The sequence below is a fragment of the Narcine bancroftii genome, chromosome 9, assembly GCF_036971445.1.
Source record: "Narcine bancroftii isolate sNarBan1 chromosome 9, sNarBan1.hap1, whole genome shotgun sequence".
Lineage (NCBI taxonomy): Eukaryota > Metazoa > Chordata > Chondrichthyes > Torpediniformes > Narcinidae > Narcine > Narcine bancroftii.
This window is the reverse complement of record NC_091477.1, coordinates 31,979,231-32,051,319: the sequence shown is the minus strand read 5'-3', so window position 1 is coordinate 32,051,319 and position 72,089 is coordinate 31,979,231. Positions and strand designations below refer to the sequence as shown.

Here is a 72,089-nt window from a genome sequence, read left to right as displayed (position 1 = left end):
ACATCAGAGAAAGAGAACCAAAAGAGAGTCACCGAGTGTCCATGGATTCGCCTCTAGTGCTCCCGCAGCCACACAGCCTTCAGTCCAAATTGTCAGCAACCCGAGCACCAGGTCCAAACCTCTGACATGATCAGGGAGCCTTCAGCACCCTTCACACCCTCTCACATCTTGCTTCAAATACCTGGTAGCCCTTCACCCAGTCCAGAGCTAGCCTCCAGCAGTCTGCAGTTGGTGTGAGTCCTTTGACCACAGTTGCTAGCAGTCCACAGCCTGCGTGGGTTCCTTGCCTCAAGTCACGAGGAACCCGCTACCTCTGTGTTCTTTGGTCTCAGAGAGCCCCTTGCTGGCCCGCCACCATGGTCACAATTCCATTGGTCATCTCCTCCTTCTCAAATAGGAGTGGTCTCCATGTTTTCTGGTGCTCTGTGCCAGTTCTCCACTTCCCCAGAGTCTGCAATTTCTCATAGCCACTGCCAATCATATGCGCCGCCATCTTGGGCCCAGACCCCACAGTCGCTGAATTCTAAAATAAACCACGATTGGCTCATACAGCAGGCCATTTAAAGCCTGTACAGAGCTGATAGTGGTCGGATTGGGTGGTTGGATACCGAGAGGCAACGCCTAGTCTCTGCTCCCCATTCACCATGGGTGTGCAGTGGTGCATTACAGCACCTCCAGTGGCACCACCATTTTTTTTGGCAAGAATTATCTTGTTTGGATTCTAGTTATAAGTAGGAAAGAGATTTGTTCACTAGTTTGTTCGAAATTGTTCCTTGATCTGCAGAAAGATCAGAACAGATAGTTGAAGACGAGCACTGTGTATCGAAAAATCATCTGTGGAGTTTGATGGTCGGTAGAGGATCTTGAAAGCAAGTGAAATAAATGAGACATCAGGGAGAGCTGTGCCAGAAATCAGATTAGGACAAAACTGAAGACTATCTATGAGAAGAGATATGGGAATTCTGTGTAAGGCAAACCAGGAAACATTACAATCAGAGGATGAAGGATTAAGATGAAAAATTAATTGAAGATAAGATGAGAAACTAAATGGTGCAAAGTCAATGGGGAAGCAGGGGAAGCATTTGTAACAAAATCATGGGATGGCTTCAGGCTGGAGGCATAATAGATGAAGTGATAAAAACTGAGTTGCTGTGAAGTAGCCAGAGGATGAAGCAGGTAGATTTCTCAATACATGCAATGTTGTCAAGAATGAATGCACACCAGGATAGTTTGTGCCAGCAGTACTCACATTTCATACCCTGCATGAACATGCATATTTCATTCTCTTGTTAACTAGTTTATGAGCCTGACTCTCAGAAGTATTAATGTCATCATTTAAAGCCACATTGACATTTGTAAAATCGAAATTAGGAATCTCATAAGACTTTGAAGTATGGAAATAAATTATATTGCACTTTGTTCCTAAGTGTACAGCTTCATTCTATTCACCGAAACTACAAAACAAGAAATAGTTCAATGCATATTTTCACACAACGAGGAAGCATTGTGTTGTCGGTGCTGTGACTGTGTCATGTTCTGCAGTGCACTTGTCACCACATGAGTGAGGGCCCATAAGCAGCTAACATTTTGTGGGAGATATGCAGAGCAGGCACATTTCAATGTCATTTTTTTAGTTGAACTCTGAATTGAAGTTCTGGCAGTTTGGTTTCAATATGCAAATTTATGGCTCTTCTGATTTCTCGCTGTCCAATGTGAATTTTGTGACAGGAAGGATGCTTCTTTAATGCTATATAAATTAGATCAACAACTACCTCCAGTTTAACTACAGTTTGATATGACAATTTTGTCAGTGTTTATTGGTTTTTGGAACTTTTTTTGGAGCTGTACAAGTCATAAGGAAGAAAGGCCAAGGAAATTTCGTCTTTCAAAGAGTTCACACAAATGGGACCACTAGTTGGCATTCATGAGATGAGGAGAGAGAGCAGAGAGCAATCAGGACAAGAGCTGGCATTTCAGAAGGAGGGGGTTGTGGTCTTGTCCCACCAATATTACAGGCACACTTGGGTACTTACACTGTGGTATAGTGGGGAATACTCTTAGAACCCAAATATAATTCCATGAGGTGAAGGAGGGGCAAGTTGGGAAGGGAACCCAGGCACGCCAATAAACAAAGAGGCTGTAAGATAGGAACATCCCATCCTCACTGATCATGAAGCCCAGAATGAATGATCCACTGCTGCGAATTGACCGCCGATCCAATGCTCTACAGCAATCATACTGCGATGCAGCTGGCCAGACACATTTAGTAGAGCTCCTGTAGAAAATTGACAGGACGATGTCCAGTCACCTTGCTAGTGTCTCACTTCTCAGGAAGTGCAGTCACTGTCGTGCCTTCCTGACAAGTGAGGAGACGTGTGTCCAGGATAGATCAGTTCTGAAGTAGACGCTGAGGAACTTGGTGCACCCTATTCTCTCCGCTAACGAGGTATTAATGAGTCGTGGAGGGTGGTCCATAATCATCTCTTTTGTCATGTCCACATTGAGACTTAGGTTGTTATTCTTGCTCCATTTCACAAGATTTTCCAGCTCTTCTCTGCAGTGCATCTCATTGTTTTTGCCAAAGAGGCCCAAGTACTGTCACGTCATCTGCAAATTTGATGAATCTGTTGGAGCTGAATCAGGCGATTCAGTTGTGAGTCAGATACCTATGACCTTGCTCATGCTGAACTTGGAATACTGTGTGCATTTCCGGTCACATCATTTAGGAAGAGTGTAGGGGCTTTAGAAAGGGTACAGAACAAACTTACTAGGTGGCTGCCTGGATTAGTGGTTAAGAGCTGAAAGGAAATGTGGGTCATTTTTTTCTGGAGTGTCAGAGGCTAAGAGGTTTATTAAATTATGAGTGGCATGGATAGGATAGACAGTCAGAACTATTTTCCCATGGTAAGAAATGTTAACTATAAAAGGGGTGAGCAGGGGGGTGGAGTTTGAAGGAGATGGATTCGGCAATTTTAATGCAGAATGGTAGGTGCCTGGAACGGGCTGCCAGAGAGAGTGGTGGAAGAAAATACCATAGCATCTTTTAAGAGGCTGGATAAACATACAAATATGCAGGAATCATGGGATTTGGGTCATATTTAGGCTGGAGAGATTTTATTTCATTTGGCATTGTGTTTAATGCAGACGTTATGGGCCAAAAAGCCTGTCAGTGCTGAATAGCTCTATGTTCTATGTAAGTTCAATACTGAGGAAAAAGCAGGCCAGTGATTATCAACCTATCAATCACCCTGAACATCGCTCATTAATGGAGAGGAGTTGCAAGTGTGTGCCATCTAGAAAATACACTGGAACATCAGATCTCCACCAAATGGCCATGGCTCACTGTTGTCCATGGCATATTTCCAAGTAGCTCTTTCCAAGTGTTAAATAAAATACTTTAAATTAGATAAAGATGTGTTTCTTACAGAGCTGCCTTTGACTTGAAAATATTGCTCAGTCAAGGCCATGGCATGTTAGGCTGGACGCCAGAGGGCCTTAGTCTGAACCACTGGTAGGGAGCATATCTCTGGTTCTCCATTGCCACTTGAGTCTAAATTTTGGAACTCTCTACCCAACAAGACTGCCTGAGTGCAAGCACCCAAAAGTCTGCAGCAGTTTGAGAAGGTAGCTCACCATCACCTTATTTGTGAGCAATTAGAGATGGCAGTAACTCCTGGCCTTGACAATGATGCTCTGAGTGGGTCAGTGCAATGCTATTACTGCACCAGTGAGCCGGATTAAAATCGGGCGTGGTTTGTGAGGAGTAAATCACGAAAATCTGTAGACACTATGGTGGAAATAAAAACACAAAATGCTGGAGAAGCTCCGTGCCATTTGTGTAGTGTTAGGTAAAAACATCATGAGCTGGGAATGTAGAGGGAGTCACCCAGTGCTGGGCCGTAACAAGATGCAGTTGTGACCTTGTACTCTCAAGATAAGAGTGGGGATGACAAATTGATGTGCAGGAGGCTAGCAGAGAGGGATAGCAACAGTTTATTCATTGGACAATGTAATGGTATGATAATTTACTAAGTACGTATCCTGAGGTATAAAAAAAACACCACTTGCTGATAACGGCAGAATGCGCCTTCTCCAACTAACACTGTTAGTTGCAAGTGTTACAATCCGGCAATAAAGAACAAAGAACCTTGATTTCGACTCAGTCTGGTGTTTGACTCACTCATTCATGAACAAAGCAGACCTAACAGTAGTAATGGTAAAGTTTGAAAACCACTGGTTTAATCGTACCTCATTGACTCGTTATGTGCATGGTTTCATAAGTCCAAAGGGAATGAGCCAATGACAACTTTTCTCAGGAAAAATACGTCAGTAACAATTGGGTCTAGAGCAGTGATTCTCGACCTTCCCTTCCCATTCACATCCCACCTGAAGCAATCTCTTACTAAATCACAGAGCACTTATGGCATAAGTGGAATATGGGTTTAGGGGTGTTTGAAAACCACTGGTGTGGAGCTACAATAAAAAAGAAAAGATCAATTCATACTAAGCAAGGTCAACTTGAGACCACTGTTGTAACAAACAATGTTTAACCATTTATTAGCATAAACTTACCATTGCACAATAGATTGTTAAGACAATGTTTTGAACCGAGCCAAGCAGAATCATTGTCCAGCTCTCGATTAAAGTGCTATATGTATAAATTTTTATACTGAGGGTAAATTCAAATAGAAGTTATTTAGTATTTTTTTCTGTTTGATTTATTTTAAAAAATCAACTGGTGGAGAATAAATTCCCCTTAAAAATGTATGCATAAACCAAAATTATTTACGGAACACAAGTAGAAATCAATAGAATGCAGTACTGACCCTAGAGCAGTTTTCCCTTCAAATTATTTATTTTCAATGTGAAAAATGTGGGAAGTGTGAGAAGATTTTAAAATGCTCTTGGATCCTTCAGTTTTGATGAATGGAGTTATTTTCCTTCAGTGGATGGAAAGAGTAGGGAAAATTTCATCGTTAGCTGAAATAAAGTGCATCTGAAAATTGTTAAATGTTTTATGAATTGTTGTTCTGCATCCAATATGAAAAAGGGATTTGCAATGTTATTCATGTTCCTTTTATTCCTTGTATTTCTCACTTTTCCAAAGAACTTAACATATACTTTTTTGTTTCCTTGCAAAAGGTTTAGTCTGTGAAAATTAGTACTTCAAGAATGTATCATGATGCCAAAAATTGGAGGTAGTTTTTAAATCAAACATTCAGTCAGTGAAAAATTGGGCACCGAATGAAATCTGAAATAAATCACAATAATCTATTTCAAAGATAAGGGCTGCAATCTTTAAAAAGACAAAGTGACTACAGCACTTATGGTTAGTAGCTTCAGATATTAAATGCAATTTTAGGCTTCTTACATCCATTGTATTGTTCAGAACTGTACATTTTTATCAATGCATTAACATTGTCATGCTGTTTTGGATTTCAGTCCTGTTATTAAGGATCTCACAAGCAAGGGGCTATTGCTGTTAACAGGCGCAGTTATCAAGATTAAGATTCAATTTATTGTCACAGTGTCATATTACATGAAATCGCTTTTGTCCGTTGTAAAGCAGTCAAATGCACCATCAGCAGAAATTGCCTGGAGTGCTTCTTATAGTCAGAGAAAGAGAAGTAAAAGAGGGTTACCCCCAGAGTCACTGAGTGTCCGTGCCTGCAGCATCTGTAGTCACACAGATTCCAATCCAAACCAGCGGCAACCTAAGCTCCAGATTTGAACCTCTGTTATCATTAGGAACCTTTAATGCCCTTGGCATTCAGTCACGTCCCAGTTCTGATACCTGGTACCATTTCAGCCAATTTTGAGCCCCTCTCCAGCAGTCCACAGCCTGGTGCGAGTCCTTTTATCAGTATCCAGCACCCTGCAACCTCCATGGGTTCCTTGCCTTGAGTCATCACCAGCCCGCTGCCGGTTCGGGTCCTTCAGCCGCAGAATCCCCTCAGTGCTCTGCCCCCGTGATCACCATCCCATGGTTCATCTCCTCTGCCTCTCCTTTTCAGTTTAAGGGCAGGTGGTCTCCACTTTTTCTGATGCCCTGCGCTAGTCCTCCACTTCCCTGAAATATGCAATCCCTTGCTGCCAATCACAGGTGCTGCCACCTTTGATCCAGACCCCACGGTCACAGATTTTAAAATGAACCACTGTCGGCTCCTTTAACAGGCTGTATGGAGCTGGCAGCAGCAGAACTGGGCAGTTAGACCCCACAGGGGTGCTGTGCCTCCGCTCCCTGCTCTTTGTGGGCCCACGCCAACGGGAGGGCTGCCATTACAGCAGCTCCAGCAAGACCACAATTTCAATTAATTCAAGCCAGAGTATGTTTGGAAACCAGCATGGATTTATTGATCCAGTCCATGGATTTATTGATTGATTTTCAATTCTGCTTTCTTCAATACATGTCTGCAATTTCACATAAAGAATTTGATTAATGAAGTAGAGAAATCTAGAGAATCAGCAATATCAAGGTTAAATGACTTGTTATCATTTTGATTTTGTGACTTTTTTTGAATTAGAATCCTCTGAACTTGCTAGATTTACTGCAAATACTTATGCCAAATTCAATGAGTTTTCCAAGTGAATGGAGGTGCACAAGGATGGATTCTTCTTAAAGTTATTTGTTTCAGATCATTAATTCAATGTCATATTTGTTTTAAATATGGTAGATGATAATGAGCTTGATAAAATTTCAAAAGGTACGGAGGACTTTACAATCCTAGAAAAAAGCCAACATCTCTTAGGAAAGTGATTAAACTTTAATGATATTTCAACCACATAAAAATAAATGACTGTTTTTTACTATTTTAATCTTTGTACTTTGCTCACATTGATTCTGACGATCAATCAGTTAATCAATTAGTTGAATACGAATCTTTCAATACGTTAAAAAAAAGCGGCTGATTCAATTGGTTAGATATATTAATTAAAGGCTTTCTGATTCCAACAGGCAAAGAATTAGCTCAGGGGTATATGTAGATTCAGTGGAATTAATACAGGCAAGTGGGATTAGTTACAGAGCAGTCTTCCCTCCTCTCTTGAGGTATGAACATGACCACATTCAGGTTGAAGTAGAATAAATCTTTGATAATTTGGAGCACTAATTACTCTTGAAAATTATAACTTTAGCCTCCGAAAGGCACGGATTTGGGTTGGAAGAGAAATGTGAAAAAAGAGATCTGATCGCAGCACAACATAAATTTCTCCACCTTGATTTTGATGAGAGCATGCTGCCAACTATCATATATATGTGTAATAGTTGATTCTGTGTATGACTTCCTTCCCCACCCCCCCCCACTTTTTGGCTCAAAAATCATGTTTTCTATATGACCAGTGTAAAAATCAACCCCACTACTTTTGGCTCTGACCACTCACCCATCTGATCTTCCAGTGCCTCAACCGCCACCCCTCACCTCAGCTGCCTGCTCACCCAAGCTCCTGATGCCCTAAGTGTGAACTCTCACCTTGGCTATCTGCCCATCTGAGCTCCCGACACCCTGACCACCTCCCTATCCGAGCTTCCAACATGTGAAATTCTGCCAGAATAAGTTTTAATGTGGACAAAACAAATGAGGGATGACCACCATCCACTGCATATTAATAACTCAGTAGTGGAAAGAGTGGAGAGCACCAAGTTCCTCAGAATCCACTTAAGTAGTGATCTATCCTGGACACATAACATCTCTTCTCCTGTCAGAAAGGTGCAACAGCAACTACACTTCCTGAATAGACTGATGTAGGCAAGGATAACGGCCACCATTTTGATAACCTTCTACAGGAGCTCTGTCAAGGGCATCCTGGCTAGCTGCATCACAGTGAGGAATGGATGCTGTAGACCATTGGATCGGAAGTCAATACTCAGGACCATAAAAGTTTCAGAGAGGATCACTGAGGTCTCCCTCCACCTCCTCTCCCCCCCCACCCCTGTGAATCTCTGTGTATAGTTTATCTGTACGTATATTTGCACTGTTTTTGGTATGATGGACTGGAGAATGCTGTTTCATCAGGTTGTACTTTTCCAATCAGATGAAAAATAAACGATCTTGAACTTTAATATCTGCAGTATCCACAATTCAATAATGACTTCACAGAGATATGGTGCATAGCTCAAGAGTAGGGAAAGGGTGCTCTATTAGGCAAGCTTCTAATAGATTGGTTAGATTGGAGTTGAATCAATGTTAGTATCTAAAAATTGTTTTATTTGTTTATTTGTCTTCTCATAAATTGACAAAAATCTTTTCTTTGTAATAACATAGTGTTAAATCTTCATCTATAATTCTCTTCTCTTCAATAAGCAATGTTAATAACAAAGGTGAATGATCCAATATAAGTCTTGCTTTATATTGAACCTGCTGTACCCTTCCTTATATCTTACTGACAATAAAAACATATCAATTCTGGAATAAGAATCGTGCCTATTAGAATAAATGAGTCATATTTTCTCTAGGATGTACCCTTCCCCAAATATTCATCAAATTTAAATCTTGCATTAATAATAAAGTTATTTTGGCCACTTTAGACCTTACCACACCTCTCGTAGATCTATCTAAAATTGGGTCTAGACAAAAATTAAACTCTTCCTTTATTAAAATATTTTCATTTGCACCACCCATGTTTAAAAAAGTTTATTGAATAAATTTTCCATCATCCACATTTGGTGCATATATATATTCAATAATGTCCATTACTCAGAGAAAAATTTGGCAATTTATCATCACAAACCTACCAAATGGATCCAAAATCTCACTTTGTGTTCTAACTGGAAGATTCTTATTTATCAAAATAGCTAACCCTCTTGCTTTTGTATTAAAATGTGAAGCTATCACTGTTCCCAACCAATTTCTTTTTAGTTTCTGATGCTCCTTCTCAACTAAATGCATCTCTTGCAGGAAAGCAATATCCACTTTCCTTCTTTCAATATTGGTTAAAACTCTCTTCCTTTTTATTGGATTCTGAAGCCCATTAACATTAGAACATAAAAAATTTTAGCCTTTTACTCATTTTGTTGTTCCAAAATCCTTCCTACCTTCCATCTACCATCTTTTCCCTTCACTGCACCCTGGCATCTCCATAACAAAATAAAACATTCTGAATAAGATTAACCTATAAAATCCAATTATAAGAACAATAGCAAAGTTATAAATAAAAGAAAAAGAATGAAAAAAAAGAAGAAAACCCTCCTTTAACATTGCCCTGAAATTCCCAGACAATGCTACTTCCCTCCAAAAGACAACACTCATGGTTCAGTGGAAACCAATCAGCCTAATCTTGGCTCCCCTTAAAAATTCAAGCTAATTTTAACATCTTTGTTATTTAAAAAAATATATTTCATCCAAAAAAAAGTAATATCCTGAAGTGTCCACCCATTGAATCAAATCCGGACATACATCCGGTAACTGGCCGGTCAGCATATTCTGGATCTGTGAAGAATCTATTCGGACCACTTTGCCCAAACACCTTCAAAGTTGCAGAATAACGCAGAATATAATCAGACCCTTTCTTCCACAGCGTGTTTTTAAACAGATTAAACCCTTTTCTTCTCTTCAATAGTTCAAAACTTAATATCAGGGTTATTTTCTCCAAACTCCAGTGGAGCCTTTCTTTCTTTAGCTTACTTTGCTGCCATTTCTAGATTTTTTTTCTCTCTTGCCTGATATCAGAGAAATTCCACCAAAATAGGGCTTGGTTTCTGATCCAGTGAAGGCTTTGGCCTGAGAGCTCTATGAGCCCTTTCTGTTTCAATGTCCTCTTGAAAATAATGTACCCAAAAATCCAACATTGTAAAAAAAATTGTTTAATATCTTTCCCTTCATCCCCTTCTTTCAGACCTATAACCTTAACATTATATTGCTGGCTGAAATTCTCCAATGGATCTGCTTTCTCAGGTAATTGTTTATTCATCATTACCACGGCTTCCAAACCATCTTCCATTTTGTCCACTCTTTCTTGAACAATGTGAGATTCCATATTCATACTTTGAACTTTTTATTCCATTTCTTGATGTTTTCTCTGTAACTATTTCACAAACTGTATTAACCTTTAACTCTGACCTCTTATTATCTTGTCTTATTAATTTTAACTCCTCTATAATCATTTTAACAGAACCTTTAAATTTACTAGTCTTTTTAATTCTCTATCCTGTACCACCTTCTTCTATTGATTCTTCTGAGCTTTTTTTAAAAAAAACTTTATTTATTCATTCAAAAAAAAATATGACATATACAGCAATTAAACATGAACATGAACATTTTTTTATATTTATATAAAAAAAGGAAAGAAAAGACCCCCCCTTCAGCCAACTCTCCTAAGAAGAGCCATAAAAAAAGAAAAGAGAAAGAATATTAAAAAAAAGTTAAATATACATATTAAAATCTAATCAATATAAATTTAAATGTAAATATTCTGAGTATAACAGCCACTTATTAATAAAAAATTATAAGTATCATGCGAAACATACATAATTTTTTCCATTATTAAACAATATTTCATCTCATTATGCCATCTATCAATATCAATCATATTTGTATCTTTCCACATACTAGCAATTCATTTTTTCGCTACGGATAAAGCTAAATATACAAAAGCAAGCTGAAACTTATCTAATCCCAAGCCTTTCAGAGATTGCAAACTACCCAATAAAAATACTGTTGGATCTAAAACTATTTTAATCTTATACAGATATTCTAAAAACGATTGAATATTCTTCCAAAAAGATTGTATATGTATACATAACCAAACACCAAACAGCATGAAAAAAGTTCCAACCGTATCACCACATCTAAAACACAAATCTGATTCATTAAAACCATATTATTTTAAATTTTTCAGGTGTCAAATGTAATTGATGTAAAAAATTGTAATTAATCATTGCATAACGTGTATTTATCAATCTAATTACACTATCATAACAGATATCCAACCAATCCTCTTCAGAAAAAATAAAACCAATATCCGCTTCCCATTTACTTTTAGATCTATCCCAACCCTCCTGTAATATTTGATACATAAATGAAATATAACCCTTCTCTGGTACCTTCATAAGAGAAGTCTCAAATTTAGTCATTTTAGGTAAAATCATATCTCTACCAAACATACATTTTACCAAAGATCGAATTTGATAATAAAGAAATAAAGAATTCTTATCAATACCAAAATCTTCCCTCATATGATTAAAAGATAAAAACTTACCCTCTTTAAAACAGTCTCCCAAATTTTTCACACCTTTAAATCTCCAATGCAATAAACTTTGATTATGTATTGAAAAAGAAATAAGTTGATTATTATACAATGGAGTCAAAGCCAATAGTTTACCCCTAGAACATATCATTTTATTTTTCTTTATCCATAACTTCATTAAATGTTTTAGTATAGGCACATTATATTGTTGTAACAAATTCATATTCCACCTAAACAAAAAAACTAAAAAAAAGATGGATATCTTTCCACGTATACAATATTGGTTTCAATCTATTCCGTATTTACTTGATACATTTTTTTTCGAGATTTAAATAAAATGGTTAGGGAGTTTTTATGGAGGAGTAAATTTTCAAGAGTAGCTTTGAATAAATTAACTTGGAAATATGAGTTAGGGGGATTACGTTTACCACATTTTCAAAATTATTATGAGGCAGCCCAACTTAAATTTATTAGTTCATTGATGGATTTGGTACGGTCTCCTAGTTGGGCTAACATTGAGATGGCAAGTATTTCTGAATTTGAAATGCAACAATTTTTGTTTAGGTGGATTCTTCTGAGCTTTGATCTTCTTCTTCATGTTTCCCTTCAATTTCTTCTTGATTTATTCCTCCTCGCAAGTTATTGGCAATGTCTTCGTGGCCTGTTTGGAAAGCCCTCCGAATATTTCTTCAAAGGCCTCCCAGTCACACTGACTGTGCATGTGTGACTCCTCGTGCATGTGCAGTTGAGATCTTCCCCTTCCGGGTTCATCCTATGCCCCTGTTGGTCCATAGGCACTGCTGACCACTGAGAGGCCAACTTGGAGGCTCTCTTCATACAAAGAGGTGTCTTCGCTTCAGGTCCTGGCTTCTTCAAGGTAGGCTCTTCTTTTTGTTCTTGTTTTTCTTGCGCACTCTCTGTTGTTTCTTCAGTGGCTTTATCCTATTTTGGAAGCTTCATAACTTTCTTTCTCTAGTCTATTAGCAATTTTTTAAATGAGTTTTAATCAAACCCTTTTTTTTCCACTTCTTTTTAAACTTTTTTTGGGAGAGCCAGACTTTACATCCTGGCTTTACGTCATCACTTGATGCTCCCCCCCCTCCCCAAAATGGAGTTGCAAAGTAATAGAGATGTACATCATGAAAGCAGGCTCTTCAGTATATGACGTCAATGCTGACAATCATGGCTATCTATACCCATTTCATAACCCTGCATTAATCTCAGATCCCTCCATGTCCTCACATTCAAATAGCTGTCCAGATGTGACATAATTGTTGTCATTACTCCTACCTCATCCTCTGGCAGTTCATTCCAGAACACATTTTTTTTTTCAAAAAATACCCTTGTTACGAGCCCAAAGGACCCCAAAACCCAGCAGCAAATGACATTCATCAAGACAAATGGTTACTTAAACAAAAGTTGATTTTAATTATCTTTAAACATGAAGATAGAATCACACTTTAACTCTATTGACTTACTTAACCTAACTTAACCCCTTTCTAATTCTAAGCGCACGTGTATGTAATGTGTGTGCATGTTTAGAAAAGTTCTTTGGTTCACCGTCCAATCTTACTTCTCATTCCTCCAGGTTCACTGGTTGCAGGCATTTCATATACTGTGCACAGAATTAAACATGTATAAAGTTTACCAGGCTTTGATGCTTGAAAGGTAAATGTTTACCACTCAGGAAGGTTCTTGTAGGGTTTGCAGAGAGAGATTTGTTGTTCCAGGATTTCCACAACTGAGGTACCACCATTAGTCACCTCAGAGTCTTGCTGATGAAACTTGCCCCATCAGGGTTCTTCAGATGATAACCTTTTTCTTTCAGGTTACACAGAGTTCCTTTCTGTTTCACTTATTCCAAGAGAAACATCCAGCCATCCACCACTCTGGAGTTTGTTTCAGTTCCAACCAACTTCTTCTGCTTGTTTCAGCTGCCTGTCCAGTCTCTCTCTCACTCCCCCAACTGCCAGAAAGCCCATGTGACTCTCTCACTTGCAAAACCCCTGACCTTCTCCAGCAAACAATAGGAGTTAGTGTTCTTGGTCAAGCTGTTGTCTTTAGGTAAACAAAAAACCCAGGAGTGACCTTTCTTTGCACTCTGTCAAAACCCTTGCAAAGACCTTTTAACAGCCAGAGCGCCTTCTGTTTGTTGCTTTAAAGTCGACATTTCAATTTGCACCTACTTGTGAAATGTGCACAGCATTCTCCATACTTTCTGTAAAGTCACTGAATATGAATTCTTCATTATTTCAAATAAGATCTGTTTTAAAGTGTAACCTACTCTAATTTTACCAATTTATCTCCCAAATACATCTATAAAATATTTTATCACACCCCTTAGATCTCCTTTAATCCCTCCACTCTCCTCAATCCTATGTTTACCAGGCAGAGGTAGATTTAGGACAGGAGGGGAAAAAAATTAAACAAAAGTAAAAAGGAGGAAGAGGAAGAGGAGTGGGAACATGAAGAAGGAGCAAATAGGAATGGGAGTGAGGTGGCAAAGGAATAGGAAGATGAGAAGGTGAAACTGGAGCCAGAAATACATTTCAGGTGTAATTATTTCCCATAAGGGCTTCAGATGGATGTTTTATATTGACTGACATCAGAATTCCAATGTCTTGTCAGCAGCTTATATAAGAATTTATGGAAGAGACTGATCTGTTGGGGTTTTCTCAATAGTTTGTTACTAACCCCCCGCCCCCCCCCTAATTTATTTTGAAAAGATAATGGCATGAGAAGTACAATGATCTGTGGCTGGTTCATCTGCCTTCCCAGCAGACGGCTAGTACACAAGTATATTTAATTATCCCCTTCTCATAACCTCTCTGAAGATTGCCAAGGTAATTTGGGAAGTTCATCTCTATTAATGAGTGTCAGTGTCTGGCCCTATCCTGACAAAAGCAATATGCAAAGCTTGTATTCTCTTAGTGTTATCAACACAGCTATTTATAAGTGTACATGAAAGGAAGCAGAGATTTCTTTGTTTTACTGTCAGTTATTTATATTTAAGGACATGGTTTTATTTACAGCTCAGAAAAATGAATTTACTGCTCGATGGGCATAGCAGAATAGGTATGTTTGATGTTTAGATACGTTTGTCAGTTCCAAATGATCTATTTAACCACTCATCTCGCCTTTCACTTAATATGGACCTGTTAATTTGGATTCCCTCCTGTGAATACCTTTCACATTTTAAAAGACTTATTATCCCATTATTAACATTTGTGGCAGAAAGCCATATCCCAGTAACCTCAAAGAAAGTAAGAGAGAGAGAGAGAGAGAGAGAGAGAGAGTGGTCGGTCACTTAAGGGAATAATTTCCTAGATGTGATACAAAGGAAGTTGGAGATGTTCCATGAAGCTGTAAGCAAAATAATATTGAATTTTGAGGCAGGAGGCCAGTGTGGAAGCATTCATATATTTCAATATTAAGATGTTTGTGAACCAATAGGCAAAGCAGATTATTGAAGGAAACAGTAATGGATAAACTGGACCGACTTTGGGCATCAGAATTATAGTTAATTTTGGAGTTTTTATGGTTTTTTTCATTGCAAAGAACCAAATAGATTTTGTTGATCATTAGGAATCCATGGAGAACATGTACCCAACAATAGGGAACGGATGGGGGTGAAATTTTTTTTACAACCATCAAAAGAGACAAAATTGTTCTGTCTTGGATGCAGACCCATGCATAAGGATTAAAAATAAGTATACACGAATTAATTGTAGGTGAAAGGCCAAGCTTGTAACAGTAGAAGTGTAAAATGGCAAATCAGTCTGTGATTGGCCAGACTATATGGGTGAAACTTAGAAATAAGGAAGGGATGATAATTTTGATGGAGTTGTATTATGGAGCTCCACCAATAGTCAAGCTGATTTAGAGGAGCAAATCTGTAGTGTGATCACAGATAGCAGTAAGAATAATAATTGTTAAACAAGAAAGTATGCAAACACTGATTGTCCAAAACACAAAAGTGCTGGAGAAACTCAGCAGGTCGTCATGCAGTGTTTCTTGTGTAGCAAAGATGTAACCAATGCTTCGGGCTTGAGACCTTCGTCAAGGCATGAATAAAAAGCAGGTAGGGCCTGAATAAAATGGGGAAGGGCAGGGGGAGGAGCACAGGCCCATAGACAAGATGTTATAGGTGGCATTGGGTGGGAGGGCACAAGAAAATAAAAGCTGAGAGACGAAAGGGGGAGGAGGTAGCTCTCTGAAGGTAGAGGGTGGAGAGCTGAAGGAAAAGAGTGAGAGGGATGGGGAAGAGAGGGAGAGATGGGAGTGATCAAACAGAATCCAGAGAAGTCATCTGGTTAGAAAATGCCCAGACAGAATATCAGGTCTTATTCCTCCAATTTGCAGGTGGCCTCAGTTCAGCAGTGCATGAGGACATGGACAGGCATGTCAGTGCAAGAGTGAACCATGGAATTGAAATGGTTGGCTGCTGAGAGATCACTGCCATTGTCGCGATATCGGAGAGACTGGATGCAGACTGGGTATTGTGAATCTGCGGGAGTCATCTACTGCATCTGGTGTTCCCCTTGTGAGCTTCTCTACATCAGAGAGGCTGGACACAGACTGGGAGATAGTTTTGCTGAACACCTTCACTCTGTCCACAGCAGGAGCCTGCCTACTTTTTGCTCATACCTTGATGAAGGGCTCAGGCCCAAAACATTGGTTATCTATCTTTATTTTTGCTATATCAAAATGTTGCATGATTCCTGAGTTTTTCTGCACTTTTGTGAAAGAATAATAGTAGATGATTTTTAACTTCCCACTCATGTTGACTCCTGTGAGGCAAACAGGCTCGGATGAGATGTTTTTTCTTTTAAAACAATATCCTGGAAGGTTTCCTTCACAATGCATACAGGGCCTTATCAAGAGGTTGCAACACCAGATTCCTATTAGGGAACGAGGTGGGGCATGTGACTGAAGTGTTAATCAAGGGGCATTTTGGAACCAGTGACCATAATTCTATATGTTTTTAAATAGTTATGGAAAAAAAAACAATTCGTGAGGTCCACAAGTTGATGTCCTAAACTGAGGCAAGGCCTCAGCCTGGAACTTGGTGAGATTGATTGGGTGAGGCTGGTTGCAGATAAAGAGATGTCTAGCAGGTGGAAGGCTTTTCAAAGTGAGATAGAGAAAGTTAAGGGATTCAGAGTGAAGGGTGATGCTGTCAAATTTAGGAATATTGAGCATCAGAAATAGGTAGTGAGTTCAAACAAATCCCTAAAAAAGAAAATGCTGTGGAAAACACTATGTTGAAATTAGCTAGTGAGAAGACCACACCAAAGAGAGAATAGATTTTTACATTACAGACAGTTGATGTCAGTTCATCTGTTACTGGCTTAATGGAACACAAAAAGCTAATTTTGAGGCAAGTGTATGAATACATATTCAGTGAATGAATAGATTCAGACACAAATCTGTTTTTAGATACAAAACACTTTGAATGTGCCTTTTTTTAAAAGAAAGCAAACAATGGAGATTATGTTTTGCTGCTTGTAACCATAATTATTGAATTGATGCTGTTGCCTTTTGAAGTATTTTTTATTAATAATTCAATTACAAAAATAATGCCTAATTCATGATCAAGTCTTCCACGAACTGGAAGCATTACAAGAAAGCTCTAGAGAAGTGAGCTGGAAGGAGCCCTTGTGGTGAACCTTGTTTTGAACTCCTTGTCCTATGCATTTGTCCTCACACTCTGGATGTGAATATTAAATGTTAGGAATCTGAAAAAAATGTATATTCTACAATCAGTAACAGGTAAACAATAATTTCCTGCATATACTAACCAGGAACATCGATGTATGAGTGCATACTTTCATCTGTGGATTGTGAGCAAAGCGCCTGAAACATTTTTAAAATTAATTCATCGAAGATTGGGATCCCCAGCAAGACTGGCTATTATCATCCATTCCTAGTGAGTCTTGGCTTATTCAGGCACTTTAATCACAAGTAAACTGCATTGCTGTTGATTGGTCATCACACTGATCATACCAAGCAAAGATTTCCTTTCAAAATAAATAGATTCCTTTTATACTGTCTGTCCACGGCAACCTCTTAGGAATAAACACTATATTGTTATGAAAGTAAGTCCCATCTTCACAGCATCTAATGTGCACAATCAGTAGATGAGGATGAGTTTATTATCATTAATCTTGTGCAATGTATATTGTGACACAGTATATAGATGTGTTTTTCGGAGATAAATTGGGAAAGGTTTGTTAGAGTATGTTACTTACAAACACTTTAAAACAGATCTTATTTGAAATACTGGATCTCTTCCCCATGTGAGACTCAGCAGGACCTCAGACCTTTTGCAAGAGCTTTGAAGAGTGCTCAAGAGACTTCACTAATGGATTGTTGTTTACAAAAGGCAGCAGATGAAATAGCTTGTTGGAGCCACATATTTTCTGGATGGAGGAGAGCTTGCTGTTGTAAGAGGATCATGTGGTTTTGCAAGCAGAGAGAGTCAAACAGGCTTCCTCTCTGTTACACACACACACACACACACACACACACACACACACACACACACACACACACACACACACACACACACACACACACACACACAGATCACTTGTACAATGTAACAGCCAGCAGATGTAGTTGGAACTAGAACAGGATAAGCTGGTAAGCCTGTTTGGAAGACGGCCTGGTCAAAGTCCTTATGGTACATGCAAGAGGAGAGGACTGGCTGCCTAATGTTTCACTTGGAATAAAAGAAGCAAAAAGGAACTCTGTGATGACCTGGAAGAAAGAAGTTATCATCTATAGAACCTTGAAGGGGCAGGTTTTGTCAGCAAGACACTGGAGTGGCTGATGGAAGTACATCAGTTGTGGATGTCCTCGAAAATCAAATCTCTCTCTGAAAGTTGACAAGAACCTTCCTGAGCAGTAACCATTTACCTTTCAAGCACTAAAGCCTGATGAACTTTATAAATATTAAATTCTGTGTACAGTATAAGAAGTGAGATTGGACGGTGAACCAAATAACTTTTCTGAACTTGCAAACACATTACACGCACGTGAGCCTTAAATTAGAAGGGGCTTAAGTAAGTCAATAGAGTTAAGTTAAAGTGTAATTCTATTTTCATGTTTAAAGATAATTAAAATCAACTTTTGTTTAAGTAACCATTTGTCGGTGAATATCTATTGCTGCTGTGTTTTGGGGTCCTCTGGGCTCATAACAATATACACACCAAAATTCTTACTTGCTGCAGCTGAACAGGTACTTGTGAAGGAAAAAACGATAATAGTTTACTATTTGAACTAAATTAAAGGAGATGGTAAATACAAAAGATCGTTACACAGTGCAAAAAAGTGACTTGCAATTGCTGGAGCTGTCCATAATTAGTGAACCAAAGGGAGGTGGAACAGTCTGGTCGCTGTTGGAAAGAAACTACTCTCGAAACTGGAGCTGATGGTTTTCAGAATTCAGCACCTTCTGCCTGAAGGTAGCAGTGAGAAGTGGTTGTAACCAGGGTGATGCAAATTCTTTATGATGCCTTATACACCTCACAATGGATGGGAGGTTAGAGCCTGTGATGGACCTGCTAGGTTTTCTTCCTTCTGCAGCCTTCTAGCATTTGAATTCCCAAATCAGGCTGTAATACAACCAGCCAAAATACTTTCCACAGTACATCTGCAGAAGTTTGATAGAGTATTTAATGCCATGCCAAATTTCTTCATCCTCCTCGGGCAGCAGAGGCATTGGTGTAACATTTTCATGGTTGCTTTGAAGTGCAGGGTCCAGGAAAGATTTTCTGAAATATGGACTCACAGGAACTTGAAGGTTATGCTTCTCTCCAACTCTTTCTCATCAATGCAGGGCGGCACAATTGGCATAACGGTTAGCACAAAGCCTTTACAGCACGAGTGATTGGGACTGGACTACGAATCCAACGTTGTCTGTAATAAGTTTGTACGTCTCCCCATGTCTGCATGGGGTTTCCCCTGGGAGCTCCAGTTTCCTCACACCATTCGAAATGTACTGGGGTATAGGTTAATTGGGTGTAAATTGGGCTGGCACGGGCTCTTGGGCCATAATGGCCTGTTACCATGCTGCATGTCTAAAAATGTAGACGGGTGCATGATCCCCTGGACTCTCCTTCCTAAATTCAACAGTCAGCTTCTTGGCCTTGGTGATGTTGAGAGTTAGATTATTGTTCTGGTGGTACCCAACCAGGTTCTCGATCGTCATCCTGTTTCCTAACTTATTCTTTAAAAAAATTCAAGATGGTGCCTTACACTGGCAACTCTTTGTGTACAGCTCTGATGGGAATGATCAAATATTACTGTTTATAACTATTAAAACTCAGCCCCAAATCCATCAAATCAAACTTACCTGTGAATAAGGATGCCCTGAGAATGATAGCATACCTTGCGATTTGCTGAAACGGCAGACTCTGTCAGGCCATGGTATCTTTAAATAGCCGATGTTCAGGCAAGTTAAATACCATGGAAGTTTCAAACATCCAGCAAATGGGCCATTTTAACTCAGCATGAGTTGGAAGCAGAAGGTACTCAGTCCATTTAAACTTTAACAGGATTCACTCAGTCCAGTTAAACATTGCAGATCTAAAGAGACATCTCACTGACCTTTTCAACATCATGGGAACTACCAGCAGCTGATTTCTTCATGCAATCATGAAGAAAGCTTGCCAACAGCTATGCTTTGTGTGGTGTCAGAGGAGATTCAGATTGTCACTGAACAGTCTCAAAAACCTCTACAGGAGTACTGTGTGGAGAGTATCCTGGCTGGTTGCATCACTGTCTGGTACAGAAGTGCCAATGCTCAGGACAAGAATAAACTCCAGGGGGTTGTTAACTTGGCCTGCGACATCACAGATGTCCAGTGAGGACATCTACAAGAGGTGGAGTCTTAAGAAAGCAGCCTCTATCCTCAAGGACCTTCACCATGCCCTCTTCAATCTGCTACCTTCAGGAAAAGGTACAGAAGCCTAGAGGAGCACTTAGTGGCACAAGGACGGTTTCTGCCCTGATGCCATCAGATTCCTCAATGATTAATGAACCAAAGACACTGCCTCCTTTGACTTTTTGTGCACTATTTTTATTTATGCTTGTAAGGCGAATATTTGCACTATATGGCGTTGCTGTAAAACAATGAATTTCATGACTTGTTCATGACTATAAATTCTGATTCAGATTCTGAATCTGATTCCAATTTCCAGTTATTCAACCAATAATGATGGTGTTGTCAGAAAATGTATAGATTGAGTTGGAGCTGAACTTGGCTATGCAGACATGGAGCATAAAAATAGAGTTGGGACTCTATTTGATGCCTCTATGTTAATGGAAGGATGAGGTGATGTTTCTGCTCTACACTGATTAGGATCTACCTATGAGTTAGTCCAGGTTCCAGATGCAGAGGGATGAGCAAATTCCCAGATCCTTCCGCTTGGTCATGAGTTTTGCTGGTTTGATGTTGAACGCTGAACTTTAATCAATGATCAGCAGCCTGATACATGATCCAGGTGATCCAACACTGAGTGGAGAGCCAACAAGATGGCATCTGTCATTAATCATTTGTAATAATAGTGAAGTGAGTCCAGGTCCTTCCTGATGTGATTCCCTCCATAACCAACCTCACGAAGCACTTCATCATGGCAGATGTCACCAGTGGCTGATGGTCATTAAGGCCTATCACCTTGCTCTTCTTGTCAGCAGGATGCTGGATGCTCTTTAATAGCTCAACTGGACCTGGTGCAAAAATGTTATAGTTATTCAAACAGTTCAGAGACGGTGGGCCCTTTATGCTAGTTTGCTCACCTTCTGGTTCCCCCAGCCTTTCTTGGAAGGTACAAAGTCTGATGAGTTTGTATTTTCTTGCATACATTGGTAGAGTTGCAGCACCCAAAGAGTCCAAAGGATGGAGGATGCTGCTTCAACAGCATTCAGAGCATTGCCCTAAACATCTAATCCCTCCAGTACAAATTGCATAAGAAAATCTAACAATTGTGAACAAAAGGACGAGGAAGGAAAATCAAGATTTGGAGATAAGGAGAGCCATGGAGGAGAGGAATAATAAACAGAAATGTGTAACATAGAAAACTAAATGACAGAGGGAAAATAACCAGAAGTTGAATAGACTGGATACCTGTTTTCACCATGGATTTCCAGCATCAGGTCTACTGGACAAGAACCAAAATCCAGGTAATCAAATGGCTAGTTCTTCTTATTCATAACTAAACGAAGCTCATTTCTGAAGTCTTCCATGTACCCACTCTATTTCACCCCACTGTGATCCATATTACAATCTTTCATCTCCCTTCACCTTAATTGATCCATTTAAATTTTTTTTATATACAAATGCCAATTTTAATGAAATTATTCCAGATGAAGCAACATTATTTGTTAAATCACAATTTCTTGTTGCTAATTCAAATCATGCTTTTGGAAAACTTCAGAAACTTCAGGGTTAATTAGAATTTTTGAAGACTAACTGTAAGCTTGGCATACTTTTCTTGCATTATCAACGAATTGAACCTGCAGAGAGTGAAGTAAAAGCTCTTTTCTATGCTGTTACTGAATAGACATTCAGTAGATCAGAAGGTATTTTGCTGCCTTTACTGCTGGACCATGAGTTTTCCTTCATATACATTGTCTGCTTTTCATAACAAGTTAGATATATTATGAAAATAACTGCTTGTGTTCCTTTTATTAAATGAAACTGACACTGTTGTTCCCTTAAGATGTATTATATTTATGGTCCCAGGGTTGATGGAATATTTAAATTTGAGTAACTTCTTTGTTTTACCATCAATGGAAAATCAGATGAGCTAAATGAAGTAAGAATTCCCAAGAAAATTTTAAATCTTCCTCAAGGAAGCATTTAAATCAAATTCACTTTCACCAATTACATCAAAGATTGAAGCTAAGTTAAAGTTCAACTGCAGAGAAACAAAGAAGGTTGTTTTATCAAACTGCATCTGCAATAAAGTCACTTATTTTTCTAAATGCTAAAATTAGATGCAGGGAAAGTCTGGAATCTCCACATAAAATGCATTTGGGATTTTATTTTTCACATTGTTTGTGATTTGGTGAGACCTGTTTGGCACACATGGTGTGAAGGGTTGTGAATACAAGACTCAGGGAGCCATAAATCACACAAGTAATTGCTCGACACAACCAAAGTGCATTCTACTATCTCTGTTGAAGCTCTGTTCAACCAATAGCTCAGATATATTTTTGATATGAAATAGGTATCAAAAAGACTAACCTAATATCCTATTGCAAATCATTATTTTTTGTTCCTATTAGTCTTTGTCTATAAATTCCATTAATTAGATGTGTCCTGCCCACATGACATGTATTTCCCATTTAATCACATTTTTAATCATGTCCTACATGCCCACTCATAATCAGCAAAACCACAGTCAAGATATTAATTTGGGTATCATTCAGGGAGTTACAACATTTTTAACTGTACCACACAAGTAAAGATTATATTATTTTATGTTTTATTTTTGTGACAACCAATTAATTGATTTAAACCATTTTACTTTTGTTGAGAATTTGAGATAATTGATTTCTATTTATTTTTGTCCTTTGAATGCCCTTACAGTTCTAAGCTAGCATCTGTGGCAGAAGCTTCTGTTTGCTAGGTGAATTGCCCCAGATGTTATATTAGGGATCACGTTGGTACAGTAAAACCCTGTTATCCAGAATTCAAGCAACCAGCAAAAATAAATAGGTAAAAAATATGGAAGTTTAAAATTGGTGCACATCGTCGTTAGTTTGCAAATCACGCAAAATGCAATCATATCAAACTGTAAAATTCCCTTTTCCAGCATCTACCAATCCTCATAGGTCCCAGATACCAGGGGTTTTGACTTCCTTTGTGTAATGAGCATCTGACGGACATGTGTTGAACAAACAGATCATGTCAAATTATGACAATCAGTGTACAATTTTAAATTAAAATTTTATGTTCTTTTTTAATTTTGATAATAGAACCTCCAGCCCACGAGCCTGAGCTTCCCAATTACACCCAATTAACCTAAAACATGTTTATGTTTTTAAGGGTGAAGGGAAACTAGAACATCCAGAGGAAAGCCACACAGACAGGACAGGGAGAATGTACAAACTCCTTACATACAGTGCCAGATTTGAAGCTGGATCGCTGGCTCTGTAATATCATTATGCTAACCGCACTGCCTGCAGTCAATGGTGACTGTTGCGCTTTCATTTTCCAGCTCATCGGCACAGCAAATACCCTCTTTTAATCTTGCATGGATAAAACCTTCTTTAACAGTAGGAAAGACATGTCTCTTAACCTGCCCCTACTACCAATACCACCACTTATGCAACTGAAAGGGGCTGTTATCTATTAATTCATTTCTTTTAGGCATTATCCTAATTTAATGCATTTTAGTCTGGATGGAGCTCTTTAAAATAGATGAAATCTTTAGATATTTGCATAGATGGGGATGAAGAAATTTTCTGCAAAACAAATCAGAGTACCCCAGGTATGGATGTCCAAAGAATGAGGAATCGACACATAGAGAACGACAAGTTGCTGACAGAGGAAGGTGATGGTGAGAAGAGTTCTCTGACCATGACATTGAAGAAATGGGATGATGCTATTGGTAGGGTGAATGGTCTTGCATGTATCTGCCAGAAAGTGTCACTTTATATTTCCTTCTTGCTTTCTGTTTCGCGATTGGTTCCCATATAGATGGTAGTGAGCACTGGGCTCTTGTGGGTATGAGGTTATTTAACATGCAGAGTGTTCTGGAGACTTTTGACTTGTTACCATAGGGCTCCTGCAGAAAAGTGCAGAATCATTGTGTGTGCATTGAGTCTACGACATTAGATTGCAGGTGGCAGCATGTTTTTTTTAAATTTTATGCAGATGTCCTTGCATCTCTAGCTCTCAACCTTTTATTCCACACTCACATACCACCTTAAGTAATCTTTTACTAACCACAGAGCACCTGTGGTATCAAATGCTTTAAATTAGTGCTTTGCATTCTAAAGTCAAGAGTTGTGATGTATCTTTTATTGCACCAGCAGCCATACCCTTGCTGAAAATCTTGATTTGATATTGCAACAAATTAATTTGTCATGGCTTGAAAATCTTGGAATCACCAACAGGGCACAAAGAGATCATTCAGTCTAAACACTGCATGCAAAAGTTTGTCAGAGTTTCACAGGAAGCTTTTTTTCTAATGGCTCTTTCCCTGTAAGCCTTCCTTCTTCCCCCCCCCCACCCCTTAAATATGAGTTAAATTTCCTTCTAATTGAATCTCCTTCTATTATCTTTTCAGATTGTGTAAATCATCGCACAAGCACAGAGATCAAAGTATTTTTCTTCTTTATCCTTCTGTTTGTATTCAAATACAAAATGTCTCTTGATCTTAACCCTTACACTAATGGAAACAGTTCCTCTTCACTCACTTTGCCCTCGACCCTTCAGTATTGAATGGTTCTGTTAAATTTCCTGTCAGACTTCTCTGTTCCTCATCTTGTGCACCTGGTATTCTTCCTTCCTCTGCATTTGGTCCAAAGGTAATTCAGAATTGGATTAAATTATCTACTTATGGCCCATTGAGTGATTTTAGGAACTTGGCTGACCTTCCCTGATTTTGTACTTCATATATTTGACATTTCTTTCTGTCCTTCAACTTGCGTGCATGTCACAGGTACTATCTTCCAGAATCCTTTTTGAATTGTGCCATTTATTTTATGTTGCCTCACCTTGTCCTTCCCAGCAAAATGTGTCACTTCATACATAGGCAATAGACCTTATCTGCAGTGTTACAGTGCATCTCACCATGCCTTTGAGGGCCTTCATTATCCTCACTGTTTACCTCACTTGGGTCTAGTTTTAATTCTTCAGCAGAGTTTACAGTTGTCTTCAATATTTCCTTGTCCAAATTATTTATGTCTGTCAAGATGCATCAACAACCTCCAGAAACACCAAATGTGCAAAATCATGATTCCAATATTTAAATCAATTACTTAAATTGTGATGTCATTGTTTATTTCATTCCATTGACCTAATTTCTGCATTTTATTTGATGCTGTATATACTAAATTGATCTTATCAGCTCTCTTTGTTACCTGATAAAAACAACTCAATCAAATTAGTTAAATATGATGTGCATTTATATAAAAAAAAGTGCTGTCCTTTCATTATTAAAGTTTTCAGTGAAAGGTGCTTCACCAGAATTGTGTAAGAGTGAAAACAAGTTTGTTTTAAATTACAGAGAAGATGAGGGAGGGATGAATAGAGCAAAGAGAGCATCTTTGATGGGAAGTCTCGGGAGACGAGCTGTAGCTGGAGTCATTTGCTTTGTTGATGAAGGAAGTTAGGGAGAGAGGGAGAAAGAATGAGAGAGAGGGGAATGGAGGAACGTGAGAGTTATGAAATGAGAGCAGTTAGAAAGAGATTGGAGAGCTTACATGTTCGTTTTGTAAATTTTGCTTTCTTTGTTTTTACCCTCTCTCTCTCTCTAATGACCCTCATTTCCTATTTTTGTTCATTCTCTATCTCTCCATCTGCCTTCATTAATCTATTGACTAGATGCCTCCAACCCACAGCTTTGCCTCCATTGGCATCTCTAGCCTCATTCTTTTGTGCTATTCACTTTTTTCCTCAATGTCTCTGCAATTTAAAACTAACTGATTCTCAGATTGTTTTTGATCTGAATTTTTAACTCTTTATCTTGTTCCACAGACACAGCTTTTCCAACCCTTTCTGCTTTCAATCTGTCATATTGCCTTTTGTTTACTATCCATCCATCCCCCTCCCCCATCATCCTGGCTTTGACGACACTACCATTCTCTTTTGCCAGAATATTACCAAATTATATGTTCGCCATCTCCTTTGTAATGGGCACCTACTGATTCATTGCAGTCTTGGGTCTGCAAATCTTTAATTTCTATTTCCTATAGACAGGTTTATTTTCAATCTTCTGAATTTGGCCCTCTCTTGGTGAGATGGTGTTTCATCATGCTTTTCCATTTTAATAACTAATCCAAATCTTACAAAATATCTGAAAATGATGCCCAGCAACATTTATACTATTTGATTCACCTGATTCGCAAGAACATGACCTCTCTCATTGAAGAATTATGAGCTCCTTCAATGTCAAAACAATTCCATGATTGTAATTGAGAATAAACTGCACCAGGATCACTCCAACTCATACCAAACAGTACTAACTACATATGATCAGTAGAGGGCAAGAATATTCAGTTTTGAGTATGTAAACACAGGTAATAGTTATCACAGAAGGAATCTATTCCAAACTACTTGGAAAGTAAATTACTCCTTCCTATATTTGTGTTTTAAGTGTTCTTATCGATCTGGTTACAGAGATACGCCTTTTGACAACAAACTTAATGTTTCTGCTTTTATGAACCAATATTACCTGCTCCACTATTTGAAAATTGTTGTATTATATCACAATCTCTTGATCATATAACTAATTTGTGCAGGTTATTGATTCATAGCTCAATAATAATTAACACCATCAGATATCAAATTAATTGAATATGACAAGATATATTCAAGTGATCTGTAAGTGGTTCATGATGTGCACTTCATCATTATTAAATGTGCAATTTGCAGTTATTATGCTTAAAAATTACTTTTGCGTGGTGTAGAATTTCCATGTCTAAATTGGAAAGTTAGGGTTAAAGCCAACCCTGCTATTACAATACAAACACGTTTCAAGGATTTGGATCAGTGTGGGAGAAAAAAAGATTTTGCAACAAATCTCATTTAAAAATGAGATATTTATTTAAATCACTACTAAACTTACAGTTCAACTAATAAATACTCTAAATAAGATAATAAAACAATGAGGACAACAATAAAGCAACAAGTCTCACATCCTTCTGCCCAATGGGACACTACAAAAATGAAGGCGAGTTACAAGAGCTCATGCGTCCTTGGCACTGATTGTCATTCTCGTCCAAGGAGAAGTCTGCTGACTGGGCTTATACCCCATAGTTGTATTGTTAAAAATCCACACTCCTTTTTTAATCTCTCCAAGCAAATATCAGTAACATTGGATTTTTAAAATTTTATTTTCTGAATTACTTAAGGCCCTGTAATATACTGGAGTTTTCCTGAGCAGGTTGTATTATTCTAAGCTTGGACACTGTTAGCCGAAACACAGTTTTAATTGCTTTTAATCTTTACATTGCAACTAGACCAACATGATTAATGGAGATTGGAGATTTGACTTTGAGTTTTTAAACAATGGTGTGTAATTCAGAATGTGTTGCTGTGGGTATTTTATTTCTCTTCCCTAATGGTATATTGGGTGGTAATCCATAAAAACTGCAGCCATTTAATGCTATGCACCCCATCAACTGGAGTAAAAATTGTAATAACAATCAAAGAATGATTTACTTTGCAGTTTGTCCACTTTGAATTCTTCCACTAATCTCCAAAGAAGAATGGGAAGCAAACAAAACAATAGCATCTTTAATCTCTGTGTTTTTCTCCAGATCTAATTACTTCACAAATATAAAGGAGGTCAGTGGCATGCTTCTATGGTTGTGGATATTATCTACACTTCATTCCTTCATTATTAGCTGTTCTTATTCATTGTTGGTCAAGAAAGAAAACATTACTATGTCGTTTTAGCCTTTAGCATTCCTTTTTATTTATTTTCATGATTTTTTTTGTGTAGACAATTTTTGAAATTTGCTGTAGTTTATTACTTTAAATGCTAACTTTCCCTTAAACTTTTATCAATTAGCTGTTTTGTTTTGCAGAAATGAATGTGACCTTTGTCACGTCAGTGGTTATTGGTTTCCAATAATTAGACACTACCTGAAGTTAATTATCTGCTTTTGAATCTCAAGTTCTCGATAATAAAACCTGTCTGTCCCTGCTTCAGTGTCCAACATAGGCTAAGAACTTTCACAGAGTCAATCACATAGCATATTACCAGTATTGCTTTATAAGTCAGTGCACATTTCAGGCGCTGCAGATGCTTGACATTAAAAGAAAAATGTTCTCTTTGTATTTGGATGTCACACTAATATTAAGTTCTTATAGACCATAGTATATACTGAGAAAAAAAATAAATGGAAATATTGTTTGTGCATTTATTCTTCAGGGTCAAAATATAATTTAGAATGCAAAAATTTTATCACACTATTCATATAATTTATCTGATAAAGGCATAATTTGCAAATTAAAGGTAGTAATTTTCAAGCATTGCTCTTGTTACTCTTTGATCTAAATTTGGTATTGCGTTTTAATTTTATCACCTTAAACATATTATTATAATTGATTCAACCCAACCACATTAATGAACATTTCCTTCTTAAATCTCATCTAGAATATAATTGTATCAATCGATATTTTCCTGCAAATCCTCCACAAGTTCACTTTAATGTTATTGTTCTATTTTGGTCTGTTTATAATATCAGCATTCATTTGTCAGAAGTTGTTCTGGTTTATTGTCACATTATTGGACAGTAACACTGTTAGATTAGCCCTGTAGACAGTAAATGAAACAATGAACAAAGGATCAAGCCAAAAGATAAGGTGCTGTCCCTGTGGGGTTGGCATTGCCAAGTGTTTCTGTAAGGTTAATTAGGAGTGATCAATGTATAGTCATGATGTGTAGAGGAGACCTAAGGGCAGACTTCATAATACTCAGCACTTTTGTTCTGTGGTGTGAGTACAATATTTTGGCTTCCATCTAAAGTAGTGATTTTCAAACATTCCACCCACCCCAAACTCACATTCCACTTTATGCAATCCCTATGCCATAAGTGCTCTGTGATGAGTAAGGGATTGCTTAAGGTGGTACATGAGTGGAAAGAAAAAGGTTTGAAAACCACTGTTTTAATTGTACCTCATTGACTCATTATGTGCAGGGTTTCATATCTCCAAAGGAAATGGACCAATGATAATTTTTCTCAAGCAAAATATTTCAGTAACAATTGTATTTAGAGCAGTGATTCTCAGTCTTTTTTTCCCCACTCACTGACCAACTTAAATAATCTCTTACTCACCATAGAGCGCCTATGGCATAGGGATTGCTTAAGGTGAAATGTGAGTTTGGGGAGCAGTTTGAAAACCATTAATCTAGACAAATGCATTTTATATAGTTGGAGTTATTTAAGATCAGGCGGATCCGAAACACAGTTAGCCTAGCGGTTGGCGCCAACGATTGGGACTGGGGTACGAATCCCACGCTGTCTGTGAGGAATTTGTATGTTTTCTCCATGTCTGCGTAGGTTTCCTTCAGGAATTCTGGATTCCTCCCACCATTTGAAACATACCGGGGATTGTAGGTCAATTGGGTGTAATAGCGGCCGCATGGGATCGTGGGCCATAATGCCCTATTATTGTGCTCTATATCTAAAGTTTGCAGTGAGCTATTTGGGAAATATTTTGTTCAAATTAAAGGGTATATACTATCAGTGAGAAAGTCAAGCACAGCAGCAGTGCTATTAACACAGCATTGATTAGTTCAAAATCTCTACAAATTTGAAATAGCTTTCGTATACGCATTGGAAACATGCATGTGTGTTTGACAGCATAAAGATGACAGTGTAATTGCATTTATGGTAAACAACATTTTAATGTTTAGTTTCCTAATTCACTGATGACAGATTTCCATCTCCTGATAAAAGACTGTTGTTAAGCAGTTTATAACAGATGGAATTCTTAACAGAAAACAGAATCATAATGGGGAGATGAAATCCTTTAGAATGTTTCATTACAACATTAATTAACTAGTATCTTTTCCATGTTTGTAATAGAAGATTAAAAATCAAAACTAAAAAGTATTGTATTTGCAAAAGAAGACTACAGATACGTTGTGGAGGAGCCAAGATCTCCTGGATCAGAAGCAATACAACATGAGGCAGCAAGGAGAAGATAGGCATCAATGCTTCTTCTCAACAATATAAATGACAGACATATTGGATGAAGATGGTGAAGCATAGACATGATCAGTACAATATAGACATGATCAGTACAATCCAATCCTGTTGCAATCCCATGCTTCAGGTCCTCTGCTGAAGTGGTAGGTCTCAGATGATGGTTCTTGGCTCTCTGTAATCTGGTAAATTATGCACAGTCCCATCAAATGGGTGTAACATTGCCTGTGAAATACCCCAAACCTCAGCACAAGATGTCAAAGGATACCCACATTGGTACACAGTATCAGTGAGAGCAAAGAATACTCATTTGGAGTATATCTAGTTGCTTGGTCAAACAGCAAAGGTGCCTTTGAGTTTTATGCCTCACCTACTTTTGGAGAGAGCAATTATTACCTCACAAAGATAAGTCTAGATTCACCTGCTTGCTGCTACCTTTGTTCAAGTTTCAATATAGTCTATATTGTTGAGATATATCAGATCAGAGAATTTCATTAAAACATGTTGGTTCTAGAGATTAAATCTGAGTGTTCAGTGTGCATTATGCCAGTTGTGAAAAAAAATCCATGAAAATATAAATGACAATGGGTAGAGTTAAAAGCAAACACGAGTAAAGGTTGTGAATTTCTGCTGCCATGTCTAAACGTAATATGTTCTGACCATTCTCTTTAATCCCCAGCCTGATAATGCCAATGGACAAGCAAGTGTTAAAGCTCTATTACAAATGATCAGGAGTTCAGTGGCCAATAAATAAAATAGACTCTCACGGTGAATCCCACTTGCGTTAGATGGGACCTAATGGTCTGCTGTGCTGTTCATTTTTTGATTGCATCTTTTATGTTTCTCTTTCTGAAAATAAATGGGTAAATATTTATATTTATTAAATTGGATTATGAAATGATTGATATGATCACTTCACAGAATTTCTAATGACCAAGGCATCATTTTTAACTCTGCTTCAGTTTATCTCCTGTTCCTTAGCCAGAAGTACAGTGCAAATCCTGCAGGAACACGTGTCTGAGTTATGATCATTTGAAACATTGAAGCTCTGAGGAATTTCTGGGCCTATTTATTCACAGGAAATGGTTAGATATGGGGAAAACAGAGAACTCAGTATGTGTCCAATATCATTCATATATTAAGGACAGTAGATCCTATTTTATGGCTTATGTCATCAGTAAGAATTTTATTTAAAATAATATCCCAATAGTATCCTGAAACCTTTTTCAAATTACTTCTGCGAGAGACCACTTTTGATAAGACTCCCAAGCTGTAAAATTGCAGCATTCGAGTTTTCATTGAGCAAATAAGAACCTTGTTCTCTCTTCTTCAATAATATGAACTTTTGGATGAAATGCTTGTTATGTGAAAAGAAATATGATGAGATCAATAGATATTTCCTCCATTCACTGTCAAATTGTACCTTAAGAGCTTTTCATTATTATCCAAACAATGATGATAAATTGGTGTAGATTCCTGAGACAGTGCCTCCTAAGTTAATTTCAATATAAGCATGATCCAGGGAGGCATCCTACATGAAAATGGAATGCGGATTATTTTAAGTACTTTGACAGTATTCTAATAATTAGACCTCTAAATGTCCTTCATAGCTTCAGCTCGTTTTATCGCTTTGCTGGTAGGTTTCGATGTAATTAATTTACCCAGATTTCTCATTTATCACTTTCAAAATGACTGTGATATATATATATTGATAAAAAGCAGAACTCAGTCTATTGGTTCCTTGTTTTATTTCTGGTTGCACTTGTTTTTCAGAATTTTATCCCATTTAGCGTATTTTCTCTTTTCAATTCTCATCTTTCTTCAGACCTCGTTTGCCATTTATCTTTATTTCCTTGATGCTTCTTAATTTGATTTTTATTTTCAAATTCAGCTCAGCCTCTGCTTTAAAAAATCCAGGCATGTATTTTTCAGAGAAACAAACGAAAGTGCTCATTGCCTTCACATAGGTCACCTCCTGAGTTGAGAATGGAAGATGAGACCAATCCAGAAGCAGTATGTGGCAATAGCAAGCTTGGGGCTTTTTGACCAGCAGTTTGCAAGAGAATGAGAGATTCAACAAAGTTTTTGTCAAAAAAAATGGTCTTACTAAAGTAAGCAGGTAGAAGCCTAGCACCTGTAGTGCAGAAAGGATGCTCTTATTCGAAGACATTTTGAGTAATGTGGCCATTCATTCATACCCTTTATGCTCGTTACAGTCAAAGTTCAATGATAGTGGATTGAAATGACATGAAAAACTAATATGCCTTTCATATTAACCCAGAGGGAATTGAAAATAAACAATGCTAATGTTAAGCAATGAATGTAACAACATTAATTGGTACTTTAATGAGATGCAATTATATATTTCCAGCAGCAAATTGGCCTTGATTTTAAGTTTACTTGTGTGAAGAATGCTGAGTGAGCCAAGTTTCACATTTTTGATACCCTTGGCTCATCTAAATATTCAAGAGGGCTCGGATTCCCACTAGAAGCCAGCAGGATGTGTTGTTGGCCAGTGGGCAGGAATGGAAATTCAAAAAGCTGCAGGCAATTAGCTATTTAATAAAATACCATTATCCAGAGGTGGTTGCAATCAACAAGGAGATGAGAGAAGCCCAGAGCAAAAGAAGTCCACAAGTTCCTTCTGGAGCTCCTGCTGGGCTTAAAAAAATCTTATCTTACAGTCTGCCTTCTGAACCTTGATATAGCTCCTGGCAAATGTGACCGATCATACTCTTCTTCACCTCAGCTAGGAAGACAGTACAGGGTATATCAAAGATCGGAAAAGTTCCCCTTTTGCTGGCAGACAGCTGTCTCCCCTGCAATTTTAAAATTCCATTAATTCATCCCTGCAGGAGAGGAGAGGGTAAATCTCTATGCCATTTAGAGACAAAGGTTACAGTTTATTAATACTTTTTAAATCATTAATTATAATGTCACTATTAAATGTCTATGCAACTAATGTCTTAGTTTTATTTTTAGGACCACCATAATCTGTTTAGTTTCAGTAGACTATTATAATGGAAGCATATAAAAAGTTTAAAAAATGGAAATTATGGAAATTAATGAAGCACGCTCATAACAGCTACTTCTCATTAATCGTTTCTTTGTCTTTGACAGGTAGTGAGCTTCCATTCTGGATATCAACATATATTGATGCAAGGGTACACAATGCCATCTGTCAAATGCAGCAGTAGCTCCAGAGAAGAGAAGCATGACAGATTGTATATTAACTACATTCAGTCCTGTTTGAAAGCAACATGCATATATAAAAGTCTGGAATGTATGAAAGATGTTGTCATGTTCTGATTACAAAGCAAACTAAATGGTATAAATACATCTTGAATTTACAGTATGTAAATCACAATTGACTGCAATTTGTTTTCTATCTTTGATATGAGCAAGCTACTGTCTTACAGCTTTGCCTTTTCTTTCTCTTGTTACCAATATATTACCAGCCCAGTTGCATACACACTGTCAGTTTACACCATTCCATCATACCTTCCACTTTCAGAGCTCTTCTCCAGTCTCACAGGTTCTCTGTTAGTTGCACAAGTGTTACAATTGTATGACAAAGGTAAATAGAAAGGCAGTTCTTATTCTTGCCTTCAAGCTATCATGAGATCAATGATAAAATGCAAAGATGGGTACTATCATGTTTTTACTTATATTTCCTTCAGTTTCTTGGCACATCTGCGCAGAATCCAATCCTGCCTTTTTCCCTTTGGCAGCTTGCAAGGAATCCTTCTTATTCCTGTCAGCAACAAAACTGAAAACAAATTTGCAATACCTGTACACATGTATTATTACTGCATGTAATAATACAGGCCATTGGAGTAAATTGAATTAAATTTATTTATTTATGCATTTTCTTTGTCATTTTTATTCAATGTTACCTGAGAAACTGGACCTTTTTATGTTTATTTTAATGCCCAAATTATGCTTGAGCTACTTCACATGAGTTTACTTGGTGCTCATTTCTGTTTGGTCATTTTCAATGGGAAATTGGTTCAGGCACTCTGGATACAATTCATCTGAGCATACCCAGAGCAAAAATCTGCAACATCTACTCTTCATTTTTAATTATCAAAAAAAAAAATCAAAGAGATGTTGTAGAAAACCTGGCTGATTGCAGAATGTTCTCTCATACATTTCAAAGTTTTCTGTGCTAATCCACATCCTCCCTTCAATTTTTAGAGTCAAGTGTACACTATTTTTTTTAATGTTACATTTTCATGAACTTTGATCCTTCATGATGGGATGATCTGTATTTAAATAGTGAAAAAATTTGATCAGATTGATAAAGAAATAAATGTAATCTTGAAATATGAACTGGGCAAATTCAACTTTCATCTGCTACCTCCTGACTATATTCATATCCATTCCTCACAACATTGCTTTTAACGTCTGCATGCCACTCTGGGTAAAATTCTACGTGTTGTAGACTGATATGTAACAAATTACAAACCAAAGTTCTATCCAATCAACCCATCACAAAATAGTTACCTTGTTCTGCTCTTGAGTAGTATTAGTGGCGAATTCAATCTCAGCGCCCATTTAAATCTTTACCTTCTTGACTTAAATCCATGCCTTTAAGTTTTAGATAGAGGGTGAGGTAGAGGGAGGAGAAAGTAACTGGGTAACAAAGGGACTGGCAGCGTAATGGTTTGGAAAGAAGCATATGTGTGAAAAGACCTAGTGCATCAGGAGAGAAACAAAACAGAGAATGCCCATGTTCTAAGGTGCCTACCATCCCTTATCTGCTACTACTCAGCATATTCATTTTTTTAATCAGATTCCATATCTACAGTGCCTTGTCTCCACTAATTTGTTTCTCCCACTTGCCCATCAGCCCCTCTTCACCTGAATCCATTAAACGCATGGTATCTTGTGCCTTACCATCCCCTCCACTCCCTTACACTGGCTATCTCCCCTTAACATATACAAATCTAATGCAGGGTCTCAGCTATCCTTTTGCCTCCACAATGCTGTCACCTGGTTGTTACGGCAGCTTATTGTTTGCTTCAGATTTTACCATCTTGTGTCTCCATCAGCCAGGTCAAAGCAGCCCATTTGATTCGGAACCCTATCAACCACACTGAGCCTATTTATTATTCCACCTCCAGAGGAGAGCAGCAACTGTGTAAATCATTTACAAAATATATTATGCTTACTCATTTAGGCTACTGTAATGGAACTTTCCAGACTCGGGTCTTATATTACCATGAAGGATATACACATTGCAAGCATTCACCTTTAAGTTATAGCCACCTTGAATTGGAAATATATTTGCCATCCTTCATCATTTTCACACAAATAACTTTATCCTAGAGCTCTCTTCCACTGTCAAAGTACCTTGACCAGAAAAACTGCAATGGTTCAAGAAGGAGGCTCACCAGCTCCTTCTTAAAGCCAGTAAATGCTGGTCTTCCCAGTGAGGCTTGGATCCTAACAAATTAATTAAAACAAAACATGTACTGCCTGCGTGATGTGACTGTTATGGCTGAAAGGCCATAGTAGAAACGTGGGACTTACAAAAGGACTAAATTTTGAGGTGAAGCATTTGATGTTTAAATGAAGATTTTTGGAAGAAGAGTAATGTGGCTGAGAGAACTCTATGTTTACTGGTGCAGTGATAGATTGGGAGTCTGAACAAGCATTAATTCACCTTTACTGTTGAGAGTTCTCTGAACTTCTTGCAGCATTGCCTGAAGATTTGATTCCTGCCATTGATTTCATCCCACTTCTATTTCTTCTTATCACTTTCTGGCTGGAGAACAACCTGGAAAAACGTCCTGCTTTTTCTGCCAGCATCAAAATGCCTGTGGCACACTGTCTCCTATTGGTGCTGCCTTGGACTGCAAATGCTTGCTTCAGCACAATGCAGTTCATCTTTAAGAGGTGCAGTCTTGTGTTTTGAAGTGCAGATGAGCCTTTATCAAAGGCCAGCCACTCACGATATTTTCCTCCCTTGACATACTCAGCCAATCAATAGTATAGTTTCTGATGGCTTCACAAATTGAAATGGGTTGATCAGCTGCTATGTTACAGTCATTGCATACAAGCTAATCGTGCATTGCTATTTCTTTGCTACATTTTAAAATTAATGGATGATCCCTTTTTGCCATTTAAGTTATTTTAATTGTAAACTTTACCATGTTTTTTCTCTTCTTTGTCTCCGGGAAAAACACATTCATTAAGCTAAATGAACAAAGATGCTTTCAGATGGAAAATCTTGCTATTAACATTTCCCTGCATCATTGATTGCATTTTACACCTGCTTCTTATTGCACCCAATACTGTTATAAATCTCTCAATGTCCTGCTGTCCTTTGAAAAGCTCAGCTGAAGTACCAAGCACAGAAAAAGGCTCTGCAGCTTTCTATCACTGACAACATCTTTTATTTCAACTGAAGATCTATTTGCTTTCAAGCCTTTATCTTTGGTTGGCTAAAGCTGTCAATACAAATACCCGCTCACATTTAGACAGATTTTTTTTCAACTTTGAAGGCAAAAGATTCATCACCAGCATTCAAAGTAAATTGTAAAAAAACTTTCCATCCCTCCCCACATTTACTGTTTGTCTGTGTTTGCTCTGTTCAAAAAATGATGTAGAAGAAAAAAATCAATATGAAAAACTGCTGCTTGTTTTGCTTTCATATTGTTTCTGTCTTGAAATCAATACTTAAGACTAGGCAATATATCTTCCTAAAAAATACGATATTTCAGTCACATTTTTTCTATAATCTTGCCTCTTGCAATGAGCAATCATTCTGAGAACTGATTGTCAAAACAGGATTCGGAGGATCCTCACTACTTGAGGCAAGCCTGAAGAAACAATGGAAAAATTCTATCAATCAGGAGGTGACATTTGAAACTAACCTTTCCCAAGTAAGGTCACAGAACCAATTGCTGTTCAGAATGCCACTAGCGCAGCATCATTAAGTGCAATGTTATATTCTGTTGTAAATTTAGTTTGCTTCAGAGAATATAAAAGAACTATCACTGGGAACAAGGCAACAGTAAGATTGGGAATTTTGACCACAGATCTTATTCTCCTCAGTAATGACAAAGCAAAATTGCATAATTACAGTTTAATATCCTAATATAGGTTTCATATGCTATGGAAATGTACAAGACTAAAATGAAGGTGCATTGAAATTTATTTCTTTTTTGGCAATAAACAATATATTTTTAATTTTTTTGATCATCTGAAGATACTGTCTCCAGCTGAGTTAGTGTTCTTTAGGTGCTGGCTGGTTTTGCACAATTCAATGGTTCATTGACTCAGAGAAATGTGCAGCACAGAAGGAAATAATTCAGCCTATGGCATTCATGCTGTTCACTAAAGAACTACCAGCCTGATCTCATATCCTAGCTCTTCTCCTGTAGGATAAAACACATCAAAAGCTCACCCAATCTTCATGTTTTTTTTTAATTGATGTCACTGTATGTGTGCATAGAATTTTCTCATTATAGCTCAACATTTTGGATTCCTGATTGATGTTTTTCCTATGGATGAAGGCCTATTGTTACTCTCAGATGAACATTTTGGTTGATTCATTGCAACCCAAAGATCTGTATCTTCTGAGCATTATGTATTCACAATACACAATAGCACTAATGTTGAAAGAGTAAACTGGTTTCTATGGCAAGCAAAACATTTATATTTTGACTAGCAGAGGGAAATCAAATCTGCTTGTGAAGTTGGATGGAGAGTTTAAATGGCCCATTTAGAAGCGATCCATCTCAGAGTTAGGAGGAAAGAAATGCTGATATCTTTCCTGATTAATTTTGAAACACACCTGCTGGTGGCATCAAACTGTAGATAGTCCCATCTCAGTTGTGATCTCTTCCATTTGGTAATAAATAGATGACTGGAAGCAACTAACAACGTAAATCACAACAATGTTTCTCAAGTAACTGTATTGTTCAGAAGATTACTCAGCTTGCAGTGCCAGTTTTTTTTTAATAGCTTTCCCATTTTTATCTAAGACTTTTTGGATAGGGAAGAAGTACTTATATTTACATAATACCTAACTACAATGTCAAAATATCTCAGTCTCACACCAGTCTATTATCAAGTACAAAAACACAATGCTGGAGGAACTCAGCAGATCAAGCAGTGTCCTTTACACTAGTATCTCATTGGCAGAGATGTCGCCGCGACTGCCACGACTGATCAGTTGTGGCAACTTGGGCGACCAAAAAAATGGGCTTGCGCTCTCACCAAGGCGACGCCAGGGAGATGTCCGTGACAACTGGGCGTCGCGGTGACGTCTATGAAAGTTGCTGCGACATCTCCGCGACGTCGCCGTGACGTCTCCTTGGTCTCCAGCAGGTCTCAGAGACGTCACGGTGACGTCGCAGAGACACCTCCCCAGTTGCGGACAAAATTAGTCTCCGCGACGTCTTCATCAGTTGCAATGACGTCGCGGAGACCTGCTGGAGACTGGAAAAAAGTGTCCAAAAAAATCTAGCATGTTTGAATTTCCTGCAACTCCCTGGAGACCCAGCTAGTCTCCAGGAGACATCGCAGAGACTCAAGTCGCCACCAGGCCGCCACCTAGTCTCTAGGCCAATGAGATTGGCCCTTTATATAGCAAAGGTAAAAAAAATACATAACCAACCTTTTAAATATAGAAAAATGTCCAGACATCTGCCAACAACTTTTCCATACCTTGATGAAGGGCTCAAGCCCAAAACTTCAGTCATGTATTTTTTCCTTCGCTACGTTTCGCTGAGTTTCTCCAGCATTGTGTTTTTACTTCAACCACAGTGTCTATGTATTTTCATGTTTTACTTTTTACAAAAATTAACCAGATATTCAAAAAATTAATTTTAATTTGATTTTTTAATTTACATAATCTGTTCTGCAATGTTCAATGCGTTTTTCTGGTTCTAAACTATTCTTGCACATCAGTACACACCAGTATGCTCCCAGAAAGCCAACAGGGAAGTCTGTGAGTCTCCGTTCCCACTGCCTGATGCTTAGGGATCATTAGCCTTAATGTTGCTGGGGCTGTGGAGCCTCAAAATATTAATTTAACTTCTTCTTTGGCTTGGCTTCGCGGACGAAGATTTATGGAGGGGGTAAATGTCCACGTCAGCTGCAGGCTCGTTTGTGGCTGACAAGTCCGATCGGGACAGGCAGACACGGTTGCAGCGGTTGCAGAGGAAAATTGGTGGGTTGGGGTTGGGTGTTGGGTTTTTCCTCCTTTTCCTTTTGTCAGTGAGGTGGGCTCTGCGGTCTCCTTCAAAGGAGGTTGCTGCCCGCCGAACTGTGAGGCGCCAAGATGCACGGTTGGAGGCGAGATCAGCCCACTAGCGGGGGTCAATGGGGCAGGCACCAAGAGATTTCTTTAGGCAGTCCTTGTACCTCTTCTTGGGTGCACCTCTGTCACGGTGGCCAGTGGAGAGCTCGCCATATAACACGATCTTGGGAAGGCGATGGTCCTCCATTCTGGAGACGTGACCAGCAAAAAGAGTAAAAGGATATGGGTCAAAAGCAATGGGATTGAAAGGTATGTTTTTTTAATTCTGAATGGTGCTATATAATTTCTTCTGCCTTCATTATAAGATGGAAGGTTATATTATATAGGAGGGAAATTGTGAATGAATCTGGCTTTTTTACCTTTCCAAGAAGAGAGAGGAAGTGAAACCCAATTTCTAGCTCTTAAATTATTTCAAAGCAACGAAGGGGATAACATGGATAAACCAGGAGCAGCACTTGAAGAACTGAGAAGACTAACAGGAGAGAGAGAAGTTGGTCAGACCAGTCATTTAGGAGGAAGGAAATGCTAGAGAATTGAAGACCACTACCTTGGGATGTCACTCCGGAAATTATGACCTATACTTTTGAGGGTGTAAGTTTTCTGAATAAAAAAGAGCAATTCAAATGGAGGGGAGTAGGGGGGTTGTACGGATTGAGATCATACAAGGGAATGGAGAGCATGGGGTAGCACTATAGATGAGATGAAAATAGATTGAATCAAAGCCTTTTGGGCTTATTAAATACAAACAGCTGAGGTGATATTGGATACACAAGTTTAAATGTTAAATCTGTATCACACTGCATTTGCAATATTTTCACATACAGCCCTCATAGATCTGTATTCAGTGTGGATTTTGAGTTGTCAGCTTTTAAGATGCTGCATCAGCATTTTTAATCAGTTGTCTTGCTTAGCTGGTGACCTCAGTTGGTGCAAATGCCAGGACTTGCATACAGAACAGCTGCCAGGTTTACCAAAGGAGAGGAAATAGCTTTGATTTTTAAGAGAAAAAAAATAGCAGACTGTTGGAGAAATTCAATAGGACAAACATGGGATGGAGACAGAGATAGTTATGTTTCGGGTTGAGATACTGCATCAGGAATGAGTGCAGGGTCTCGACTCAAAACATTAAGCCATCCATTTTCTTTACAGATGCGGCTTCACCTGCTGAGTTTGTCTTTCAGATTGGTTCTTTTGTCAGTCCATATACCAGATCTGCAGTTTCATTTGTCAGCCATGAATTTTGTACGAGTATTTGTGTAAGAGAAATATAAAGTAAAAATATGGCAAAGAAAGGAAAATATGATTCAAACATAGAGGAAACTAAAATGGGACTGGCTTGTTTAGCAAGAACAGCAATAAAAAAATGAATAAAAATAACAATAAAATGAAAAATAGAAATGAGTAAATAGCGAAGAATTAAAAAAGACTGCTAGAGCAACCAAAAATATCTGCCATTCTTCGAATCATAGCTCGTGTTGCAGAAACTGAAAGGTTTCTTTGATAATTTGGAGGAGAAAGCAGGATCCTTGGACAATGAGTAAGTTACAAAATAAGTTAACTTGCAAATAGAATGGCTTGACAGTTTAGTTGTTTCACTAGATTTCTTGTTATTAATTCTTTCTTATGCAGAGTATATGAAAAGCTGCACAAAGTAATGGTTTTGGGATTAAAACTGGACAATGAATCACACACATTTATGTGATATAATACATTTTTTATATTAATCAATTTTAAAATGACCTTTTCTTATGAGTGCAGTGTGACGTGAAAACAGACAATGGAATAGTCGAGTGCTTCAGGTGACAGCACCTTTATTTAGATTAGTGGTTCTCAACCTTTTTCTTTCCACTCACATACCACTTTAAGTAATCCCTATGCCATCAGTTGCTTGAGGTGGTATGTGAATGGGACGGGAAGGTTGAGAATCACTGCTCTCGACCCAATTGTTACTGAAATATTTTGCTTGAGGAAAATTGTCATTGGCCCATTTCCTTTGGAGTTACGAAACTGTGCACATAACAAGGCAATTAGGGACGATTAAAACAGTGGTTGTCAAACTTTTTCTTTCCACCCACATTCCACCTTAAGCAATCCCTTACTAATCACAGAGAACCTTTAGCATAGGGAACAATTAAAGTGGTATGTGAGTGGAAAGAAAAAGTCTGAGAACCACTGATCTAGATTGTAGCATGGTAATTGCGAATAGTAAAACTCACCTGGATAGTTTGGAGTAAGCTCCATAAAAACACATTTGTTTGATATTAATAATATGGGGTAGTGTCCTCTTTGTGACTGCTTGGATTCCTCAACTTTCTTTATTGGCAAGTCAGCCTCCCTTGGCATTACATACAGATATAAAGTTCCAATTTCAGATTCATCAGGTTTATTGGGTGGGCATGGACAAATTTGATCAGGGAGCACAGATGTAATTCATTTATAAATTGTAACACTTATCTGTCATCTTGATTTGATAAAAATTAAACTTAGGTAGCAACAAAGTACAACATTTTGGTAAGGAGTACCAAGGAAGCATAATGACTTGCCTATAGTTTGGATTGACAAGCAGGAGGTGCATGTAATGGAGTATTTAATCAGAGTTAGATCAGATGGTAGAAAGTAGCTGCCATTATATGTATTGTATTGTAGTATTTAATGTTAAAGGTATGAAATTCAAGTTTGATCAAAATGAAATGATGTGAAGTAAAATTTACCAATATAAAACTTGGCAAAATTCAGAACTTCCATAATGTTTACAGCCAATTAAGTATTTTAAAACACATTAGTCCCCATCCCAAAAAAAATACTTCCCCTAAGTATGGGTGTTAATTTCATATCTGTCAGTTAATCTTTATCTATTCATTCGAAAGCACTTTGGACACACTTTTCCATTGTACCCTTCATGAAACATTAGGTGCACTTTCTTACTGCAAACTAATTTGTTCCCATTTGTCAATAAATAGTTCAGAAATATTAGTGGTAAAAACCACAAACATGATGATCCATTAGTTGATACTAAGGCTTTAATCCTTAAAGACCACTGAAACACCACGGCGGTGTGTTGCCTGAAATTGAAATGGCTGCAAGGGAGAAAATGCAGTGGAAGAAACATGCTTTCCACTTTAAAGACAGAAAACTTTATATCTTGTAGATGAGGTGGAGAGGAGTTTTCCGTACTGGACATTCAAGAAGAGAATCCTCAAAACTGGGTTGAAGAGGATTAAGAAATGTACCTCACAAATTTAATACTATAACAGATAATGGGAAATGGTAGCATTATGAGAAATTCACAGAATACTGAAATAGCTGAATTAATGTTTGACAGATGTGTGTTCAAATTCTACTGCCCAGCTGGGGAACTTAAGTTTAATTAGTTAGATAAATTCTGAAAGAGAAAAAAAACAGTCAACATCTCTTTTTGTATTCTGGTAATAGGCCCAGACCAGATGGGAAACGTAGGCCCCATTTCAAACTACTCAGTAAATATTGTAATCACTGCTAAATACATATGATTTATTTATGAGTATATACATGTACATGTCGGGTATATGTTGTGCTTACTAGTAACAAACTGAATAAAAGAAATAAAAGGCGAGTTAGAAATGAGTGATTATCCTTGTCCTGGGAACGTCTCTTGGTACTTCAGAGTCCTGAATTTTTGAAATGATCCGGTGTCAATTCTATTCCTCTTATCAATAAGTCCAATGCCGATTTGTGAGCCGGAGGCTTTTCCACCTGCGGATCCTTTTTCATTATTATCAGCATCAGCTTAATTTGGCAATTGTGGTTCCACTATTTGCTCTATCAGTTTATCGTCAGTTTCTTTGGGAGTATCTGTAGCTGGTTCTGGTCCAAAAGCCTAGTTATCAAGATCAGCGTGGCCATTCTCTGATTCACATTGATGGGGATGTCTAGCTAGGAAGTTGGTAATTGATTTGGACTTTTTGACTGCTTCTTCTTGCAATTTTGCACGCGTTCTCTTTGTTGCAACATTTTCATATCTTTTTTTCATTGTGAAAATCTTCTGGGTCAGTAATTTTGCTTCCACCCACTGACCAATAGATTACATAATATTGGTAGCAATATTTCAATATTAACCAATAAAACAAGAATCAATGTAATTGTGTCATTTTTGTTGTTCCTTTACTTGTTTAACATTGGTTAAAATTAAAATATTGCTAGGAATATTGTAAATGTATTGGTCAGTAGGTGGTAGCAAAATTACTGACAGAAGATTTTCACAAACTTTGCAGCTCTATTGTATTTAACATAATATAAAATATATTAGCATAAAAAGTATTTTGCATCAACAACTAACAAACCAAAAAAAAGCAAAATAAAATGCAAAAGACAGCACTAAACAATAAAGCTAATCCAACTGGAAGCTCACGTTTGGTAGTGAAATCACCTAAAGATGGTCTCCTGCCACCCCCTGCTCTTTACCTTGGAAACAACAAAAAAATTAACCAGAAAATTGTAAGTGCAACCCAGCAGCCTGATGATGAAACAATGAATTTAAAACTTAATAATGTATCTTTTATCAACAGGCATTGAAACTATTCACAGGGCCTGACGACTCAAAGTGATAGTATTTATCTGCTATCAAAGCCAGGGTCATGAGTGTGTGTGGGTGCTGCACAGGTTCAACCCAGATATCTATTTATAAACCAATTACACAACATAACAAATATATGAGAAATGAAGAAACCGATGGGAGAAGGCAGGTTCTATCAAGCTGCTGTTCAATAGCAAAGCATATGCGATCACTCGTTCTCACACAATGCACCTGCATGGTGAGCGTTGTGGGGTCATGAGGAGAATGGGAAAAAATGTATTTTTATTTGTGTGTGTGTGGCCACCACAACAAGGTACGCATAATAAATTTGGAACATAAGTTGGTTTCAGTTATTTGCATTTATTTATCTATGTTTTATCTGTATTAACCTTCTATGAATCTTCTTTAAAATATTAATATTTTGGGCAAAAGGATACCCCTTGACTCTCTTTACAATATCAATATTCTTTACCAAGGCAAAGGGTTCCCCCCCTTTGCCTCTAACAGGGGGAGTAGGCCCTCTCAAAACTGTAGGCCCATGCCAACTGGGATACCTGCACCCCCCCCCCCCCCACCCACCTCTTTTCTGGCCTAGGCATGCCCTTGACTGTTATCCACTCATATTCCAAACTCAGTTGAGGAAGATACAATTCTCATTTGGACATTACACATGTAAAGTTGCTCATTGTTCATTGCAATCATTACCCATGGTAAGGACACAGTTCCCCATTAACCCAAAATTCTGAACCTGTCACCAAAGTCCAATCATAATTGTGACCAGCTATGATCTTTCCATAACTGGTAAAAAAAAAATAACTTTAGCAGTTTGAGATTAATAGTCATAAACAACTTTTCATCAAATGATTCCAGTCTAGGAATTTAGTGAAGGATACACATGGGATGAAAAGGAAATGTTCGAAAAGAATAGTGAAACCATCTTTGGTTGTGCAAATTTTCTTCAACTTAGTTTATGAGGTTAAGAGTGGGCACATTGTGAAGATGTTCTTTTTGTTCAAAATACCCAATAATTTCCCCGATCAGAAAAATATAAGCATGAGTATTTTTTTTAAAACAGCTGTGTGTAATAATCAGAATCAAGATTTAGCACTGCTAGTAATTCACATCTTGTTCTTTTAGGCGACAATTGATGTTCTTCATGGCCATCACTACTTTAGAAGCAGGCTCATTGGTGCCTGTCAGAGGAAGCTCATATTGTATGGTCTTCATGTATTTGAGAACTATTCACCAAATAGTCTGAATTTAGGTGCACTAATCTACTGACTGTATATCTACTGACTTTCATTTGCTTCTAAGAACATTAATTTCTGCTGTAAAGGAAATTTGCAAACTATTTTTATCTAAGGGCAAGGCCAGGAATATGCTGGGATTCCAGATCATTTGCATAGGCTTTTTGAGATAATGCTGAGAATTGAATCCATACACAGATCTTCCTTCAGCATGTATGTCAGGACTTTCTGTCTCGAGTTTTTGACATTTGCTCCTTTAATCCAAATGCAGTTTATCAAAATCATAATGTGCTTCTGCTTTTTGTTTCCAATATGTTTTCCCGATATACTTCCTTGAATATCTGATACTCCCTTTTAATTCAACCCTACATTTGCATGAGATGGGACCCATGCAACTTTGATTTTAGATGTGGCATACTTTTGCTAATACTTGCAAAAGCAAGGAGGAAGTCTTGCTGTACACATATCTGGCTTTATTCAAACAGACTAACAGTAATGTTCATAGTATTTGTCTCTTTATCTAAGCAGTGACTGAGGTTGGCACACAAAGATTCAACAGATTGATTCTTTGGGTGAGATAGTTGTCCAGAGAAGAAAGATAAGAATCAGAATTTATTGTCACAAACAAGTCACAAAATTTGGTGATTGAAGCAGCATCATAGAGCAAACATTCATATATGAACCATCTTACAACAATAATATAAAAAATAAAATTAGTAGAGCATGAAAGGTAAGGCAGTGTCTTCTGTTCATTGAATATTCAGGAATCTGATGGCAGTGGGCAATTGCCTTTAGGCTCCTGTACCTTTTCCCAATGGTAACAGAATGAAGAGGGCACAGCCTGGGTAGTGGTGGGGTCTTTGAGGACAGAGGCTGCTTTTTTAAGACACTGCCTCATGTAGATGTCCTCATTAGAGTGGAGACTGGTGCCTGTGATGTCGCAGGCCAAGTTAACAACCCTCTGGAGGTTTTCCTTGTCCTGAGAGTTGGCGCCTCCATACCAGACAGTGATGCAACCAGCCAGAATGCTTGCCACAGTGCACCTGTCGAAATTTTTGACAGTTTTCGGTGACATGCCGAATCGCCTCAAGCACCTCAGGCACTTCAGAAGAATGAGAGGATAAATGATTGGAAGATGTTTCTCCTGGCCAGATCATCTGTACAGAAGCTAACAGTCTCTGGATAGAGTTAAGCTATTTAGAATTGAAATGAGACGAATTCCTTGACATCAAAGGTTGTGAAGCTTTGATTTATTTTACTCAATATGTGTAGTTTCTCATCTCAAATGATTGATAGATTTAGAAATCTAAAAGAATTTTATGATGTGGTGAGTAACGGAGTGGAGATGTAAGATCACCAAACGGAGCGAGATATTCCATCTATACTTGCTCCTGTTTCTTATGCTTTTATTCCTTTTCTGTCTCAGTGATTTTCAATTAATTACCAACCATACAATATTACCTCTAATTTTTAGATTTCAGATTTATTTTCAGAATACATACATGAAATTTCATACAACCCTGAATATTTTTTTTTCTGTGGGTGGGGCAGAATTGCCATTTATTGTTAAAACAAAAAAAATGTACTCCACGTAGACATGTAAACAAATAAAGAAATGTAAACAAGCTGGCTGTGCAATACAGAGAGAAAAAAACAATAAAGTGTTAAGGTGTCGTTGGCTGCTACAAGCTATGGCTCTGTGGAGCCTATGGCGCAGGAGAGGTTATAGCTGTATGCAGGTTAGTTCAGAAAGAACACGCTGTTCCCAGAAAGAATGACACGAACCCCAGTTGAGCATAGTTAACACTGAGCTTTATTGGGCTCACAGCCCTGCTTTTATTCTCAAGCTGAGGGGTGTGGTCAAAGCCCCCTCAACGCTGATTGGTGCATTTGCGACCCGCTTTCCTTGATTGGCCAGTTAGGCTCTTATAGTTGTGGCCAATTGGAGGGCAGTGCTGCGGGCCTCGTGCAGCCTACTAGATCAACGCGTTTACCCTTCATTTTGTGAAGTACCCCGAGGGGACTATGACGGGCCGCCACAGAGGTTAAATGAGTCCTTGATTGAGTTTATTATTAATTGCTTATTCCTTGAAGAAAGGCTCATGCCCAAAAAGTTGGCAATATATCTTTGTCCCCTGCAACTGTTCCGAGTCCTGCTGAGTTCCTCCAGCATTTCAGTGTGGTTTTACTACAATCACAACATCTGCAGACATTCGTGTTTCATTATTTTTTCCCTTGATGATTGCTGCTGCTTCTCCGGTGGCAGTGTTCCCTGTGGATGTTCTCGATGGTGGGGAAGGCTTTTCCAGTGATGTTCTGGGTTGTGTCCACTACCTTTTAGAGGGCTTGGTGTTGTCATGTCTTTTACTTGTCGTGGAAGTTATGCATCAATAGCCTTAAATGCATGTCTTGCATCTGGAATTTAGGTTTATTGAATTCAACAGAGATGAATTTCAGAGACGAATTTAAAAGCTTCTTAAATTTGGATTTTTTTATCCTGAGTATTAGCAGGGCCTTTGGGTACTGATCGCCTTAAAAATGTTGATGATAAGAGGCAATAAAATAAAAGCATTGTTGAAGAAGCATATAGGAGAGCCAGAAGGGTTATAAAGTTTAAAGCTATTGTGGAAAATTTTTCTCTAGATATTTTGGAGTAAATATTGTTCAGAAATTAAAGTGTTGCCCTTCATAGAGATTTCCATATGTAAGTGTTTATGAAAGATAAAAGTCTGGATGGAGACCAATTATGACATTAGAAAGGTTGAATAATACAACAAAAGTTCCCTGAAACATAAAATGTATTCAAACCCAGGCTTGAGAGTTTTCAATGCATGTTGAGACAGATAATTTTCTCCAGGAGAGTCTGAAAATAACTATAACTTCTGATAAACTCAATGTTTTGCACTTCACACTGCTATTAGAACAGATTATAGATTTGTATTACATTTTACAAATTCCATAAAACCTTTGTAAGAAATGGTCTGATGTTGATTTGCGAATGCTGTACATATTTAAACTGTCACAGAACTGTGTATTATTTATTACATATTTCCTGAATATTGACGCTGAATGTGAAAATGCTGTAAATCTTATTTAACCAATATTCCCCATCACAAATATTCCTTCAATCAGCATTTTTTATATATTAAAGAGAAACAATCTGATTTATATATTATGAGATCAAATACTCATGAAGTTGAGGTTAATTGAGGAATAAGTGAAGTCATTTAAAAAGCTCCTTTAGCACATAAAACAATTTCATGTAAGAGTTTTCTATTTAACTTGTTGATTAGGAAATCAAATTTTAATGATTGCATGGTTGCCAAGTCACATAACCACTGTGGAGATTTTTAAATTACATTTCTATTTTTATTATATCTATGCTGTTAAATTAAGTTGAAATCAGCTTTCTATATTGTGAAGTATTTAAATCCAAGGGAGCCAACTTACTGTCCATGTCATGTTGAATACCAGTGGCCAACAATTATTCTTTCTACCCCAAATGCTCCATCTAAATCCAGGACATGTCAGATATCATAAATTCATCATGAATAGAATTTTCATATTCTGTACTTGACAATACAAAATCAAAATCAAACAATTTCAGTTCAATGAATAGTTATTGTTCCGGCATAAATTTTTTTAATTATGGAAAATAATTCTGATGCTGTCACACCTTCTGCATGAGTCATTTCTGTCCCCTCCTCAAGGAGAAAAAAAATCACTGTATTTACAAAATCATTTTTTCAAAACCCTCAATCCAATTAATCTTTAAATCTATATTCCAGTATAATTAATCTAATTTATGTAACAGTTCATGTAGCAGTTAGCCCAGGACTATTACAGCACTGGAGTCTCTGGTTTGGATCCGACGTGATCTGTAAGGAATTTATATGTTCTCCCTGCTTCTGCATGGGTTTCTGCTGGGTGCTCCAGTTTCCTCCCAACCTTAAAAAATGGTTGTAGGTAAAATTGGGTATTTGGGCAGTTTGGGGTCGAGGGCTGGAAGGGCCTGTTACTGTGCAGGATATCTCAATTAAATTACAATTAAAATGAGCAAAAAGCTGAACTTAGGGTGGGATAATGGTGCAACAATTAAATCTGCTCTCTGGCAGTTCATGGAACCCAGATTTGGTCCTGGTTTCTATCTGCAGTCTGCACATATGGCCATGTGCTGCAGTTTCCACTTGCAGTACAAAATTGCGACTGTAGAGAGAAAAAAAACACTGGAGTAAATGACAAAATAATCAAAAGGAAAGTTAATGAGTATGAATTGGTTACAGAGACATGAGGAACAAATGAATGTTATAAATATGCATTTGAGTTAATTATAAATAAAGTTTAAGGAGTCTTTTAAATGCTGCTTTTTTCATCACTAATTTTAGTCATTGATGGGCCTTCTGATCAGCATAGCACTTTTTTCTACACTAATCCCATTTCTTTGAACTAGGATGGACTCTTGCTATGCCTTTTCTATTTAAGTACTAGTGTAATTGTCTCTTAAACGCAGTGATCGTAGCCAACTCTCAGGACAAGAATAAACTCCAGAGGGTTGTTAACTGGGTCTGTGACATCACAGGCACCGGACCAGACCACTCCATGGAGGACATCTACATGAGGAGGTGTCTTTAAAAAATAGCCCCTATCCTCAAAGACTCCCCACCACCCAGGCCGTGCCCTCTTCTCTCTGCTACCATTGGGAAAAAGGTACAGGAGCCTAAAGACGAGCACTCGATGGCACAAGGTCAGCTTCTTCCCCGCTGCCATCAGATTCCTGAATCAATAAACCTGCCTTACATTTCGTGCACTATTTTTAAAAACTTTTCCCCTCAAATTCCCTTGAAAACTCCTTTGTCTCACTTCCATGCCAATTTATTTTTGATACCCTTACAATGGAAAAACAATTCTAAAGGTACACTCTGTGCCTCTTAGAATCTTTTAAATCCTCTGTCATATCACCCTGTGACTCTTCCACTGTCGGGAGAACGAGCTCAATCTATTTGACCTCTCCCCACACCTAAATTCCTCATTTCGAGAAATACCCTTGTGAATCTTCTCGCACCCCATTCAACATAGTCACATCTTCCCTAAATTGTGGTGGCCAGAACTGTACAGTTCTGTGGGAGTATTTCCTTGATACTCCATAATTTTACATTCTATCTCCATAAAATACCTGCAATCTAATTTAGCCAGTGGATGTATACCAGGCAACATCATGGCACAATTACGCTGGTTGTCCAAAAATTACACCTATAGGTCAAAACTGATGCATAGCATGCAAAAATAACAATAGAAAATACCATAAACATTGTCTTTATCAGAAACTGATGTTGCAAGAGCAGCAACTGATACAACTTCACTTTTGTCTGGATGCTGCAGATTCTGGAATCTAATGCTAACCACCATCTGCCACAGGAACTCAGTGGGGCCAAGCAGCACCAGTGGGAGAAAAAGAACAACACACCATTCTTTTTAGCCCATTGATGATGCTCAACCCATTGAGTTCCTCTGGCAGATGGTGTTCAGCCTGACACTTTTTGATCACATGATTTCCATGGGTCCAAAACACTTTTTCATTCACAGCACATCAGCCACTTGGAGTTTGGGGCTGAGGTCAATACATTTCTAAATGCAAACATGCCCACATATCTCTGGTTGCTTCAATCATCTAGTCATAACATCAGTTAATCATCCAATCTACAAAAAAAGCCTTTTGTAAAAGTGAACTCAGAGAACAACATATTTACGAATGAGTAATTAACAATAAAGGTTGATCCCTATGGGCACATAAAGTTCCAAAAAGAAAAGGTGTATTTAAATCAAAGTTTCAATTAACTGCATATTCGGAAAATAACGGATGGGTATTATATCTATTTCAGTTCATTGACATTTTCATTCAGCGATTAACTTAAAATTAACATGCTTTATTATGACATATATATTAAGTTATTCAAAGATGTATCTTTTGATGTATGTTATTATCTAGATATAATAATCAGGGAATATTTAAAATGAATATCTTAATTACTTCTGAGCAATATTTTCAGTGTTGGTGAATTACCAGATACATTCAGTTGGCTCCTGAAGACATGATTTTATCTTATAATTTTTGGAATAGTCCTAAGGAACTATTTGATTAGTCCTAAGGAATTATAATTGAAGGCAAATTTATTCTGTAATGAAGGTTGGACAACATTGGTGAGTACCTTTATTGTCTTCCATGCTGACCATTATGACACCTTCAAAGCTAATAAAAGGCAATATTAGTGTAATGCCTGCTTTCAGTTTAAACACAGCGATTGTTGCTCATTTGCAGAATTATGATAAGTGGCAACTTCCCATTTGCTTGAGTGCAATTTTAATTCAATGTTTCCTGGTAGTTCATCAGAAAGTCAAGGATGATATAAGGTCAAGCAATATCCCATATGAACTACAAATGGGAACTTTGCCTGGCTATGTGCGTCTTACCTTGTATTTGAAATCCATTTTCAACCTCAAGGAGCATCAAATTTTTATCATCAGTTGTGACCTAGTCAAGACATGACTATCTAGGATCATCTCCTTGGATTAATGATTTTTTGCTGCATAGGATGTTGGGGGGGGGGGGTCCTTTCTATGTTATCTTTCTTTTTTTTTGTATACACAATATGCATTTGAAATGGATTTGTAATATTGTTAAATATGTGAATGTTTTTGTGGTTTTAAATTTATTATTTTTAATTTGAATTTTAATGTTGCATATGCATTACAAATGTATAGGCGTGATGTCCCATTTTAAAATTTTACATTTGGATCAGATTTTATTTATTCAGACTATAATGATTTCATTTATAATCATCACATTTGAGATTCAATTAGAGGGTTGTACAATTGAATAATGGCCTTCCTAATGATATTTGATTCAAGAAACTGTCAGAATGAAATTTGATTAGCACTGGTCTCCAGCGCAAGGTAGGTGACAGTAGACCACTGATCATGTGCTCAGGAGTTTTGAATGATTGGGAGGGGATTAAGTGGTGAAACAATTGCAGGGTGTAGTTTTGAGAAGAAGAGTAGTCTAGAAGGAAGTAATGAGAAGGGGTGCAACATGCTAAGCACTAGTAGGAAGAGGGACAAAATCTCCACCTACCTACCTTTTCCCCAAATCAAAGTCCCCTACTTTGTAAAAATCAATTCAACCTTGGCTTAAATATACTTACTGAGTTAGCCTCCATAGCTTCAATGGGTAGTGAATTCTATAGATTGACCATCCTCTGGGAAAAGCAGTTCCTCCTCATCTCCATCCCAAATCTACTACCCTGGATCTGGAGGAGATGTCCCCAAGTTTTAGTCTCCCCACCAATGGGAACAACTTACCTACTTCTATGCCTTTCATATTTTTATACATTTCTATAAGATCCTTTCTCATTCTGCTAAATTCCAATGAATACATCCCCAGATGATGCAAAAATAAACTGGAGGGGAAGATTTGGATGGGAAATGTTGGACAATATTGAAGAGAATTTTTTTTTTCTGTAAGTTAACAGGACTAATAATGAATGTAAAATCAGACAGAATGCCGATGATATGAGGTATAACCATCTTGGAAGAAATTCATACCTTGAAGAAGGATTCAGGGCCAAAACATTGATTATGCATCTTTCCCTCATATGGTTGTTATCCACTGATATACACCAGCATTTTTTGTGTTTTTACTACAATTACAGCATCTGCAGAATTTGGTGTTTTACTAAATTATGTAGTAAGATGGGAAATGAGTTTTTATCAATTCATTAAAAGTTACAATATGAAGATTGAAAGTTGGGCATGATGCTTCAAGTCATGGATTGGAATATGTAATCAGCCATAAAATTTAAGAATGGTATAGTTATTAAATTTGCATTTTGTTGAAAGATTATCCTTAAAATGAGGAGCCATGGCCATTTGTTTTTGGAATCATAAGGTTTCATTAATTCTTGTCGGGAGACCTTTTGATTTGATCTCAAAGCATGAAGCTTATTATTAATTCTTCGCCCTATGCCAGAAATACCAGCAATAGCTACATTCAGAGGGTAAATCTGAACATTTTCTTATGGTTCATTATAAAATTTGAAGCAAATTGTTCTCATGGGTGGATGTTTATGTTCACAAAATGAGAAAATAGATATGAAAAAGCATAATATTCATATTGGGGATAAATGTAGATTTTTCAGATGAAGATAGCTAAGAAGAGCAAATAACTATAAACCAGTATATAAATTAGCTTGGAAAGTGTGAACTAAATCAGATAAAATGTCCAGTTGAAGGCATCAGACTCTGCTATTATAAATAACATGATTTGCTGGTGGAATGTTGTTTGTTAAATGGGAATACAGAATTTTAGTACCAGTGCAGTGAGAAGGGAGGTTTAAAAAGAGATGTATATTGAAATTCTGATATTTGTAATCATAAAGGTGATATTCAGGTTTTGTTTATTGGCTGTGTTTAGATGAAGATCTTGAAGAACTCCTTGACAATTTTAATTGAGGGAATGAAGTGAAGGTCCAGCAGAATGATTTCTGGAATGGTGGATTTGTCATTAAAGGGAGAGGTTAGGCAACAGGTGTTAATACACTTAGTTTAGAACAATAAAAGGTCATCTCATTCATAATGGGGTTGACAAACTAGATGAGGTGTTGTTGTTTCCTTGACTGGGTCACAAGTTTATTTTAGGTGGTCAGCTGTTCAGAACAGAGTAGAAACTTCTTCACCCAGTCGATCCATTTCCTCATAACTGAAAAGGTCCTTCTTTGCAGCTCCTAGTGAATCTCCAGGGTACCCTCTTCAATGTAGTCACATTTTTCTTGAAGTGTGGCAATTAAAATATAGAATATGTAATTGTGGCCCAACCAACATTTTATGAAAGTGTGCAATAACCTCCTTACTCTAATGAAGGCAAGTATCCCATTTGCTGCCTTCAAATGGAATCCTTAGACTTGTGCATCAAAGTCCCTCTGTTCCTCAATATGCCTTGGGATCTACCATTCATCTTTTAAATTAAATTACCTGGTCATGAGTGTACTCCAGAAGTTGATCCAATGTAGACTCTGGAAGAAAGAAAATAAGATTGATTCAAGATGTGACACAGTCCTCAAGGATTAGATAAGGTATCACCATTACATGTTTTTTGAGATAATCAAAGAAAGTTCAGGAACTCAGGAACAGGTTAAAAGTGTAAAACTTGAATATCCAAAGTTCTCTTTCCTTTATGAAGAGGAAAGCAATGAAATCTACATATTGCATGTGCATGTTCATGCAGCTTTCTCTATTTCTCCATGTTGAACTTCCTACAGTTAGAATAAGTAACATGTGTCTTTGCCTGTACATTAGATGGTGCCATAATAACTGTGCAATCTCCAACAAAATGGAGGAAGAAGCTGATCAAATCAAGAGAGGTCAGGAGACCTGAAGAGTGGCAGCAATTAGAATTTTTAAAATAGCGAGGCAGCAGCAAGAAGATGATTAGAGAAAAAAGCTGAGTATCACTTTAAAAGTGAGACATTGTGTAGTGGAGCAGTCATTAAGGGAGTGGTCATTGTCAGAGTGGTAAGACTTTGGCTAAACAGGCTTCGGAGAGAACACATAAGAGGCGAAGGATTTGAAGTAAGAAAGGGCCATCCTATTTGAAGAACAAAAGGATTCAGAAAGTGGGCATAGGTAGGGCAAGTTTTAAATATTATTTATTTTGTCCCTCATGTATAAATAGTTGGTATGGCAGCTAAGGCAGGGGAATGCTCCTCTTACAGAATGAGGGTCATCAGGGAAGTCAGAAGACGATGTATCTGACAGAGCTGGTAACTTCTCCTACAAAAGAATGCACTTGCAATTGGAAGATTACAGGAAAATTTTGGGATGTAAGATCAATTGGATTAAAAGTGAAATAATAGCTTTAATGAATGGAGACTACAAAAATTGCAAAAGAAATACACAATTTAGATGGCCGGCAAATAGGATCAAATATTTGGAGATTAGAGTAGATAGTGATCTTAAAAATTTATATAAATTGAATTATCTCCCCTTGCTGAGGAAATTTGAGGAGGATTTAAATAAATGGTCACTCTCCAGATAATATTTATTGGTAGAGTGTATTGCATTAAAATGAATATATTCCCTGATGACTTAATCTGCGAGAAGCGCATCCAGCTGCAGACAAGTCAAGTTAAGGAAATGGAGCAGGAGTTGGATTAACTCTGGATCATTCAGGAGGCAGAGGAGGTGATAGACAGGAGTTACAGAGACACACAAGGAGGCAGGAGGAGCATTGCTGGGTGATAGTCAGGAGAGGGAAAGGGAACAGGCAGGAACCCCTGTGGCTTTTCCCCTCAGTAGCAAGTATACCATTTTGGATATGGTTGGGTGGATGACCTACCAGGGAAAAGACACCACGATCAGGTCTCCAGCACAGAGTCTGATCCTGTGGCTAAGAAGGGAAGGAAAGATCAGAGATGAGCTGTAGTGATAGGGTATTCCATAGTTAGGAGGTCAGATAAGAGGTTCTGTGGAAGAGATCAAGTATTCTGGATGGTATGTTGCCTGCCTGATGCCAAGATCTGAGATACCTCAGATCATATTCACAGCATTCTCAGGAGTGAGGGTGGACTGACAGATGTTGTGGTCTATCTAGGGACCAATGTTATGGGTAGAAAGGATGAAGAAGTCCTGCAAGGAGAGTTCAGGGAGTTAGATGCTAGGCTAAAGGACAGGATAACCAGGTTGTGATGTCAAGATTGCTCCCATGCCATGTGCTAGTGGATTAGAAATAGAAGGAAAATGCAGCTTAACACATGGCTAAAGACATGGTGCAGGAGGGAGAGCTTCGGGTTTCTAGATCATAGGGCTTTCTTGCAGGGAAGGTGCGACTTATATCAATGGGACAGTGCATCTGAATTAGAGGGGAGCTAATATCCTTTAGGAAATGTTTGTTAGTGCTGCTCTGGTGGGTTTAAACTAGATTTGCAGGGGGATGGGAGCCAGTGCCAGAGCAGATAGAGGAGGGAAAAAAATGATGTTAGAAGTTATCTGGTTGTACGTGGTGGAAATGTCCTCAGTTGCATCTATTTCAATGCAAGGAATATTGTGGAAAAGGCGGATGAGTTTCGAGCAAGGAGTGCCACATGGAATAAGGACATTGTGGTAATTAGTGAAACTTGGTTGCTGGAGGGGCAGAACTGGCAGCTCAATGCTTTAGATTTAATAGAATGGGTATGTGGGGGTGGGGGGAATGAACGGGGGAGGAGTGGCATTACTTATCAGGGAAAATGTCACCAAAAGCTCTTGAAAACTTCTACAGGTGTACTGTGGAGATCATTCTGACTGGTTGCATCACTGCCTGGTATGGAAGTACCAACTCTCAAGACAAGAATAAACTCTAGAGGGTTGTTAACTCTGCCTGCAACATCACAGGCACCAGACTTCACTCTATCGAGAACATTTACATTAGGTAGCATGTTAAAAAAGCAGCCTCTATCCTCAAAGATCACTACCATCCAGGCCATGCCCTCTTCACTCTGCTACCATTGGGAAGGAGGTACAGGAGCCTAAAGTCAAGCACTTAACGGCACAAGAACAGTTTCTTCCTGAATAATCAATGAACAAAATACTTTTTGTGCACTATTAGTTTTAAATATTTTTATTTATAGTAATGTTGTAAGGTAGTTATAACATGAATGTTTACTCTATGATGCTACTGCAATACATCATATTTCATGACTTATTAATGACAATAAATTCTGATTCTGATGCTCAGGCAGAACAGACCAGAGGACTCATCTACTGAGAGGATGGAGCTGAGGAATGGAAAAGGTATGACCACACTCATTTTGTTGGATTATAGACCGCCCAATAATCAATCAGAATTGGAGAAACAAATCTGTTGAGTGATGGCAGACAGCTGCAGGAAACATAAGGTTGTGATAGTAGGAGATTTTAAATTTCCACTTATTGACTGGGACTCCTATACCGTAAAAGGGCTGGATGGCTTCGAGTTTATCAAATGTGTTCAGGAAAGTTTTCTAAATCAGTAGAGGTACCAACTAGAGAGAGTGCAATATTGGATCTCCTTTTGGGGAACAAGACAGAACAGGTGACCGATGTACGTGTCGGGGAACATTTTGGGTTGAGTGATCATAATGCCATTAATTTCAAGTTAATTACGTGTCGGGGAACATTTTGGGTTGAATGATCATAATGCCATTAATTTCAAGTTAATTATGGAGAATCTTAACCTGGGGCTTGGGTTAAGATTCTAAATTAGAGAAAGGTCAATTTTGAGGAAAAGAGAAAGTATCTAGAATGCATGGATTGGGATAAATTGTTTTCAGGCAAGGATATGCAAGGTAAATGGAGGACCATCAAAGGTGAAACTTTGAGAGTACAGAGTTTGTATGTTCTTTTCAAGGTTGGCAGGCATAAGGAACCTTGGTTTTTGAGGGATATTGGAGATCTGGTTCTGAAGAAGCGAGAGATGTATAGATGAAATAGGCAACATGGAACAGTATTAAAAAAATGAAAGAATAGCCTCAAGAATGAAATGAGGAATATAGAAAAAAAGCATGAGGTTGCTTTGACAAATGATGTGAAGGAAATTCCTAAGCATTTCTACAGGTATAATAAGGAACAAAATTGGTCCCCTTGAAAATCAGAGTGGTCGGTTTTGTATGGAACCAAAAGAGATGGGAAGATCATAATTTTTTTTTCATCAGTATTCACTCAGGAAATGGACACAGAGTTATGGGAAATAAGGAAAGCAAACAGCAAGCTCATGGAACCAATAGAGATTAAAGAGGAGGAAGTGCTTGTTGTCTTAAAGCAAATAAGGGTGAATAAATCCCTTGGGCCTGACAAGATAGTCCTTGAGGGAGGCTAATGTAGAAATTGCAGGGACCCAGTCAGAAATATTTAAAATGTCCTTTGCTCAGGTGTGTTGCCAAAGGGTTGGAGGGTAGCTCACATCGTCCTGTTGTTTAAAAAAAGGCTCCAAAATTAACCCTGGAAATTGTACGCCGGTGAACCTGGCTTTAGTTGTAGGTAAATTATTGGAAGGTGCTCTAAGAGATTGGATATACAATTATTTGGATAGCCAGAATCTGATAGGGATAGTTGATATGGTTTTGTACATGGTTGGTCATGTTTAACCAATCTTGTAGAGATTTTCGAGGAGGTTACCAGGAGAGTTGATGAAGGAAAGGCTGTGGATGTTGTCTACATGGACTTTAGTAAAGCCTTTGAAAAGATCCCTCATGGGAGGTCGGTCAGGAAGGTTCAGATGCTGGTGAAGTTGTGAACCGGTTTTGACAATCGCTGGACTAGAGAAGCCAGGGAGTAGTGGTGAATGATTGCTTTTCAGATAGGAGGCCTGTGACTCAGGTTTGCCTCTGGGATCAGTGCTGTGACCATTGTTGTTTGTCATCTATATCAAAGATCTGGATGATAATGTGGTAAATTGGATCAGCAAGTTTGCAGATGATACTATATTTGGAGGCGTGGACAGCAAAGAAGGTTTTCAAAGCTTGCAGAGGGATCTGGACCAGCTGGAAAAATGGGCTGAAAAATGGCAGATGGAATTTAATGCAGACAAGTGTGAGGTGTTGCATTTTGAAAGGACAAAGCAAGAAAGGACATACACAGTAAATGGTAGGGCACTGAGGAGCGTGGTAGAACAGAGAGACCTGGGAATCCAGATACATTATTCCCTGTAAGTGGCATCACCAGTAGATAAGGTTGTAAGGAGAACTTTTGGCATATTGGCCTTCATAAATCAAAGTAGTGAGTATAGAAGTAGGGATGTTATGGTAAAGTTGTATTTGACCAAGTTGTTTGAGGCCAAATTTGGAGTATCGTGTGCAGTTCTGGTCACCTAACTACAGGAAAGATATCAATAAGATAGAAAGAGTGGAGAGAGGGTTTACTAGAATGTTTCCTAGACTTCAGGGACTGAGTTACTGGGAAAGGTTAATCAGGTTAAGATTTTATTCCCTGGAGTCTAGAAGAATGAGGGGAGATTTGATAGAGCTATTTAAAATTATTAGGGGGATAGACAGAGTAAATGTAGATAGGCTTTTCCCACTGAGGGTAGATGAGATACAAACTAGAGGACATGTGTTAAGGGTGAAAGGGGAAAACTTTAGGGCAAACTTGAGGGGGAACTTCTTCACACAGAGTTATGGGAGTGAGGAACAAGATGCCAACTGAAATGGTGAATGCAGGCATGTTTAACATTTAAGAAGCATTTGGACAGGTACATGGATGGGAGAAGTATGGACTGGGCACAGGTCAGTGGGACTAGGCAAAACAAAATGGTTTGGCACAGACTAGACAGACCAAAAGGGCCTACTTCTGTGTTGTAATTTTCAATGGTTTTATAAGTTCACAATTGTGTACATTTTGAGAAGTGGAAAAGTCCTGTGTGTGACTTCATTAAACTGGGATGGGTATTCAGTTATTGGGAGATCTTGTCAAAGTGAGGACTTTTCAATGTTAAAGAGATCCAGGACAAATGGAGGCCAGGTATTCCTGCACATACCATATGCGCACATCTGGATACATATAGGTTCCAATCTCAGAATATGCAGACATACTATATCAACACATGGACAATAGTGTTTCCACACAGTTGCTTTCATCACCCTTCAATATCTCCTTCCTGCAATCCACAACCTAAATCACATTTCCTCTTCTTTCTTCTTTTCCTTTCCCTTACTCTCTCCCACAATCTAGTTGCCTCTTGCTATCCTGCTATCACTCTTCCCCTCACCTTTTCTCCCTACTCCCCAGCCTCATATAGACTCCTTCTTTCACATAGCCCTTTCACTGTCACTTTCATCCTCCCTCTACTGTCCCTGATGAAATTCTACTTATTCTATCATATTATTCTGACTAAATTCTTGCTTCTTCCCTGTCTCTCACCCTTCACCACAATTGGTTACCACAGGGCACTTGCTCCAGAACTACCTCTGATGATCAGTCATCACCCCTCCTGTCCCCTGCGGTCTGTATCATCAGATTTTATTCACTAAATCTTGGGAAAATTCCACGTGTCCAATGTCGGTGTCACTGTAATTAGAGTAGGATCTATGCTTGTGTACACTACCTGTCACTGACCCAGCATAGACCCCAGCATTCTCCTCATCATACATCCATTGTCAGACCTGCTCATTTAAAACCCAGCTATCTGAATCTAGGGTCCTCATCTTCATTCATTGATACTAATGCCTTGTTCACAATACACCAAATTTTAATTTTTGGTTTCAAATCCATTTCCCAATGTGACTTTCTCCCTACATCTGCCTCCCTCCAACAATCTCAAAACCCTACATCTTATCACATAAACAATTCTCTGTACTGGTACTCCTGTTTTATTTCAAGGTCTGTGCCTTGTTTGAATGGGAATTTCTTCAGAGCAGAAACTGCTCTCCCTCTTTGAATGTTCCAGATGAGTGGCTGTAAATTAGATTGTGAAGCATTTTTAGGGAGGGACATTGTTGATGTGGTGCAGCTGTGAGGAAAAATCCTCACTTTAAGTGCCTTTAGAATTCTAATGACAGATTTCTTTTCTTTAGTGATTCTGTTTGCATGGTCAAGGACATTTTTGCCATTAGGAAGTTTTTTTTACACTACCATTAAGTGGTAATTCTATCTCACCCACAGGAAAAAGTATCTCAAGGTTATATGTGATGTCATGTAAGTACTCTGAAAATATATCTGAAATCTGAATCTGAATTTCTTCAGAACATTGTGATAGATCTAAGTGAAATTTCCGGTAATGCTATACAAAATGTATGAACTTCTAAAGAAACAATGAGTGTATAAATTTTGCACTGAACAACTGGCTTCTTGAAAGTTTTACAACTTTTAACAGACTGTTTATTTATTAGCTGATTGAGACATTAACAGATCATTAGTTGTGCTATGTTGATTGATTGAGTTTCATATGTTTCATTAATATATCTCTCTTGTCTCTGTCAGGACTCAGGTTGTTTTGCTATGTTTGCAGCTTATTTGGCATCTTGGTAAATTAATTAAAAACATGCTCGATTGTGTTTTTATGACCAATGAAATACTGGTTCCCTTTCCATCACATTTATGGCTAATCCAAACAATAATGCAAGAAAGTGGAACTAAAGGTGAGCTATAGTTTAAATTTTTGATAACTAATTAGGTAACAATAGCATGTTGTAGAATAACTAATGCTCCAATTTTTAACAAAAGTGAAATTCCCAAAATCATTATTCCAAACATTATGAGACAGTGTCTTGACATCCTTAATAAGGGTAACCCCAATGGAATAAATTACACAAGAGCAAGTACTTTAACAGCAAATTTCAAAGCCATTCTCGGTTTAGAAAAAAAACAAATCATGCTTAATAATATTTTCTTTGGAATTCTCTGAAGACCAGATAAAATTGGTGGGTAATAACATTGTGGTAGAAATCTTATTATGAATTTCAGAAAGCATTTCAAGACCTGCCCCAGAAGACTTGCAGCTAAAGTGAAAACATTTGGATGAAGGAGGAGGGTATTAATTGGATGTCAAATTGGCCCAGATGGTAATTATCATGAATTCTTGTTCTAGCTGAACAGACATAAACAAGGTTGAAAAACCAGAATCAGTTCCGTGCTCTCATATCTTGGCATGAAAGATATTGAAATGAGAATTATTGAGATCAAGGACATTAAAAATAGATGTCTTGTTTTACTATTGAAAAAGTGGACTGAACAAGGAAAGAATGAAAGTTCCAAAGCCCAGCAACTGAATGTACTGAGAAAATTAAGGTAATACATCCATGCATCTCTCACAATAATATTGATTCAAATGTTTATTATCAAACAATTATATTAAACAATTATATAAAATGCATTGTTCTCTGTGATGTATCATAATATTACTTTTTTATTCTTCTGGACATACTTTGATAAGAACTATGAGTTTGATCTTAACATGATTAAGAAATTGGGTCAGAACAGAAATTCCACTCTAACCAAGATTTCATGTCTGAAGTGTTTTAACGTTTTTGAATTCTACCCTAGTACGCTGATAACAGTGGTTTGACACAACTTCCAGTAGGCACATAAGGGCTTGATTAAAGTAGGAATCCACTTATTAGAGGGAAGTGTTTGCTTTATTATCACTTCTTTGTCATAATGATGTTAAGTTCAAAATAAATTGGATCTTGTCAAAATACTCTGAAGCCTCACTGACAGTCAGAATAGATGAGGCAAGCTGTAAGGATGTTCCATATCATAGGAGGTAAATGATGAAGAATAATGACTGCAAAGAGATGACTTTATTTTGCATTTTTTACAGAGGAATTATGACATTTGGCAAAAGATCTAATAATGGTTCATTTGCTATTGTGACCTGAAAATTGCTCCATGCTATTTTTCATTTTGGTACTAAAATAACATGTTGCCTAAATGCTGTTGATGAGAGTTGAGGCAATTGTGACTGAACAGTGCCTTAGATAGCTTTTCACTGAAACTCCATTGATTTGGCACGAAATGAACACATGCTGCCTCAGCAAAATCCTTTAAATTTAATTTAAAGATTACCACCAATGATGGTGGCTTTTCCCAGGCCAAAATCTCTAATGTCACACTGAGTTTGCTATATTTAAGTTTATTTTCACAAAATAACTAGTCCAAAGAACAGGGTGCTTTTGAGAATAAACCACAGGATATCTCTAGCACTACAAATAGCTAGGTATAGAGCACAATTAGAGTACAGGATTACAATGAAAAGGAAGATCTATTAACTAAAAGCAAGGGCAGAATAAAAGAATTGCCATAGGCTTCATTTAGGAGCACGATGGCATGTGTAGTTTGATATTCTTAAGCCTTCTCGTTGATGGGAGGAAAGAGAGTGTATCCGGGGAGCTATGTTGAGTTTCCTCGGCAGTGGGACATGTAAATGGAGTCCATGGAGGGTAGCGGAGTTTTGTTATGTTCTGAGCTGCATTGACTATCTTTGGTAGTTTCATCCAATCTTGTGCGGAGCAGATGTCACACCACACTGTGATGCATCTGATAAGTATGGTGTAGAAGTTGTTGAGGATCATGCCCAACTTCCTTCATCTTCTAAGAAACTAGATCACTTTCTTGATCATCATGTTGATGTGTTAGTCTCAGGTCAGATTATTGATATATTTATTACTAATAAAATTGAAGCTTTTTACACTTTCAACTTCAGCACCATTAATTCAGACAAAGATATGGTCTCTGCTGTAGATGATGATCACCTCCAGTATTGAGAGAGTTGTTATTTTGGTGCTTTGCCACTAGATTTTTAATCTCTTTCCTGTATTCTGTCTCATTGTTATGAGAGACCTGGCCTACCACAGTGATCTTTTCAGTAAATTTGATGATGGATTTGGAATGGTATTGAGCTGTACAGTTTTAGGAATAAAGGGAGCATAGTATGGACTGAGCATACATCTTTGAGGTGTGTTGTTGTTGAGTGTTACTGTGGAGGAGATGTAGTCAACCATCTTCAGTGCTTATAGTTTGTTAGAGGAAGTCAAGGGTCTATGTTCAGAGGAAGGCAATGAGGCCCAGATCCAGAAGTTTGGGAATGAGCTTACTCAGTACTATGGTGTTGAAGGCAGAGCTGTAGTGCTTGAACAGTAATTATGTAATTTGAGATCCAGTCACTGAACTCCTAAAACAGATACTCTTTTCTGAGTTTTATTTTACACAGGCAAAGATTACCAGTAGAGGAATGAAAACAGTAAATGGTGTGTTTTCTTCAAGTGATCTAACATCTTCACTGCCTCTGGTCCATGCCTGCTTCAATGCCTGGTATGTGGTGGAAAGAATGTGTCACTTCACAAACCATTCACCTACCACATCTCAGATTCAGATTTATTTTTTTTGTTGTTGGAGAACATACATGACATCACATACAATCCTGAGGTTCTTTTTTCTGCGGGCAGAGCAGAATTACCAATTATTGGCAATGCAAAAAAAATCCTGACTCAATGTACACAAGTAGACCATTTAAAAAAATGTAAACAATGTGACTGTGGAATGCAGAGAAAAAAAAAATCACTGAAGTTCAAGAGTCCTTAAATAAGTCCCTGATTGATTTTGTTGTTGAGGAGTCTGATGGTGGAGAGGTAGTAGCTGTTCCTGAACCTGGTGGTGCATGTCTTGAGGCACCTCGACCTCTTCCCTGTTGGTAGCAGCATGTGCTGGGTGGTGTGGATCCTTACTGCTGTTGCTATTCTTTGATGACAATGTTCCCTGTAGACAAACTTAATGGTAGGGAGGGTTTAAGGGTTTTACCGTTGGTGTTCTGAGCTGCGTCCACTAACTTATGCTGGGCTTTTCGCTTGGGGTCATTGGTGTCCCCATATCAGACGATGATGCACCCAGTCAGTACATCTTTCACTACACATCTGTGGAAATTTGCCACTGTTTCTGATGTCACGCCAAACCTCCGCAAACTCCTGAGGAAATAAAGGCACTGGCGTGCTTTCTTTACAATGCCATCTGTGTGTTGGGTCCAGGAAAGATCCTCCAAGATAGTGACTCCCAAGAACATAAATTTTCTCACCCTTTCCAATGATCACTGGATGGTACACTTCTGTTTTCCCTTCATGAAGTCAACAATCAGAACCTTGGATATGGTGACATTGAGTCAAGGATTCAACTTTGATTTCATTAGCCACAAAATCAAAATAGAAATGTTGTGCTTCTCACTGAGTCCACCAGATGAAAAGATGGGAAATAAGTGAAAAATGCTCTCCCATGGTGACAGAATGATCTGAATGGTGCTTGTAAACAACAATACCCATAGGAGACATTTTCTTTGAGTAAGGGAGTCACAGAAATCCTTCAATGCTAACAGATTCCAAGTATAAGCAGGGGTCAGGATATTTGCTATGAGAGTAAACCCATTGGAATAAATTACAGAAGAGTAAATACTTCAAAAAAACAAATATCCAAGTCACTCTGGGTTTAGAAAATGCAGATTAAGCTTGCTTCATAATAGTTTCTTTAGTATTCACCGAGGAGTACGAAATCTGTAGGTAATAATAATGTGGTGAAAATCTTGTTATGAATTTTAGAAAGCATTTCTAGAGATGCCCCAGAAGGCTTGTGATTAAAATGAAGGCATTTGATCAAGGAGAAGGTTATTAATTGGATGTCAAATTGGACCAGAGAGTAATTATCAATAATTCTCCTTCTAACTCAACAAGGATGAACAAGGTCCAGCACAAAGATCAATTCTGTGCTCTTAACTGCTGAGATGAAGGATATTAAAATGAGAATTATTGCATTCAAGGTCATTAGTAATAAATATTATTTTTTAACAGGTAATGCCTATTGAGCTAAAAATTGAAGGAATGAAGATCTGCAGCCAGGTTATTGAAGGTAATAGGAAAATAAGATAAATATAGGAAATGATAAATTCTGTTGTAATAATTTAATAATACACCTGAATCAGTAAAATTGTGATGACAAAAATGATTAAAAAAAAACCCAGCAGATATTGGATATTTACAGTGCCCTCCATGTTTTGAACATAAACTTTTTTCTTCTCTCCTTTATTTGCTCCTGTGGTCCTCAATTTTAAATTTGTATTCAAAGAATTCACATATGATTAAGGTGCACAAACCCTCTGTGACTCTGCTCGCTATCTAATAATAATATTTATTTTATATTTTATGTATTTGTACTGTGCATACACATCATTTGTCTATATGTGTGTTTTGTCTGCAATGTTTTACACCGATGACCAGAAAACGTTGTTTCATTAGGTGCATTTATATGATTCGATGATAAATAAACTTGAACATGAATACTATAAGTATACTATAAGTATATAAGATGATAAATAAGATGATAACTAAACTTGAACATGAATACTATAAGTATACTATAAGTATTTGTCAAACCAGTGAGGTCAAAAGGTATAATGTACACCTGACATCCACTTCCAGCTAAAATTCCACACCAGTATTTTGGCACCTCAAATTTAAATTAAGAAACAATGTTTTCCTGGATGATGGTGTCATTTTCAACGGATGGACCTCAGAGGAAAATAAAATGCATAGATTTAGCTCTGCAGTGCATTCTGTGTGATCAACTAAAGTGGAATTTGTGGGCTAATATCTTTCACACAAAAAAAAATGACCATAATAGAAAAGGTTTCTTTTGTTAAAAAATAACAATGTAATTTTGGAATAAAAGCAAAAGAACATCTGAAATACCCATCAGGTAGGATTGCATCTGTGCATAGAGCTAATGTTTGAAGTTAATTTGATTAAAGATTATTAATTTAATACAGTTACTGTTTCTCTTCTCACAGAAGCTTTCTGACTTGATACTTTCTATATTTCTGTTTTTAGCATCTGTAGATTTTTGCAATTGTTATTACTTTGATATTTACTCACAATATCACATTCTTTATGTGGTGCTTCAACAGTGAGGGTTCATACTATTTTGAAGGATAAAAGTAATTGGGTGTATTTAGGGCAGAAATTTATTAGTATCTGAATAAACAGAGATCAAAGATTATGGGAAAAAAGTATGGGGCTGAGTGGGAGAATGGATCAGCTCACGATGGAATGGCCCGAGTGAACTCGATGGACCAAATGGCTTTCTTTTGCCTCTCTATTTTATAATCTAAACAGTTATGAAGAAGGAGGGTATTACGAACATTACTCTCCATCTCCTTAACAGTTATACAGTAAAACCCTTGGTATCTGGCACCTATGGGGATCAGTAGAAGCTGGATAAGTGTATTTTCCACTTACTTTTACAATACCTAACTAATACACCTGGTTTAATTTAAAAAAAAACAGTTTAAAAGATATAAAAACTATACTGTACTTGCACTGAACAAACTTCCCTTGCATGAATATATAAGCATTAAAGAATTTTACTTTATTTTCAGTCGCATTCTTTGAAAACATTTAATTGTCGCTGCATCTTCAGGTTCCTCCTCCTCCTCCGTGGACCCACCTGAGAGGTGAACAATAATATTATGGGTAATTAACCCCTCCCCAAGTTTGCAAATGAAGCCTCTGTCTGGGGTGACCTACTAACCAGGGATAAGGAGACATTTCAAGAGAGTTATTCCAATGGCAAGCTGCATCAATCAGCTCTTCGTCCTGGGTGACACCATTGCTGTTTCGCACAACTTTATTCAAACAGCTGCATGAGCAAAGCATGACCAAGGCCCTCCACTGGCTCGATATTTCCTTCCATCTTCACCAAACGTTAATGTGTTACTTCAGTGAATATTTACAATTTTAAACTTTTTTACCTATTATTTTATTCTTATTTATTTTAATCTTTAAATTTTATTTTCCTCAGTTTTTTTTTGTTGGTTACTTGAGGCTGCTGGTTGCTTGAATTCTAGATACCAGGGGTTTTACTGTATATAATTTTTGCATCCTCCCTGAAATTGCAATTTGATCTCAATATGTTTTGGTTTAATTTCTTATGATTTCAAATTTCCAGAATCTGTCGTATTTTGCAAGTTGTTGATGGTTTACTTTCAGTTTTTTAATCACAAATCCATTGCCCATGGGAACCATTGCATGTGATTCTGAAGAATGTCAAAATGAATTTTGCAGGTAGAAACCACAATTCTGCATTCATGATTCCATTTTGAATGGGAATGTTACAGACTATTCAGAATAACCATTTATAACAATCATCAGTCCATGTATCTTCCATATCTTACAACAGTTACATCAATGACTGTCTCTAATGAGCTGTAGTATATGTAATTCAGAAGAGTAACTGGAGATATTAGAAATACTAACACAGTGCATGAAGATTTGTTGAATCATTAGTTTAATGTGCATTGATATTATTTCTCTTATCATTCATTTTGAAGTATATGACAGTCTTTTTTGTGTGAGGACTATTGTTGGGACTCATCACCCATGTCCCCATTCTCTCAAATGACTTTTCTTGATCCACAGGGCTGACATCATGACCCAGGTAATTCTCCAATTGATCAGTGAGATCTTGAGAGACATCAAGGGCTTTTTCAATGTATTAAGATGATGATTAAGATAAAGATTAAGATCAACAATGAAGACATTGTTTACATCCGGTACCGCACGGATGGCAGTCTCTTCAATCTGAGGCGCCTGCAAGTTCACACCGAGACACAAGAGCAACTTGTCCGTGAACTACTCTTTGCAGACGATGCCGCTTTAGTTGCCCATTCAGAGCCAGCTCTTCGGCGCTTGACGTCCTGTTTTGCGGAAACTGCCAAAATGTTTGGCCTGGAAGTCAGCCTGAAGAAAACTGAGGTCCTCCATCAGCCAGCTCCCCACCATGACTACCAGCCCCCCCACATCTCCATCGGGGACACAAAACTCAAAACAGTCAACCAGTTTACCTATCTCGGCTGCACCATTTCATCGGATGCAAGGATCAACAATGAGGTAAACAACAGACTCGCCAAGGCAAATAGCACCTTTGGAAGACTACACAAAAGAGTCTTGAAAAACAACCAACTGAAAACCTCACAAAGATTAGCGTATACAGAGCCGTTGTCATACCCACACTCCTGTTCGGCTCCGAATCATGGGTCCTCTACTGGCATCACCTACGGCTCCTAGAACGCTTCCATCAGCGTTGTCTCCGCTCCATCCTCAACATTCATTGGAGCGACTTCATCACCAACATCGAAGTACTCAAGATGGCAGAGGCCGACAGCATCGAATCCACGCTGCTGAAGATCAAACTGCGCTGGGTAGGTCATGTCTCCTGAATGGAGGACCATAGCCTTCCCAAGATCGTGTTATATGGCGAGCTCTCCACTGGCCACCGAGACAGAGGTGCACAAAAGAAGAGGTACAAGGACTGCCTAAAGAAATCTCTTGGTGCCTGCCACATTGACCACCGCCAGTGGGCTGATATCGCCTCAAATCATGCATCTTGGCACCTCACAGTACGGCGGGCAGCAACCTCCTTTGAAGAAGACCGCAGAGCCCACCTCACTGACAAAAGACAAAGGAGGAAAAACCCAACACCCAACCCCAACCCACCAATTTTCCCTTGCAACCGCCGCAACCGTGTCTGCCTGTCCTGCATGGGACTTGTCAGCCACAAACAAGCCTGCATCTGACGTGGACATTACCCCTCCATAAATCTTCGTCCGCGAAACCAAGCCAAAGAAAAGAAAGAAGATGATGTAAGAAATATAAAACAAGACATGGCTGTTTAGTCCTCTGCAGGTTTTTAAGACTTACAAGCTCCACAGCTGGTTTTGCACACATTTTGTAATCTCTTTTTCCAAAATGTTAGGAAAGGTAAGACTGAACCATGATAAGGACACAATATCACAGTATGATAGCAAAAGGGAGCTAGGTAGGAGGCTCAGAATTATTGATGGCAAACCTGGAAGTTCAAGGTTCTCTGCATTGCTTTACTTTGACAGGTACCCAGATCTCATGAAAAGGTTTGACATCCAGCTCGGAGGAACCAGAACTATAGGATGGGCAAATCAACTGTGGTAGTTACTGGGAGACTGGGAAGCCTGATACTAACCTTGTAAATGATGTGACTGCAATTTGCCTATCGTCACAATTGCTCCAAGCAGACGCAATATCACTGGCTTTCCCACTCAACTTGAAAACAGCAACTCATACATATGGCTGCTCTTCATCAACTACAGCTCAGCCTTCAACACCATTATTCCCTCAGTGTTGGACAAGAAGCTAAAATTCTGGGCCTCTGCACCCCCCCCCCCCACCACCCAACCCCCACCCCCCCACAACTGGATCCTTGACTTCCTCATCAGAAGAGAACAATCAGAACAAATTGGAACAACATCTTCTCCTCACTGATTAGCAACACAGATACATCTTAAGGATACATGCTTAGCCCACTCCTCTACTTGTTATACACCCATGACTTTGTGGCCAGGCACAATTCCAATGCTATCTACAAATTTGCTGATGACACCACAGTTGTTGGCAGAAACACAAACGGCAATGAGGAAGTGTACAGGAGGGAGAAAGATCAGCTCGTTGAGTGCTGCCATGCTAACAATCTTGCACTCAAGGTTAGCAAAACCAAAGAGATGATTGTGGGCTTCAGAAGGAAGTCAGGGGAACACGACTTAGTTCTCATGAAGGACTCAGTTGTGAAGAGGGTCAACGTCTCCAAGTATCTGTCCTGGAGCCTCTATGTTGATGCAATCACAAAAATGGCTCGCCAGCGGCTATACGTTGTGAGATGCTTGAGGAGATTCGGTATGTCACCGAAAACTTCTACAGGTGTACCTTGGAAAGCATTCTGGCTGGTTGCATCATTGCCTGGTATGGAAGTGCCAACTCTCAGGACAAGAAAAAACTCCAGCGGGTTGTAAACTCGGCCTGCGACATCACAGGCACCAAACTTCACTCCATCAAAGACCTTTAGAAGAGGCGGTGTTTTAAAAAAAGCAGCCTCTATCCTCAAAGACCTCCACCACCTGAGCCATGCTCTTTTCAATCTGCAACCATTGAGGAAAAAGGTACAGTTAGCCTAAAGACGAGCACTCGGCAGCACAAGGACAGCTTCTTCCCCACTGCCATCAGATTCCTGAATAATCAATGAACCAAAGACATTGCCTTAGTTTTTGTGCATTTAAAAATAATTCTTGAAAAAGTGGTTTACATAAATGTTTGCTCTCTATGACGATGCTGTAAAACACTGAATTTCATGACTTGTTCACGATGATAAATTCTGATTCTGAATTGGGGCATGCTCTGATGGAAATAAATTTGGGGATAGCTACAGACATAAAATTAACTTTACTTTCACCCTCGGAAAACACCTCTCAGGGAAAACCACAGTTCATCTTGAAAAGGAGATTTAATCAGAGGGAATAGCATTTTAAATGATTGAAATGGACAATCTACCTTGAGTTGAATTGCTAGCCCATCTCTTGCATCATCTGTGAAAAAGCTGGAAATGAGCAAGACCATTGCAAGCTTTTCCTGGGATGCATTTACAAGTAGGTCAAGAGAGTATGTTCTTCAATGTATTTCTTACTCTGTTTAATTTTCAGAAGAATTGACCTTTGTAGAATTTCTGATGTGATATTTCAATATCATTGCTTCTGATCAAGCATCCACAGATAATCAACTGGATGGACTTCCACTCAATCAATATGCGACCATAAGAAAATCTTCATACAGGTGTATTAAGCATGATCATCTGTATTGGTGAAACACAGAACGGTAGCAGGAATGCAAATAGAATGTTGCCCTTTGTTGCAAAAGGTCATTAAATGCCGGAAGTCTTGCACATGCACAATTTTCTCTTTATTTAAGGAAGAATATACACTTTTAGTTCCACTGACTTACTTCAGAGAAATGGTGGTATGAAATCTTGAAAGGCCCGAGTTACGCCTGACATTCTGTGAGATATGTGGAACAAATCTGCTCAGGCCCAATCCTTTCAATCTGCTCAGGCCCAATCCTTTCAATCTGCTCAGGCCCAATCCTTTCAATCTGCTCAGGCCCAATCTGCTCAGGCCCAATCCTTTCAGCACATTGATTAAAACATTGATTCTGTTTTCAAACCTCCTACAGAACTCAACATTATCATTACTTTTGCTATTTCCATTGTGACCATGCATGCATATGGTCCATGTCTGATTCTTCCATTCCTTTTCGAGATGATCTCTTCTCAGGTGATATGTTAGCAACATGTATTCAAAATCCTTTTTCATAATTCCCCAAATAATTTCCCAAGTTTTACTGGAGGTGTGACTAATTCGAGAGAGCAATTTTTCAGCATTATACCCAGGGTGTTGTTTGTTGCTATTGCCTTTGGTTTATCATGTGCCCTCCAAACCAAATTGTTTGGCTAATTGTTTATAGTCGTGACCTCAAAAGAGATCAAAGGTAAGTCATCCATTTGACCTCTAACTAAGTGGGTGGCAAATGCCTTTAAAAGTTGTACA

General features: G+C 38.1%; 2 long non-coding RNA genes across 3 annotated transcripts; both read left to right on the top strand.

Annotated features, from left to right (window-relative positions):
- Positions 1 to 18,747: 18,747 nt before the first annotated feature.
- LOC138742872 (uncharacterized) lies at positions 18,748 to 33,865 on the top strand. 2 transcript variants are annotated; one of them, XR_011344470.1, is made up of 4 exons: positions 18,748 to 19,045; positions 21,059 to 21,369; positions 30,004 to 30,228; positions 33,203 to 33,865. It is a non-coding gene; the product is annotated as an uncharacterized lncRNA (long non-coding RNA). The 2 variants fall into 2 exon arrangements; XR_011344469.1 differs by having other exon boundaries at positions 18,748 to 21,369.
- Positions 33,866 to 61,140: 27,275 nt separating this feature from the next.
- LOC138742871 (uncharacterized) lies at positions 61,141 to 68,186 on the top strand. The gene is made up of 4 exons (XR_011344468.1): positions 61,141 to 61,290; positions 61,740 to 61,939; positions 65,482 to 65,539; positions 68,104 to 68,186. It is a non-coding gene; the product is annotated as an uncharacterized lncRNA (long non-coding RNA).
- The last annotated feature ends 3,903 nt before the right edge of the window (positions 68,187 to 72,089 follow it).